This window comes from Otolemur garnettii, unplaced genomic scaffold, assembly GCF_000181295.1.
Source record: "Otolemur garnettii isolate 467f Iridium unplaced genomic scaffold, OtoGar3 scaffold00027, whole genome shotgun sequence".
NCBI classification, from domain to species: domain Eukaryota; kingdom Metazoa; phylum Chordata; class Mammalia; order Primates; family Galagidae; genus Otolemur; species Otolemur garnettii.
In genome coordinates this window covers 12,134,955-12,206,637 of record NW_003852422.1, presented here as the reverse complement: position 1 = coordinate 12,206,637, position 71,683 = coordinate 12,134,955, and the positions used below count along the sequence as shown (strand labels likewise).

General features: G+C 40.4%; 3 protein-coding genes across 4 annotated transcripts; all 3 read left to right on the top strand.

Moving 5' to 3' along the window:
- The first annotated feature begins 13,399 nt into the window (after nucleotides 1-13,399).
- On the top strand, nucleotides 13,400-23,063 carry SERPINB2 (serpin family B member 2). The gene is made up of 7 exons (XM_003788461.2): nucleotides 13,400-13,580; nucleotides 15,496-15,615; nucleotides 17,124-17,252; nucleotides 17,750-17,867; nucleotides 21,381-21,523; nucleotides 22,132-22,296; nucleotides 22,653-23,063. The coding sequence occupies exons 1-7, from the start codon at nucleotides 13,413-13,415 to the stop codon at nucleotides 23,061-23,063; spliced, it is 1,254 nt and encodes a 417-aa protein (XP_003788509.1). The 5' UTR covers nucleotides 13,400-13,412.
- Nucleotides 23,064-29,653: 6,590 nt separating this feature from the next.
- Nucleotides 29,654-46,328, top strand: SERPINB10 (serpin family B member 10). The gene is made up of 8 exons (XM_003788409.2): nucleotides 29,654-29,687; nucleotides 32,670-32,845; nucleotides 34,888-34,953; nucleotides 35,526-35,663; nucleotides 37,799-37,916; nucleotides 41,491-41,633; nucleotides 44,122-44,277; nucleotides 45,924-46,328. The coding sequence occupies exons 2-8, from the start codon at nucleotides 32,678-32,680 to the stop codon at nucleotides 46,326-46,328; spliced, it is 1,194 nt and encodes a 397-aa protein (XP_003788457.1). The 5' UTR covers nucleotides 29,654-29,687; nucleotides 32,670-32,677.
- Nucleotides 46,329-55,825: 9,497 nt separating this feature from the next.
- On the top strand, nucleotides 55,826-69,765 carry LOC100945886 (serpin B8). 2 transcript variants are annotated; one of them, XM_023512398.1, is made up of 8 exons: nucleotides 55,826-55,875; nucleotides 61,380-61,463; nucleotides 61,625-61,802; nucleotides 62,598-62,735; nucleotides 64,443-64,560; nucleotides 66,324-66,466; nucleotides 67,928-68,080; nucleotides 69,300-69,765. In XM_023512398.1, exons 3-8 carry the CDS (start codon nucleotides 61,635-61,637, stop codon nucleotides 69,696-69,698), a joined length of 1,119 nt encoding a protein of 372 aa, XP_023368166.1. In that variant the 5' UTR covers nucleotides 55,826-55,875; nucleotides 61,380-61,463; nucleotides 61,625-61,634; the 3' UTR covers nucleotides 69,699-69,765. The 2 variants fall into 2 exon arrangements, with proteins under 2 accessions (XP_023368166.1, XP_012659742.1); XM_012804288.2 differs by lacking the exon at nucleotides 55,826-55,875 and having other exon boundaries at nucleotides 61,245-61,463.
- Nucleotides 69,766-71,683: the final 1,918 nt, after the last annotated feature.

Sequence of the window (71,683 nt, the reverse complement as noted above, 5' to 3'; positions counted from 1 at the left end):
TCCAATTGAGAGAGAGGTAAAGGGATCCTCATAATTCTGTCATCACAAGCAGTCAGACCTTCCGGGTCCCGGAGAGCAACCCAGTTCAGTCTGAAGTAGGTCAGAAGTTCTGAGTGTGATTATTTTAAGTAAATGAAAAATTAGATTCCTTAAGTGTTTGAAAGCATTAAAAAAAGATTATCCAGTAAAGAGAGGCACTGTAGTCAAGTTAGTGATAAGTACTAATGGAAACTAACCAAATTAAAAAAAAACCCTATAATAATTAATAATGCTAGGAAAAGAAAACATGCGGAAAGTAATTACAGAATACAGCCCAGCTGTGAATTCCATGGACCTAGTCACAATAATATAATAAACTACAAATATTAACTAAAATTTTGATGTTACTATAGAAGTGTTCATATATGGAAGGATGGGAAAAGTTCTTGGGTGTAAGAGAAATTAAGTAGTCAGTGCGTGAAACTGTTTAAGAAGTAGCAAAAGAAGCATGTTCTTTAGAGATATGGAGATAAATACTAAAAGAATTAGCTAAAGAAATTTTAAGAAATTAAAGAAATGAGAAATATGAGAGGAAAAATTATGTGTGTGACTGGTTTTAATCAAAATAAAAATAAACCAATTACAAACATGATACTGTAACAAGGCATGATGTACCAAATATGATCATCCTCCTCAAGTTCAGCCGACCTGTCACCCAACAAACCAACCAAATATAGTAGTACTTAGAATTGGCTCTTCCCTTAGGAGAAATTAATTAAACAAGTTGGCTTAAATCCACAAAGATGAGATGTCATCGTTTGTAAACTCTTTAGCACATTACACCATCTTCAAGTGTGTGTGAAGTATGTTGCTTCAAAAATGAATGCTATTTTTCAGATAAAGAGAGAGAGAAAAAAAGCAGCATCTCCTATATTTGAAAGCTGGGTTGACAAAGTTAGGCCATGCTATTTTCCCATTAGACCTATGCCATGTCACAGAATACCAACTCTAGGTTACTCTGGGACTATGATAAAAGAAGACAATATAAAGCTATTTCACAATTTTGACTAAGCCCAGATAAAAGCATCACTGCCATGAAATGCCAAATACCCACTCTCTCACCCCCAAATGATTACTACTTCTTTGGTATTTACCATTTTATCCTCACTCTAGTCTTCCCTCCCTATAGATAAGATTTACTGAGATGTCAATCAATGTCTAGTATTCCTTCCACTTCTGGCAGCACCCCAATCCAGAGCAAACCTCAGCCACAAGTAGAGGTGGGATGTTCAACACTGTCTTGTTAGAGGCAGCATGGCCAGGGGAAGATCCAATTTAGCATATTTATTGGGGACTTGCCTTGAGCTAATTATGTTGCTAGGTACTGAGGAAATTCAGAAGAAGACATTATCTTTGTCTCTGAGGTTCTAACAGCTCCTTAAGCAATCACAGAAAGAGAATCACACCTCTTTCTACTTTACAATTCATTAACAATGAGACACATCCCTTGACTACTCTGTGTCTGCTTCCTCAGCTATATAGAAGTCATTTATCTTACTCAAACAATTGTTGAAAAAATTAAATGAGTTATTGTACATTGAAGCATTTTATAAATTGTAGAGGACCATGATGATTTAAGGAAAGGGAAGCCCAAAGAAGGTAAGTGACCCAGCTGAGATTATGCAGCTATTATCAGACTTCAGTGGCACACTCTAGTGGAGAGCCTGAGCAAAAGTGTAATAGGAATATGGATAATAATAACATCCTCAAGTGCTTATTATGATTAGACCTTCTGTCTAACACTTCATCTACATTATTTTATTTATAATAACCATGCTTTGGTATTACTTCTGCAGTATGTGTTTCTTTTCAAATCTCTCCTACTTCATCATTTTACTCAGCAGTCCTTGAACCCATGAATAATATCATATTTTAAGCAGCTATATCAGAAAATTTGGAAATACAGGATGTGTGTTTATCTTTCCACATTATTAATAAGATAAGAAGAAAGAGGATCTTACTTCAAGATTATGAGGCCATATTAGAAAATTGTGCAACATAATTTCAATGTAGGTCACAGTTTGCAAGCTGAGAGGTCATGACTCTTCATTACAAAAATATGATGACCAGAGGTTCTTTTTTTTTTTAATTAAATCATTGCTGTGTACATTAATGCAGTCATGGGGTACAGTGTGCTGGTTTTATATACAATTTGAAATATTTTCATCAAACTGGTTAACATAGTCTTCATGGCATCCTCTTAGTTACACCATAGAATACTATGCAGCCTTAAAGAAAAATGGAGACTTAACCTCCTTCATGTTTACATGGATGGAGCTGGAACATATTCTTCTTAGCAAAGTATCTCAAGAATGGAAGAAAAAGTATCCAATGACCAGAGGCTCTTTATTGATGCTAAAGCCTTTCAAAAATTTTTTGAAATGGACTTTACATGTTCATGCTCAGGAAAATAGGAATTTGTCGTAGAGTAAGGGGTAGTGAAACATTTGTAACTCTTAAAGATGGTCACAAACATATCCATGGTTGAATACTGGGGAAAAGTCTAGTACTCTTCTGTTTGTTCCCTCTCACCCCACGTATTTGCATTTCTTAGCACAGCTTGATGAGATGTGACACATACACTACGTAGTCAGTTCTGATGAGTCTGAGAGTCCTTGAGCACTAACAAGGCAGTTTATAGAAAATTTAAATTATCCTACTCAATATTGTGCTGTGCTTGTGTGCAAAAAGAGCGAACAACATTTTTATGATAAAGTAACAAATATATGGACGAGAACACTGAAATCGCCAAGAGATCTGATTGAAATAATGTCAGAAGGGTGGTAAGAGTAAAAATTCACTGAGAGACAATGTGTTTCAGTGGATATTAATTCGTTTGACTCAGCCTCAATAAGTAAGAGCTTTGAAGAGATAGATTAGATAGATTAAGTACCTAGAGCCAAAAGTCAGGGGGAAAACTAGGCCCTCACAAGTCCTGGCCTGATGGGAATCTGAAGCGTTCTGATTTTTGATCTCATTTGACTAGTCACTTAAACGTCAAATACATAAATCATTTAAATTATTTCTTACTCAGAAGCCAGTGTTCTTGCCAACCATATGTAATCTATTACCTTGGGTATAGCGTAATAGCACCTTCCAAAGTTTGGTTTTTTCCCCACTAAAAGTTCTTTTGTTTATAGTGAAGTTTCCGAGACAAAACACAAAATTAAGGAGGGTAGAGTAGCCTTTCTTGTGACTTCCCTCATGTTGCCCTTACCCCTTACCATCCTCTCTGTTTGTTTTCCCTTCTTCCTTAGTGTTTTCATACTTACAGTTCAGAACTCTTAAGATCTCAGGTCTTGGGCAACCCTTACTTAAACCCAGGAGTAGGGGAGATATTTCCCTTGCCACTGGCCTTGTGCCCTTGGTGTCTATTATAGCCAGCCAAGATTAGAGTTTCTGTTTCTTTGACCAAGGAGTCCTGCCCCAGCACCTGTCCTTAGACTTCTCCAAGCTCCTAGTCCCTGGATCCCACCATTCATCTCACAGGTCATGGGACCCACCCTCAACTGCTTCCTGTGCTGGAAGGCAGTTTCTACCCTTCTAGCAAAGAGGGAAAAGAAGGAAGGGGATACTTTGAAGCTATCTCAGTAGAACTAGGAGGATCAAATTTTGAATACAAAATTTTGTTTTAAGTTTAGTTCCAAAAATATTAAGTGGGCATCCCCAAAGAGTATACATGGATCATTATGAAAGTTTCAAGATACAAACAAATCAAGAAACATAAACTCCACACAGATGGAAATACATGAAGCCCTCCTAGCAACGTACACAGTGAATCAGAAAGGTTGTTGTTGACTGTGCTTCTTGGGAGTGAAATAATGGACCATAACACAGTTTGTCTCAAGACTTTCACTTTTATACAAAGCACTGTGTGTTGAAAAAATGAAATATACAGTTTCTGTTCTCAAGAGCCTTACAAGGGAAATAAATATGTAAAAGCAGAATTTGGATACAAATTTATAGATACAGTGAGTAAAGGTAAAAGGAATAGTAACCATAAATGTTAACAGTTTTTTGAGCATCTACTCTGTGCTATATATTGTGATAAAGATTTTACATAGAATATTTAATTTAATGTGATTGGAGAGGGGCCACATCACAGGTGGCTTTAAACCAGTGGCTCTCAACCTTCCTAATTCCGCAGCCCTTTAATACAGTTCCTGGGGGTCTCGGCCCACATGTTGAGAACTGCTGCTAAAAACTCATGTAAACCCAATTATCCTGTATTTAATGGAAACTGCTTGAGGGATTTTTAAAAGGGTTATGGTTGAGTCAGATTTATACTGTTAATAAATTGAATTTCTAGATTAAGGGACAAGACTCAGAGATCAGGCCAAGGATGATGAAAGATTATGGAGATCAGAGCCAGGGCAATACTTTTAGACAAAAGAGGAGCATGCTGACCCAAAAAGCATTTTGAAACTAAAATGGCTGGGACTTGTTTAATGGTAGACAAAAAGGAAAGACTCAAGGATGTTGCTTTGATTTCCATTTGGATGACTGGTAGGCAGATGGGAAGTAGATGAGGCGAAATAGGTCTGGGAAAATGATGGAGACATTATGTGTCAATCTTTGGACAGAGGAAACTGGAGCAATCATGACCAGGGAGGGGTCTTGGCTATGAATAGACCTGTAGGCACCTTCAGTGTCTGCTTTCTTTATCTCCCCCACCCACCACTCACATCCCATTTACATTCTCTTCTTCCTGCCCTGCACTCAGTGTATTATGACTAATTAACAGGGGAAGAACTGAGCAATCATTACTTCTGCCTCCTCATTTTTATAGAAGTCTAAATAAGGCTTCTATGATTGGAAGGCAATGCAAATTCTCTGGCTCAACCCTGAGATAAAATACATAACGACCTCAAAATTCATTTAATTTTTCTTCAATATTTCCTTTTTTTAGAAACCAAGAGATTTCCCCATTTATGTTATATAGGACCGAATCTGTGGGCAAGCCACATATGTAGTTTTGTAGCAAGTGTTCATTGGTCTCTAGCCTTTTGTCCACCCATAATGAAAAAAGGCACAGAAATTCATAAGAGGATAAAACAGAAGTAACTGACACCCAGATTTGGAACATTTCTTATGATTATTTAGTTATTTGTCATCTTCTAAGTACGTCATATGCTTTATGAAAGTTAATGATGAAATGGGCTACTTTTCCCAGACTTTGAACATTGGCTGAAATGTTCTAGAAACATGTTAGATAAGAGACAGACTAATTGAAGACTTGTTAAGTTATATAAATAATCTATTTATCCATATTTAATCCATGAGGATGATAGGTGAGTGGTGCATAGAATTAAAGCTGTATAAACTCAATATTCTATCCTTAGACCCTTGAAGGAAATGCTCCCCTGTCAGCACAGAGTTTCACCTGGTGTGTAGATGAGTGAATTCATGATTCACAAAGCATCCCGAGGCTGCTGTGAACACGCGAGCTCCCCTTGCATGCTTTCGGCATGACAAGTCTTAGGAAGGTTCTTGGCTTTCTCTACCTGAATCATAACACCAGATTTTTGTTCCTGCAGCCTACCGGTCTGGCATCTTTGTTGGGGTTGTCACTGGTAACAGGATAAATACTCTGACAGAGGTGTTACACTCCCTAACAAAGCTTGTTTCATGTGCAAACTTTCTCATACTCGTGGCTGGCCCACGGCCATATCCTGAAACAAGAGAGGTTTGGTTTTGCTGCCCGGGATCTCTGGCCCTTCCCTTCTGTGGCAGAGGCCCAGCCTATTCCAACCCTTCTCATTCTTTTGCTTATCCTCTTTACACACCCCGAAACTCATCCCTGACCATGCTTCTCCCCTCAAAGCCCTCTTCATGGGAATTTACATGCCTAGAACCATTAAGATGCTAAGTTCTATTGCTTATCATAAAGGAGATGTTTATTCTCTGATACAGATGTGTATAATGGGGAATATTTTAGCCACTGTGCCCCCAAATTTATACCATAAAGGTGACTGCCTTCCCCTCCAATTGGTCTTGCTTAACAACAGCAACTTAAGTTTTCAGAATGAACCATGTTATCCCAATACCTAGGCTAATTAATATTAATGATCTTTGCTATATACTGACCATGTTTCAATATATATATATAACTGAAATTCATTAATAAAACAAGGTTACTACATGAAATTTTATGTCAAAATTGGTCATCCATTTTGATGTATGATTGTATCATATTTGGGATAATGTCCATGCCGATATTACCACTGACACAGAGATGATGACTTTTCCTAATTCATACATTCCTCATCTATCAGAAAATCATGTAATACAGGAAATTATGAAAGTAATGGTGGTTGCTCATTCAGAGAAAGGCACTGCCATGTGTTCAACATCAGTGAGTTATTTTGCAATCACTTAATCAGTACCTATGAGCCAAGTGCCTATTCTGGCCATTGAGGAAAACAATCACGGTCTCGGAATTCATAACTGTTACCATCTAGCAGCGGAGATGGGCATGGAAAAGTTAACCAGAGTGGCTCTTCAATTTCATTTGGATAGGTGATTCAAAGAAAAAAAAAAGACACCATATCCACATCTCAATATTAGACCTTTACTCGTAAAGTTGTTTTCTTCTTTTGTATATCATTTCCCCTACATGATTCATTGCAGGGCTAGTGGGGACAAAAAAATACCTCAATATAGAAAATTTGATAATGTATTTCTGATTTTATTTTTATTTATTTCTTTTTGTATTTCTGATTTTAAAAGTAACGCCTGCTCATTATAGAATAGGTGAGAAATTTTTAAGGTATAAAGAAAGAAAATGATGAATCAAGAAAGTTTACCCAGAAATAAACACCTTATATTTGGACATATTTGCCTCATTGTATTTCTCCTGTACATATGTTATTTATATGATTGAAAGCATATATAATTTTGTTTGTGTCTTTCTTCCATTTATGATTTTCCTAGAAGATATGTTCTCTGCCTCTATACAAGTGCTGTGCCCTACAACTACTACAGGTGCCACTTCAGGTTATCTGAGAAAGCACAATCTATGTGTGTCATAATGGTAGGGAACAAAGGAACACTTTGTAGTTAGTGGCTGTGCCATTTCCTCCAGTTGAGCTATGGGTGGGCTCACTGCTGTGGTCTTAGAATAGGCTTTCCAACCTTTGGGGTCCTTCTGTTCTGTATTTCCAGATTTCTCTTCTTAAAGCATCACTTTTGATAGGCCACTTCCCTTCCCCAGAGTTTCTAGTAGAATGCCTTCAGATTAGATCTCAGCTGAGATCAGAGACCCCTCTATAAGACATCTCGTTTCTTCTCCTGCCCATCCCTACAACACCATCTCTGCTCCAGCACCTCAGAAAGCTAGTCAATGATCCCAGTTTCATAATTTTAGTGCCTTCTCCTTTCTATCTTCCATCTTTTCATTGATCTCAACCCTTTCCTCAAGGCCCTAACACCTGTAATCAATCCTTTTCTCTCCTTCTATGCCAGCTACAATTAACACTACTCAACTTATGTTAATTACATACTTTTACGAAGTTCTGTCCTTGTTTGACATGTTGAAAGTCTTATCTTCTCAGAACGAGCTTGTAAAATTTCTCTAATCTAGGCAGGAAGGCAACTCCCAAACCCGACCTCTCAACAGTCACTTTGTTATATATTAGCAAAGTTGCTCAGCACTTAACCATCTGAAGGACAATCTGCTAAGGTCTTGACAGACATTGCCTTACCGGCTTTTCACAAAAGTTTGTGTTATTTAGGAATCCTTTTGGCTGCAAATGACAGAGGACCACAAGTGTCTAACAGTGCTTAAACGACACAGACTTATGTCTTATTTGACAACAATAGTAGGAATAAAAATTGGAGGCATTGGCTTAGGAGCTCTGAGATATCTGTGCTTTTGTTTGGCATCTTAGCAAGTTCCCCCACTTCCCTGTAATGACTGAAATATGGCTGTAGCTTCTCCTTGCCTCACACTCTCATACACCTGTGCTCAAAGTCAGGTAGCAGGAGATGGTGCAAAATACAAAGTTTTTCTTTGTATTTCCTAAACATTCCCCCCAAAATTCTCCCACAACTCATTGCCCAGAACTGGGTTATATACATCCACCTTGAGATTAAGGACTCTCTGAATAATACCCTGAGAAAGTAGAAGTCAAGAAGAAGGGAAGCAGAAAGGAGTTGATGTGGGTTGTCAGTCAATCGTATAGCTATGTAGGAAGTCGAAGGCCGAGAAATGTGTGGAAGATTATACAACTGGTAAGTGGCAAAAAGAGGATTCTCATCAGACCATCTGAATCTCAGAAGTCACATTGTTGCTTATCACACCTCTAAGCCCCTTTAGAGAATTCTAGCATCTTACTTAATTCGTTGCAAAATATTTAACAAGAATCCACTTGATGCTCAGGATTGCTTTGCTACTGATGGAAAACCAAGTGTATGATCTCTTTAAGGACAGAAGCCCCCTATGAAACAGGCAGAATACACAAGACCATTGTATCACACACTCAGCTCTGCAAGGTGTAGTTCTGGGTGGAAGTTCACTGCAGATTCTAGGCATCAAGGTGGACTCTGCAGAAACTATGGGGTATGAATCAAACTTTTCAGGTTTGGATCAGTGGGAAAAAAAGGAGTGATGACATTGCTCTCAAGAAGAATAACTTGAATGGAAACCATATGGTGGGAGGCAACAGAGGCTAAAAAGTGAGTGAAGCAAAGTGTGGCCAAATTCTAGGTACACTGTCCCAAATTGTGGCACTGCCAGGGTGGTTAAAAAGTAATTGAACAGATTGGTCACATAGACAGTGCCAGAGGTGCCTTCCAGGGGACTGAGGATGAGAAGGGAGATAAGGTGGAGGACTCCAGACTCCTGAACCCTCCTTGGAGGGACCTGAGTACCAAGAGATGTTCAAATGTGTGAGAGTCAGTGGTTCTTAATAAAGGATAAGATTTATGTTCGAATCAAGGCCAAATAAAGACAGTTCCTTTGATGTGGCTTGTGACAGGCCATAGGGTGGAACCCAGATTTATTTAGAAAATTATAGCTTGAGAAAATGTAAAACAATTTAGAGAATTTTTAAGAAAAAAAATAGGCTGTTTTTCTCCTTCCTTCCCATACCCAAAAGATCACTCCAGTCTGCCTAGACTCGAAAGAGGGACGAGATCCTATTGTCTTTACATGCTGGAAAGAGCCCACAGGCCTGGCCCGTCAAAAGCGGAAGGACTGTAGTGGGATTTGATCCTGTGCTGGAGCACCGGGATGGCAGTGAAAGTCTTGAAACTGAGGCTGGCAAGGTTTAGCTAATTTTGTCAGATGTATATAGATATTGGCACATTCTTAAGTTTCTGAGTGATGTCATCCTCCTTCAACAAATTTCTTAAACTACGTCTTTACCAATAAGCATTTCTTTTCTAACGATGTCTTTCTGACTAAAATGTTGACTCATTCAGAGGATAGAGACTAGAGAGATAGAGAGAGGAAAAAAATGCTGTGTGGGAGGAGCAGAGCTTTATAAAACCAGTCATTTCCATGTCTGAGTTGTAATCAGCCTCCAAGGAGCATTTCTTGTCAGACGGCTCAGAGAACAGCAAGGTATTTCGGTGATTTCCCCAGCCATCTCTATGGGGAATATGATTACATTTTTTTCTCTTCTTTTATGCTGGTACTAACATATTGAAAATTAAGTTGGGGGATGTTTGTAAAAGCTAAGTAAAAATTAAGTGTTTTCTTGTTTAGATGTTTGCGTAATTGAAAATATTTTAATTTAAGGTTTGTATTAAATTTATAGTAAGGCTTAATTTTGAATCTCAAAAGCCAGGAAATGCCTATGCAGCATTAACTAAAAGAAAGTGTATATTCAAATTGTTATGTCAACATTTTTGAGCAGATTAAAATATGTATATTCTACACTAGCTACTGTTTTGACACTGAATTTGATGGAAATAGCTAGAATCTAGAGGTTCTCAACCTGTGGGTCATGACCCACAGGAACTATATTAAAGGGTTGCAGCATTAAGAAGGTTGAGAACCACTGAGCTAGATAAATTAAAATATTTCAATTTAAGCAACTGAAAGTAATCTCTACATTATATATTAATTAAAAGGAAAAAAGGACTCAATTGGCTAAATAAACAATAAGAAACTTCAGAAATTAAGCATCAACTTGGATTGGGTCATTGTAGGACAAGAATATATGTATTGAGTTTAGTTCAGTAATGGGTCAATTTAATGAAAGAGAAAAATCAGCCAAACTCGCTGGTGGGTTGACTGAACTATGGTTCAATAAATAATTTCACATCCCATAAAGAGACTTAATTCATTATGAAAGTCATCAACTAAAAGATACTGTTTTTAATTCTAGGGGATATATATTTTTGATGAGATGTTTCCTTGAAACTATTGTTTTATCTTAGTTCTAATTTATTTTTGTGGTTAATTTCAAAATATTTGTATCGTGTAGTTGTAAAATAAAAAAAATCATTTTAAAAGCCACAGGAAGCTCCAATCTAGCATCCAGGGCCAATGGGAAGAGGGACAGTGGCAGTGTGCCTGGTGGCTCCTCCCAAGTTCTTTATCGCCTGTGCCAAGTTTCAGTGGTGTCAACTTGTGTTGCAGGAACCAACACAGCATCAGGGACCCCCACCCTTCATATGATTCCCATTCACTCATTCCAGAGATAATATTAAACATTAATTAGGAGCACAATATTTGTGAGTTTAAGAGGTTGTATAACTTACTCTGGCGTCAAATAATTACAGGTGTCTCAGTTCTGGAAGGCTGTGGTATTTTACATCACTTCATGACTTCACTTTTGTATTGTCTCGGTAGCTTTTTATCCAAACAGAGGCCTGGCCTCGTCTGAGAATCAGGAAACTTTGCACATATATCCTTCATAGATTTCTAAAATTAAGAACCTCTCAAAACTTAGTTGAAAATTTCTAGTAAAAGCACTAGGCTTGGAATCAGAAGGCTGGTATCCAGTCTAGGTTTCTGAAATGAACTAGCTGTGCAATCTACAGCTTCATATTTTCATCTGTATAGCAGAAATTGCTAAGTTTTACTGGGCAAGTAATTACGCAAGAGAAACAAAACGGGAGCTAAAGGAATTCAGTGACTTGACATCTAGACATCATGTATTATTTTTACATTAATTAATTGTACTTCATTTAGAAAGAGAATTCAGACTTTTTTTTCAAAAGTAAATGCATCTGTGACAATGTGATTCTGTTTTTGTTAACTTTTATTTATCAGTTACCTTAAATCTTGACTTTGTTTCAGTAGCCCTTTCCAAAAGTTTGTCTTGACACTTAAATTCTTTTAAAACCTATACAGTACGTCTAATTAGCTATAGAGACATTTTTAAGTTCTAGAAGGAAGAGGAAACGAATTTCTGAGCCATTCAAGTTAATGGAGTGTCTGAGATGAAGAAAAAAATAGTGATTTTTTTTTAACTTAATAAGTATTCGAGTAGGAGTACAAACTTGATACATTTCTCTTTTTATTTTCTTTTTCTAGCATTTCTCATACTGTAACTTCAACTCTTAGCCATCACTGTGAAAGTATATATCATCACAGGTGAGGCAGCGTGAGACATTCAGAACAGTAGACTTTCTTAGGCAGACATAGGCTTGAATCCCTGCTCTGTTACACGTGGGCTATGTGACCTTATCTAAATTACTTAGCCACTCAGAGCATAAGGATATAATCTATAAAAACAGAGATAATCATATCTGCCCAATACAAAACCTATAGCAATTAAAGGAGGAAACAAGAACAGGTGGGAGAGTTTCAGGGACAAATTTTATTTAAATTTTTATTTTTTTCTTGATAAAGTCCAATCAGGTCATATTTCAGGTGAGAAATTTTGAAACAAGTTCCAGTTACTTTCTTAAAAGAATCCATGAACCAAGGGATTACACAAAACACCCGTGGATTACAGAAATAAGTGACAACTGATCCTGGTTGGAAAGCCGGGCTAAATGCTACCGTAGATGTAGGCAGTCTAGATAACAAGTACAGGACATGCCTCATCCTGGGGCACTTCCCAAACCACTCCTCAGTTCTGGGAAGCCACTGTCACAGGGAGGTTTCCTGAGGGATGATGAGTGTCAGCGTTGGTTGGCATATTTATATATTTTGTTAATTATAATGTTTCAAGCTATGATGAAAGCAAAATATACAGCTGGAAAGATGATCATTGGCCAGTACCAAGAGAGACGCACACACACGGAGAAACACGCACACACACTCACACTCCTTGGGTGTGCCCAAGCATCCAGCTGCATGCAGAGCCGTGGTTCACAGCAGGTGTGTCTATTATTGATTGTCAGATGGTTGATAAGCTGGCGTATGCATGTGTTTCATATAAGGGTTATCCTTGCAGTCCGGCCTGGAGTTGACTTCCCACTGGGGGGACAGGGTGGCAGAAGAAGAGGGCCCTCCCAGTATTCCCAGTAATGAACTTCACAGCATAGAAAGTTCTTTTGTAGCAATGCTGTGGTGTGTGCAGTGTGTATAAGGCAGGGGCTTGGAGGCAGAGGCTGGGTGAAGTACAGACCCCCAAACAATGAGTCTGAGCCATGTCTAGAAGGGTAGGACACCTGAAAGGACATTGATCATGTCAAGTGGAGCCAACAGGAATGTCTGTGCACATGGCACACACTTGGAGTGTGTGTGTGTGGATACGTGTGTGTTTGTCTGTGTGTGTGTGGTATTGGGTGTGCAGCATGTTTGTTGGGGCACCAGACAGGTTGAGAGCATGACCTTACCTGAGGTCAGTTCCTATCCTGCCGCTGTTTATTGTTATTACCATTATTATCAGTGTTGTCACAGCAAGTGCCATAAAGTATCACTACTGATCATATAACTGTTTGCTGTATATCAGGATACAGGGTCTTGTACACAATAAAAATGTAGACCTCATATTTAAAATGATTAAGAATTTAGAGATGGGCTGAATGCCTGTGGCTCAGTGGTCAGGGCACTGGCCACATGCTTCAGGGCTGGTGGGTTTGAACCCCTCCTGGGCCTGCTAAACAAAATATTAATAATAGCCAGGCATTGTGGCAGGCACCTGTAGTCCCAGCTACTAGGGAGGCTGAGGCAAGAGACTCATTTGAGTCCAAGAGTTTGAGGTTATTGTGAGATATGAATCCATGGCATTCTACCAGGGGGGACAAAGTGAGACTCTGTCTCAATGGAAAAAGAAAAGAATTTAAAGATGGTGGTAAAGGAGCATTTGGCCAAGCACAGGGCCCTTTATGGCTACACAGGTCACCTGGCCATGAAATTGTCTGTATGCGGGGTACAGCCTGCCCTACTCTTCTGACCTCATTCAAAATGTTACATCATCTTTATGAAGCTAAATTTTTCTTTTTCACTTTCCTTCTAGATTGAAACCATGGAAGACCTTTATGTGGCAAATGCAATCTTTGCCCTGAATTTCTTCAAGCAGCTGGCCAGAGTGAATCCCACCCAGAACCTCTTCTTCTCTCCTTGGAGCATTTCGTCCACCATGGCCATGGTCTACATGGGCGCCAGGGGCAACACTGAAGACCAGATGGCCAAGGTGAGTTTGAGTTAAAGCTCCAAATTACCACGCAAGTTCCTCACCTGAACTGCAGAAGAGCTCTTGTTTTATGCTCAGGAAGTGTTGGCTAATGGGGTCAGCAGTCATCACATGTTAATAAAGCACAGTCCTTACAACATGCATTCCTCAGACTGCAATCTGTGAACGAGCCAAACCACAAAAATTCCCAACTGCAGATGCCAAAGGTATACAGGAGTTGAGTAGCCTGTAAATAGTTAATAGTGACATCATATGTTTTAATAACAGAATGATCTTACTTTTCCAAGGGAGTATTTTGTACCTGTTATCTCATTCAGTTTAAGGCAAGTATGATTTTACAGATGAGGACACTGGCATTGTGCATAAAGCCTGCACTGTCTCCTGACTCCTAGCTCAGGCTTCTCTTGGTCGGCCACCGGGGAGTGTTTGCTCCCTATTTCTATTAAAGAATCACTCCTATTGATGTTAAAAGTGTGTTGCAAAAAGGAAACAATGTACCAGGGCTGTGGTCACTACATTCACAGAGGAGCGTGACAGGGATGTAGCTTCAGTGGACCTCACCATGTCATCCAGCCTGTGAGCTCATATCAACAAAATGCTGGATGTGGTGGCTCTCGCCTATAATCCCAGCACTCTGGGAGGCTGAGAGAAGTGGTGTGCTTGATCTCAGGTGTTCAAGACCAGCCTGAGTAAAAGTGAGACCCCTTCTTGACTAAAAATCAAAAAACTAGTCACCTGTTGTGGCAGCATCTGTAGTCCCAGCTATTCAGGAGGCTGAGGCAAGAGGATAGCTTGAACCCAGGAGTTTGAGGTTGGTGTGAGCTATGATGCTGCCATGGCACTCTACCCAGGGCACAGAGTGAGACTCTGTCTCAAAAAACAAAAAAAAGGAACTTGGTGTTACATACAGCCAGTCTTCAGAATCAGGGTGGATGAGGCGTGGAACAGCATTGCGGTGGATTTCTGTAACAGGGCTGCTCCCTTCCTTCCTTGGTGAATAGACACAGACCCAGCCCAGTAACCTTTCCACTGAGGTGGGGCCTGAGCACGTGCTGAACTACACCCTGCACACGGAGACAGTCTTAGGGATTTCATTCAGCGTATAGAAAATTCTTATGATCTGTTATTTCCTAGGTCAGTGAGCTGGACATGGTCATCATATAATTAAAATTCCTTTGCTCTCACATACACACGAATGTGTTCAAATCAAATGCTCTAAGCACAAGCAACACACTGTGCTTCTGGTCACACCAAAATGCTGCTGGCTGGCTTCTAGTTTCCCAAGAGAATCGTACCTGAGTCCACGCACATCCTTTCCAGGGCGACCCATGGAATGTGGGCCTCATCTGCAGTGTGAGAGAGCATTGGCCAATCTCACTGCTGAAGGACAAGAGATGGATGAATCACCCTCTGTGACAGTTTAAACGTTGAAACTTACAACAAAACTCAATTGCTCAACTCTCTGATACCAGCAGCATTTTGTAATACTCTTTCCTCTTCATTGTAATTATTTTGTTTTAAAGTATAAAGATAGCAAACTGACAAGAAAACTTTAGAAAACATTCAGGTCTTTTTTTTTTTTTTTAGTATAAAGGAATCAGAAGTAATATGTTTTGGGGAAAAATACTAAGGGAAGTACTCTGGGTTGCTAAAGCAAAAAATTTGATTTTGATACTAAAGGAAAATTAACTTATTACAGATAGATTTCTTGTATCTAGTAGAACTTTAAGCCCTTGGAAGTATGCAAGGATTTTACATAGTCTTTTTTTTTTTTAATGACTCCACACCATGTGCAGATTTTATTTATTTTATTTTATTTTGCATGTTTTGACACTGTTTTTTATATAGACATTGCTGTATAAAGTTTAGTAATTCAGCAGGGAAGTGTAACTGCTCTCTCTGATTCTGATTGTAGGTGTTTCAGTTTGACAAAGTTGGAGTCCAGGAAGTGGCCCCGGTGACCCCAGAGAACTTCACTGGTTGTGAATTCACGCAGCAAATTCAGAAGGGCACGTATCCTGATGCTATTTTACAGGTATTTGACTCATCTGCTCAATTTATTTTGCATTTTATTTCTAGAATCTTGTGTTTTAAAGTCACGGTGTTAGTCTGGGAAGGAACTTTGGACAACTTCCCCCTTTCACAAAGAAAATTAAGACTCGAGGTCATTAGGAAAAATACATATGAAGAAGGGCAGAGTCAGGGCAGACTCCAGACTTCATGACTTTCAGAACAAGGCTATTTCTAAATTCTATCATGCCCCTGTGTGAGTATGTGTAATCTATTCTAAAACCATGCTGGAGACTACCTGAAAACATGTATGGATGAAGATTTCCAGAGGACAGAGGACAAGAAGTGACAAATAACCAAGAAATGGGGAAGGCCAGGGCCAAAGACTGTATGACAGGTCATGGATGCTCAGATATGTCTCTCTCACCATCTTTCTATCTGTCTATCTATATATCTACCCACCCATCAGTTATATATCCTATCTATCTATCTATCTATCTCAGATAGTAGTACCTGTCCTCAATACTTCATTTCCCTACATGTCAGCTACCCAGCTAAATTATAGAAATTGGGTACAGATGTGCTCCTATTGGAAACCAACTTCTACAGTCACGCTCTTGAGGTAGACTATGGAATCTCTAAAAGCTTCCTTCCTGGGATGCTGGTGCTCCATCTGTCCACGACACAGGAAAAGGATGGGTCAGAGGAGCAGAGAGGCCCCTATAAGATGGAGACCCTCTCCTGTGGCACCTGGCAGCCCATCTGTCCTCCACTCCAGTCCAGGCTGCTGTTGGAACCAATGCTGGTATCTGTCATGTGCTTAAAAGCTGCAGGTTGAAGATTGAATTCTCATTCACCCTTTTTGTTTTCTAAGACCTTCATTTTCCACTACATAAGCTAACTCCATAAAATGGGTACTTGTAGATGAATTTTGACTTTAGATAGACCATTACTAAGGTAATATTTTCTCCCCCAGATTTATTGAGGTATAGCTGGCAAAAAATGTACATAATCAAGGTGTACATCATGATTTAACTATACATTGTGAAATGATTATCACAGTCAAATTAACACATCTGTCACTACAATTAGTTACCATTCGTGCGTGCAGTAAGAATGCAAAAATACTTTCTTTGCAAATTTCAAGTAAAGAGTAGAGTATTATTAACTGAAACCACTCTACTATACATTAGATTCCTAGAACTTATACATATACCCAGAATTCCTTAAAGACCTTGAAATTTAAGGAACTGAAAAGGAGTCTATCTTTCCTCTTGGCTGTCGGTTACTTCCTGCATAAATCTAACCCATAGACACAGCAAACTTTGAAACAAATTAAAATTTTTCTTAGTTGTAATGCACCATATCATTATCAAAATCACTTCCTTAAAGACTCCTCTGCACTGCCAAAATAAAAAGAGAATATACATTAATGCAGCATTCAATCCTTGTATTGAGAAAACATTGTTATTGCTTAAGAAATATCTTAGTAGTCCTGCGTTATGTACCAAGAATCCCTTCTTTCTGTTCAAGGCACAAGCTAGAGATAAAGTCCATTCATCCTTCCGCTCTCTCAGCTCTTCAATCAATGCGTCCACAGGGGATTATTTATTGGAAAGTGCCAATATGCTCTTTGGAGAGAAGTCGGCAAGATTCAAGGAAGTAAGTGAAACCTGTAACTGAAATGGCTGCATCCCAAGCCAGCAGTGAGGTCACTCTCAAAGCTATTTTCTACAACTCTCCAATTCATACAGGCAAAGCTGGAATTCAACACCTGTGAGTTCCCAGGCTGGGCTCACATATCAGCTGTCCCTTCAGCTCCCTCCGTGGGTTCTTCCTTTTCCTGTTATAAGTGTCCCAACAGGAAGTAATAAATCAGGACAATGAACCCAACCATTTTCCTAAACCACTATTCCCTTAGCCAAACTTCTGTCCTCTTATTCAGTGTCTATAATGCAAAGAGTGTACAAGGGTGTATGGGATGTGGGGAAGGGGTCGATAGGGAACTTGCAATCTGCAGTGTTTCGTCCCCTCAGCCCACCCCCACCTCAGCTGATCACCATGCATAGGCCCAGCCCAGGCTTCCCGTACCTTCCAATTACACCATGTCCTTTTCACTATATATTCTACTCAACTACTGGCATTGTCTTGCTTTAAAGGAATTCATGCAACTCTGTAAGAAATACTACTCTACAGAACCCCAGGCCGTTGACTTCCTAGAATGTGCAGAAGAAGCTAGAAAAAAGATTAATTCCTGGGTCAAGACTCAAACCAAAGGTAAAACCAAGAAAATATGGTATTTTTCTTTTCTTTTTTTCCACTTAGAGAACTCTGAACTGTTTTTTTTAAACCATCCTTGGACTTGGATCTCCTCTCTTTAAAATTTTCCCAACTCTAGTTACTTTGTTTAAAGTAAATTTATGTCTGTTTAGATGAGTTGTATTTTAAATTAAAAAAAAATAACTGAGATCCACTAAAAGAGGATGTGTTCAATACTTAAATATTCTGATTTATAACAGGAGAAGAGGCAGAGGTTTTCAAACACAGGAAATATCAGTGTTGAAATGCCTGTGCCCACTCTGGACAAAAAGAAAAAAAAAAAGCTCGATCCTGGGCTTAGTAATTGGTATAATTTGTAAAGAATATTAGTAGAGAAGAAAAGGATCATAAAAATACTTAAACTCTCTCTTCTCTTTTAACATTCAAAGCCAATCCATTGTCAAGACCTGTTGGTCCTTGTTTTTTTCTTTTTTATTTCTTTTGGTACTTGATTATCTAAGCCACTTTTACCATTTTAATTCATGTCATTAATTTTTCCATAGACTTCTGCCTTCTCCTCTATTTTATGTTACAAGAACTCAAACTTAATCAAATCATTCTTTCATTATTGAGTTCATTCATTCAGTCAACACATTTATACACCATGTACTATGTGTGAAGAACTGTATGTTGGGATAAAGGTAAAAAATGGCATGCCTGCCATCACAGAACTTACAGCCTGGGGGTGGCGTTTGATCACACTGGCAATTGCTATAGAGTAAGGTGAGTGCTGTAACCGGGAAGTGTGGGTGTGTGTAGGAATATGTAAGAAAGGGTTCTGCCCGGAGTAAGAGATGTGTAGGTTGTGATCAGGAAGATAAGTGGGAGCTGAACTTGTCGAAGCCCTGGTGGCTGCAGAGAGAGTTCTGGACAAAGTATGCAGTTCATGCCGAGGTCCAGAGGTGCTTGACCCTTTAAGAAAACAAATGGAATTTGGTCTGACAGGTGTGTGAGTGCTAAGTGCGGAAAGGGGATGAAACTGAAGAGGTAAGGGAGCATGCCTATCATGCTGTCCTCCACTAAAACATTTCAGTGACCTCCTACTGTCCTTGGGGGAAGGCCTCACTCTTGACTTTGACTTCTGAGTCCTCCATGATCCAGCTGACTGCACCCGACTCCTGCTGGTTCCTTGAGCCCCCACCCACACCGTATACTCCCCGCTACCTCCAAATTTTCCTACATGGATCCCTCAACTGTAGCTTTTAATATGACTGGCAGCCTGAGTCCTACCCCCTCCCCAAACTGTCTCCTCTCCACTTTCTGACCTTTACTTTTTCTCAACTCATTTTCTGCTTTCTGAGCTTACAACTCACATTAATATTTGCGGGGTAGGGCTTTGAACTGCTGTCGGATGGACATTCGTTTGCTTTGCCTTTCCACCCACACTATAATCTGCGGGCTACTATGTTACACTTCTCTTGTGTCCTCATAAAAATTAGTGCAGTTTTTTGCTGACAGAGAAAATCCTTCATTCTTCTGAATTTCCAAGTAGAACTATAGGCCTTAAGTAATTGCTGAATAATAACTTATAAATGTATTTGTAAGAGGAAAAAATAGATTTTTTTTATAGATGCAGAATTGTTCCTGTAGTTCACAGATTCAGGAGCTGTGAGGATCAGAAATGTCCAAGGAGGGCCCCTGTCCCAGCTGACCACCCTGTGGTGGTGAACGCCCGCTGGCTCATCTAAGATCCCACTGACAGTAATGGTGTCGGGGTTACCTCTTCTGATCCTTACTCTATTCCAAAATTCTTCAATTGGAAGTTTAAAGATTTTGATAATGTAATGCTGAAAAAAAAGTCCCCTCAAACAGATTTTTGTTTAACTGCTACGTTTAAAACAGTTTCAAGTTCATGTACATGGAAAATGTATGCAAACTAAGTTCTAGAGAATTACAAAAAAAATCTTTTCTGTTTATCTGAAAATAGTTGATTTTCTTTTAGTTCTTCATTTGCATCGTGGAGTTTTAAATTATTGTTCTTAAATATTGACAGACAACTGCCACAAAGGAAGCAGGTAAAGTGAAATTAGCAGAAGTGAAAATAAAAACAAAAACAGCAAAAATGAAAGCGACCTGGAAGCTTTGCTTCCTTTAAAGAACCGTATGAATCATTTTCCTCTTTGAACATTGTGTTGAATGGCTGTAAATCAGTCACTTGTACTGGCAAAATGCCAAGCGGTCTTGGGCAGATAGTTTTACCAACCTTATAACCATTTGAGAAGATTGCCTGTTTTAGCGTATTATGATCAAAGACTAGTTTTCTCATATGTATCACAAAATTAAATGCAACATTAGTAGATCTCAATACTAACCAAAAAGAGTAATGCTTAGGTAGTCTGGTGAAAGGACACAGTGAGTGGATATATTGAAGCTGGGACCACTGTGACCTTTTTATTAGTCTGCTGTCTGTCGGCCGTTAGCAGAGAGTGTGGGTTGTAGAGGAAGAATTTTTACTAGGTTAGCAGCATTGTTTGGGGACATTGCTAACCTCTCTCACCACAGTGTTCTTGGGTGTAAAATTACACTAGTAACACCTACCTAATAGAGTAGTTGTGAGGATTAAATATAATAAGGTATTTTAGGGTGGCTCAAAAGGGTAGGGCGCCGGTCCTATATGCTGGAGGTGGCGGGTTCAAACCTAGACCCGGCAAACAACAACAACAACAAAAATACTAAAAAAAAAAAAAAAAAAAAAAGGCATTTTAGTGGTTGAAATACCATAAAGCGGGTACTCATTGTAAGTGGACTGTTTCTTAACTTAATTAAACCAATTTTAATTTTTTAATGACTGTGTTCAGATGTCATCATTTCTGAGAGCTTCTCTGGCTCACTCCTCACTCCTTCTCTGAGTTGCCATAGCACTTTGTCTCATTAGGTCAACGATAGAACTTACCACAGATTGTGTCCCAGCTGACTTTGAATGTCTTTTCTGGTATTCTCACCTCCTCCAGGACAATCCTTCCTTTCTTATCCCTTATATCTGCACCACCCTTAGTTTGGGTGCAGCACAGCATTTAAACAATGTTTTGGAATGGTGAGTGTGTCCAGTTGCTGGAGTGACTAGATCAGATCTGGGAATACTAAGTGACATATTTTGGAAAGGCACAGTTATGTTCCCTACAAGCCTCACTTTCACTTCCTTCGGAATTGAATAACTCTCAACTGCAAAACTTGGAGAAAGTTATATAAAAGGAAGTGAAAAATGCCCTCGCCGAATTTGGTAAAAAGTCTAAATTTTAATGCGTTATTTCTCATTTTTTCTCTGGGATTTTGCAAGCCTCCTGAGAAACTTGTGCCAATTTTCACTTTATGTTTGAAACACATCTGGAGACAGCCTTGAGCTTGAGGACCAGCAGCTCTGCAGTTTGACCAATGTGGGCACTGAGTTTGATGGCTGCTCAAAAGCTTTGATACATCATAATTTCACAGTTCTGGATCAGGAAACCTAAACATATGTTATGTTTTCTGTAGGCAAAATCGAAAACCTGTTACCTGAGGGTTCTGTGGATGCAGAGACGAAGATGGTCCTGGTGAATACTGTCTACTTCAAAGGAAAGTGGAAAACCCCATTCGAGAAGAAACTAGAAGGGCTTTATCCCTTCCGTGTGAACTCGGTATGACATAACTAGATGCATTTTCTTAACTTATATTGTAAGGCTTTTGACAAGACAGAGACAGAAAAATTTATTCTCCTTCGTGACTTGCTAGCAACTGGATATAATTCAATAGCTTCCTGAAAAGCAGTGTGGGTGGAAGTGAAGACCACGGGCTTTATAATTTTATACACCTGGACTCAAATGTTGGTTCTAACACTTACCAGCTGTGAGCTTACTAACCTTCCATGCATTTTGGTTTTAATTTATGAAACTAGGATAATATAATTTGCGATTTCAATTAAAGTGCAGTAAGTGTTCAATGAGAATTAGCGGGGTCCCTGGCCCATATTAGATTCTGAACAAATATTTATTACTGTTATGATCTATGTTCTTGTTTTATTACCTATTTATTTACTGTTTTCTATATTAGTAAATAGTGGATGTCAACTTGAACAAGCTAATAAGATCAGGTCACCCTCTGTAAGGATCTGTTAATAATTTATTTTGTTGATTTTAAAAAACACAGTTTTTCAACTCTAAAGAGAGCCCATTTTCTTTCGTGTCTAATTGTGAATCTCTTGGCATCTTAGAATTGACTTTCGTATTTTACTTCTTAATAATTTTAGATTCAGCGCATCCCTGTACAGATGATGCTTTTGCATGAAAAGCTGAACATTGGCTACATACAAGAGCTGAAGGCACAGATTCTAGAAATGCCGTATGCTGGAGATGTGAGCATGTTCATCTTGCTTCCAGATGAAATTGCCAATGTGTCCACAGGCTTGGAGATGGTAAGGCTTCCAACCATCACTTCTTTTAAATTTCTGGGGCTAAATGTACCTTTCATGAGATGAACATCTCCAGCCTAGGAAATGGTGTGTAATTTCTCAGGGAACTATGTGAATCATTTGATAGACAGTAAATGTGGCATGTCTCAAAAATGCATTCAAAGCTTTAAGTATGTCATACACGCTACCTTCTTGCAAAAATCTGACTCATCTGTTAACTTTGAATGTCACCCATAGTGTAGGGAAGTTAAAGTAACTGGTTTTTAACACGACACTTGGAGATGTTTTCCTCTCTTCTGTGACATTCACTGTGTTTTCTGTTTCTCTTGTTTTGCTTTCTTCTTTGTTCTGGTTCGCAGCTGGAAAATGAAATAACCTATGAGAAACTCAACAAGTGGACCAGCAAGGACACGATGGTGGAAGATGATGTGGAGGTGTATATCCCCACGTTCAAACTGGCAGAGCGTTATGAACTCAAACCCATCCTGAGGAGCATGGGCATGGATGACGCCTTCAACGAGGGCCGGGCCAATTTCTTAGGCATGTCGGAGAAAAATGACCTGTTTCTTTCTGAAGTGTTCCACCAGGCCACGGTGGACGTTAACGAAGAGGGCACAGAGGCAGCTGCCGGCACTGGAGCCGTGATGACAGGGAGAACTGGTCACGGAGGCCCGCAGTTTGTGGCTGATCACCCTTTCCTTTTCTTTATCATGCACAAAATGACCAAAAGCATTTTGTTTTTTGGCAGATTTTGCTTACCCCCAAACTGAAAAGCTCTATTTGTATACATGATTTTGTAGCATGAGCCGTAAGCCGCAGTATTCCTATCTCAAGTGCCAGAAGCTTAGAGACCTTTTCTACATATTTCTGTCCCTCTGGACAGCTTCTGCTACACATGAAGTATAAACACAGAAAGAAGTAGACAATCGTCAATCGTAACATGACAACCTTATTAATCATTTGTTCTCCTAAAATGGGGTGATGCCCGTTTAGTTTTTCCTTAATTTTATAGCATTAACATTTTATTTATTATTTTATATAATGAAAGGTTTTTTTAATTGCTCAGCCTACTTAATGTAACTGATGAAGTTACAGAAGCAGGTGATCAGTTTATTTTCTGTATAAAGAAATGTATTTATATATTCTTACAATGAAGCACGAGTAGAGGCCCCTCCACGCCCTTCTATAATAAATACCTACAAGAAAGCATTGAACAATGGGCAGACACAGTTACGTGAGTTTCTCGAATGCTATGTATCATCTATATGTATCTGGAAATTATATGAAATGGCAAATATATAACAAATAAACATATTTGCACACAGCTACATGTTTGTTGGCATTGCATTAGGTCTGCAGATCATAAGACCTGTTATACCCTGATGTCCCAGAGTTCAGCATCATGGTTTATTGAAACAATAGACAAGATGAAGGACTCAGGGCTATAACCACACTCTGGCAAGAAGATCCAGGGTTCAGAGTGAATAGAATGGGGTTGTGTAAAAAATTCATTAGAGCTGCCTTCTCACAACAGCAAGAGGCATAGCAATTCAGAATGGTTAACGTCAGAGTGAGGAAACCAGTGTCTAAACTTCAAGGACACCAGAAAGAACCATGGAGTTCAGTGGGCCAGACACAGAATAAGGTTTCAGGCCTTGAGCAGAGAGGGGAGATAGGCAGGGTGCAGGAGCAGGAAGGGAATCAGAAGGCAGCTCATTTTAAGGAATTGGAAGGCAACGTATTTAAGGAATCAGAAGGCAGCTCATTTTCTTTCAAATAGCACTGAATACTTCTGAGTGGGTCAGAGGCAGAGCAGAACAGTATTTAAGAACTGGAAACTAAGGTAAATCAAATATTTGGGGGCAGAGTATAGTGAGTTCCTGGAATGTACCACACTCTGGAACACAGTCAGCAGGGAAACTTGACTGACCAGAGCACGATGGCAAAGAAGAAGTCTTAGGACCTGACTCTCTGCCTCTGGATCCCCGTTCTGACACTTACAGGTGGTCTAACCACGGGCCAAGCGTGATGCTTCTTTGCTTCAATTTTCTTTCAGTGTAAACTAGAGAAGATATTTCTCTTGTCATAAGGTTGCTATGATGATTAAATGAGTTCATATGTATGGAGCAATTAAAAGGATACTTAGCATATATGGTGTTTAGTAAATACTAATAATTATGTCCTTATGTTTGTCAGTAATAAAACTGTTTCACTGTCAGCTAGTCAATCATATGCACAGAAGCCCAGAAAACTATTCAGCTATTATTTTAATGCTCAAATCATGGTGAACTGCCTCTGATCAGGCCTGGGCTTCTTGCATCTTCCTACTTACTGTTAGATTCACCTTTCTAAGCACTCTAATAGTTCACTCTGCAAGGTTGTATGTGGTAACTTTGTGAGTCATTGTGAGCCTTAAAATATCCATATTTCACTCTTATTGAGTAGACTTGGGTATAGAATTCCAGGTTCACAGCACCCTTCAGTACTTCAGGCACAGAATTCTATTATCTCTTGACACCCAAAGTTGCTGATGGGAAACTTGAAATCAAGATAATTATTTTTCCTAATAATTTTTAATAATTAAAAAACGATTAATTTTTCTTTTGTTCTTGATTATATTTTTTCACATTTTATTGCCTTAAGTGTATTTTTGTGTCTTTAAAAAATACACCCTGTTCGTTAGCAATTTTTTCCATCTGGAGACTGATATTTTTCTTCAGTTCTTGGAAACTTTCAGCCATGGCTATGGGCTTAAGGTTTGAATCTCCTCAAAACTCTTACACTGAAATGCCAGTGTCCAATGTGATGAGATTTAGAGTTGGGGTCTTAGGGAAGTAATTAGAGTTATGTGAGATCATGAGGGTAAAACTCCATGATGGGATTAGTGCCCTTATGAGGAGCTGAAGATGCCATGTCTTTTTATTTCTGCCATGTGAAAAAGGCAGCCATTTGTGAACCAGGGAGAGGGCCCCCACAAGAACCCAACCATGACATTTCCAGTCTCCACAACTGTGATGAATAAATGTTGTTTAAGCTCCCCAGTTTATAGTATCCTATTACAGCTGACTAAGGCAGCAATCATCTACCCCCACCCCCTGCCCCTATTCTCTTCTTCTGGATTCCCATCAGAATAATATTAGTGTAACCTGGGGCTCTTCTCTCTGCTTCTAAATTTGTTTGAATACCAAATAAGTTCACATGGTCCTAAGACTGAAGATTATCAAAAAGACTAGCATAAAACCTCTTTGTCCTACTCCTGTTCCCTATTCATTTAGTTCCTATTCCTACATCTTTACTAGTAATATATGTACAGTTGATACACACACACACACACACACACACACACACATAGGGCAGACCATAAATAAAAATAACAAACAAATTTGTTATAAATACTATGTTACTAACTTAGGATATACCTTTCTCTAATCCCCCAACAAGCAATAAAATAATGCACAACCATAATTTTATTGCTGTGGATAATATATCTGTCTGCAGGAGTCTTAAGAAGAAATAGGAAAGGATTCTAGAATAGATATTAAAAGAAAAATAAGAAAAACTTCATCGGTGACTTTAAAGAAAATAACACAATTTCTTGCCTGATTCAGCAGAATCTATATTGATGCGTTTACTACAATATAACAACCAGAGAAACTCTTCCTATTGTGCAGTGATGCAGCTCAAGCCTTACTCTGGTCAACTGCTATCAGTCAAGGTGAGCAGTCCTTCTACCTGGAGCCTCCATATGATAAAAATCAGGAAGGCATCCTGGAATTTCCTAGCACAGGTTTCATATCCTTGAAAAATCCAGAGTAACATTCTACTCTGGTTTCCACACCAACATTCAAATATTAAACCCTGAACCGCTTGCCAGAAGATATGTGCAACTCTGTGAAGAGAAAAAGAGGCCCTACATAAAGAAAAACATACCAAATACAACAGTAACAGAAGCTCCTCTTTTCCCTTAATCCCTCGATTTTTCCTGCTGGTGTTCATCTTTCTCCTCTCTCCCCCACCATTCCTCCATACACATGCAAATGAAACAACTGACCCATCATTTCCCCTTTACAACACATAAGGAGGAAGATTCCTAGGGGGGAATAAAAGAACTAGAAAATGCTGAACTAACATCCCACACAATAACTGTGTCTAAAACATTGATCCACAAAAATAAAGACCATATGATTCTTTCAGTCAATGCAGAAAAGGCTTTCAATACTATCCAGCATCATTTCCATGATACAAACACTGAAGGAAATAGGCTTAGGTGGGACTTTCTTAAACTGATAGAGGCCATCTACAGCAAACCCACAGCCAATATCATATTGAATAGAGTAAAACTGAAAGGATTTCTACTCAGATGTGGAGATAGACAAGGATGTCCACTGTTACCCATTGCTATTCAACATAGTACTGGAAGTCCTAGCCATCACAATCAGGCAAGAGAAGGAGATCCAGGGTATTCAAATACAGACAGAGACAGATCATGTCATCAGCAAACTCTAGTTCTTTGCAGATGACATGATCTAATACCTGGAAAACCCCAGGGACTCAACTACAAAGTTCTTAGTAGTGATCAAGGAATATAGCACTGTCTCAGGATACAAAATCGATATGTACAAATATGTAGCCTTTGTATATGCCAATAATAGTCAAGCCAAGAATAAAATAAGAGACTATTCCTTTTATAGTAGTGCCAAAGAAGATGAAATACCTGTGAATATATCTAACAAAGGATGTAAAAGACTTCTATAAAGAGAAACCCTGATAAAGGAAATAGCAGAAGATTTTAACAAATGGAAAACCAGACCATACACATGGCTGGGAAGAATGAACGTTGTTAAAATGTCCATACTACCCAAAGCAATCTATACATTTAATGTAATCCCCATCAAAACCCCAATGCCATACTTTAAAGAACTTGAAAAAATAGTACTTCGATTCATATGGAACCAGAAAACAAAACAAAACAAAACAAAACAAACAAACAAAAAATCCTGAATAGCAAATACAATTCTTAGAAATAAAAACAAATCTGGAGGCATCATGTTACCAGATTTCAGGTTATACTACAAGTCTATAGTGATCAAGATAGCATGGTACTGGCACAAAAATAGAGATGTAGATTCATGGAATAGAATAAAGAATCTAGAGATGAGCCCAGCCACATATTGTCACTTGATCTTTGATAAGCCTAACAAAAGCATGCACTGGGAAAAAGGGTCCTTATTTAGGAAATGGTGGTGGGAGAACTGGTCAGCCACATGTAGAAGACTGGAACTAATCCCACATCTTTCACCATTGACAAAAATTGATTCTTGCTGCAAGAATGATTTAAATTTAAGACACAAAATGATACACATTCTAGAAGAGAGTGTTGGGAAAACACTTGAAGATATTGGCCTGGGAAAAAACTTTATGAGGGAGACATCCCCCACCCCACCCCACCCCATCAGTTGTAGTAACACCAAAAATAAATGAGTGGGACATGATCAAGCTAAAAAGCTTTTTTGCACAGCCAAGGATACCACAAACAAAGCAAACAGAGAGCCTTCAGAATGGGAGAAGATTTTTGCATGTTATGGATCTGACAAAGGCCTGATAACTAGACTCTACAGAGAAATCAAATTAAATAAGAAAAGAGCAGTCAACCCCCTTTATAAGTGGGCAAGAGACTTGAATAGAAACTTCTCCAAAGGTGAGAAATGGCTAACAAACACGTGAAAAAAAAGTTTATCATCTTTAATCATTAGAGAAATGCAAATCAAAACCACTCTGAGTTATATCACCTAATTCCAGTAAGATGAGCCCACATCACAAAGTCCCAAAACTGCAGATGCTGGCATGGATGTGGAGGGAAGGGAACAATTCTACATTGCTGGTGGGACTGCAAATTAACACAACTTTTATGGAAAGAAGTATGCAGAATTCTCAAAGAACTAAAAGGTGACCTTCCATTTGATCCTACAATCCCAATATTAGGTATTTACCCAGAAGAATGACAATCATTTTACTACAAAGACATTTGCACAAGAATGTTTATTGCAGTTCAGTTCATAATTGCCAAGTTGTGGAAGCAACCCAAGTGCCCATCAACCCACAAATGGAGTAACAAATTGTGGTATATGTATGCCGTGGAATACTATTCAGCCATAAAAAAGATGGAGAATTTACATAGTTTATGTTTACCTAAATGGAGTTGAAACACATTCTTCTTAGTAAAGTATCTCAAGAATGGAAAAATAAATATCCAATGTACTCTACACCAATATATATGAAACCAATATATAAACAATTATATGCTCATATGAACAATAAAACAGAAATATAATCTATTAAGGGGTTGGCAGAGGCGGGAGGGGGAGGGTATGAGGGAGGATGATTGGTGGAAGGTGGGGAGGGCACGAGGTGGGATCTCACCTAGTGTGCACAATGTGAGGGTATATACAACATGCCCCTGGGTGAAGGATTCCTTTACAACTGAAACTTTACCTTGGAAATGAGAACAAGGTAATCTAAAAATGGGTACCCTCATATTAATTTGAAATTCAAAAATAAAATTAAAAAAAGAATAATTTCAGCAACTTATAACTCATACCCATTAGAGAGAACAAATATTATCAAGAGCACTAAAACACTCAAATCCTTTAATAAGTAGATAACAAAGTATATAAGGTATTATGTAAGATAATAATAAACTATCAGTGGAGAAAAAAAAATATTGATCCAACCTTCATGTCCCTGGTGGGTTGGGGGAGGGGAGAATTGCCATCTCAGCCTACATGGGCTCTTCTCACACGTTGCTCTAAAAACAACCTCGATGGTTTCACAGCAAATAAATCACCAGCAATATTTCCATTTCATTGCTTATTATTATCTCAATGATTTGAAGCTTTCTATTTCTGTTTAAAGAAAAAAGATACCAGGGAAAACCATAGTAAAAGGAATAGATTTCCATGGTATCTATTTTAAAAAAAACAAACCCACAGAAATAGAAAGCTTCAGTTTCTGTTGTCAGTTGGCAGAAATAGCTTCAGCTTCTATTCTCAGTTGGCAGAATAGACAAGGGATTAAGCAAAAAAAGCATAAGTTACAATTTGTCAGAATTCAGGTCTCTACATGTGGACAGACATGGAAAATGTGAGTAACTAAACCGTGGAGGCAAAACCCCAACTGTCTCTCGGTCTTTTTATTTGAACTTCTGGATAAAACAAACCTGAAAGAAAGTGTACACACTTATGAAAGTGAATCAGAGGGTGGGGCTAAGAAGGGGGAGGTGCTAAGGTTCTTTTTTTTTTTTTTTTAATTTCTTCAGTTATAAGTTACCTAACTCTTTAGCCACAATCTCTTGCAAGGAAGCAATTACCAATTCCGCTCCAGTGGAAGAAAATAAGGTATTGTAAATATATATATGTATTTTTTGGTTAATGATGTTTATTTATACTTTTCTTCTTTGTTGAAGTGCCTAGCTAATTACAAATGATAAAGACCTCCCTCCATAAATAAATAAAAACGTAAATAGATAAGGCTTCTTCTCCTAAGGATTTTTCTGTATGAGTCAGAGAGAATTAACGCTGAGGTGGTTCAGGGTTTGTACTGCACAGAGCAGGAGAGAACATGCGTTTCCAACCAAGTCAGAGACATTCTTTTACTAGGAATTGTAAAACCACAAGTGAAGTTTCCTGCACTCACGTTTTTCAATTTGCTGCCTCTGTATCTGTCAACATAGGTAAAGAATAATAGAACATTCTTGGAATAATTGAGTTGAAACCCTTCCAACTTTTCAGAAAAGTGGGAGTGGCAACGTGAATTTCAATCCTAGTTATTGATATACGGAACTAATGCTCTAACTGCTCCCCCTTATCCAGCACCCCACTGTCCTGGCCACTGTTTCATGGTCCGTTAGCTTTCTTCTCTTCTATGGAATAATCTAAGTCCCTGATCGCCCACCTTACACTAGGTGGTCTTCATAAACTATGCCAGACCATGCCATCCCTCCGAAAAAGCCTTGAGGTGATTAGCCAGGCACGGGGAAGTGGGGGAAGACCTCGTCTTCTGATATGCACAGCTCCATGAAGGAGTTAATATCCGTTTCACCAGCAAGGCCAGAGGCCTTGAATAATCTCTCAGGGAAAGGGGGAAGCATCCTTCCTGCTTACTCTCTTCTCCTCTTGTTCCTCCTTATCCCTCTTCTGATTTTCTTTATTCCCCTGTTAGTCCTCCTTCAACACCTAATCCCTCTCTTTTACCATTAAAATCTTAAAGACAGTGAGAAATAATGACAAAAGCAGCAGCATTCAGAGTCAAGAGAATGAGGTTGTCCTTTGAGTCAGCTGTTAGCTACCTTGGCGTGGGACTCAGCTCATTTAACCTCTCTAGGCTTTAGTTTCTTAGCAGATAAGAACGTTGGAATCTTAGGGGGACTCCAGGATTCTTTCCAACTTTGATATGCTAGGAGCTTGTGTGTCTGGGATGCCTTTTCCTACTTTTTCAATTCTCTTCAGCTTCTCTCCTAAGCCCCCTGACAGAGATAATCAGCTCATAGCTCTGGAAAACTGCAAAATAGCAATTTACTTTGAAAATATGTAACCTAGTAGGCTTCTGAATTAGACAGTTACAGACTTCTCTGGAAAACACAATTGCCCAATACTTGTATAGAAAAATTATTTCTTACAAAATCTCATCCTAAAATTCTAATACCCTTCAGAAAGTACTTTATACCATTGGATTAAATATTATCAATGGCTGGCTTAGTGCTTCATTACATTTCTTGAAAAAGAAAGTGGAAATTATTCCTCTTGTATGTTCTGAGCTACACTGGATATATACCAAGGAGGGAATCAACCACGTGTAATATAACTGGATATTAACTTTTAAAGAGAAATTAGCTTTTGTTATAGAGCATTATTGTTTCAAGAGTTTGTTACAGGTTAAACAACAAACAAACAAATAAAAAAAACCCACCTCTACACAGACAGAGGTAGAAAGATAAAAATCCCAGGCCCTAAAATATTATTTTGTCCTTGACCTTTCATGTCACGTATGGTTTGGCAAACATTTTTCACATGAATTTAATTCATGAGTTTTGAAAAGAGAAAACTTGATATATACTGTATACAGTAAGCAAAATGCCATTTAAATGAATATCTACTTCCTTAAAGGAAGTAGAGGAGATATTTCCAAGATGGCATTTGATCTGTTAAAAAGGTAAATTCCCCAATTTTATTGAGGGTATAGAATTACTACAAAACTATAGTTGTTTTTATTTTTTAAATAAAATCAAGTCTGCCTAGGATTATCAGCTTTTGGAGTAGCAGGAGCCACACCTAAGGCATGATTTAGAGGCTGGGAAGCTGTCTGGTTAAGGGTAAGTCCATGGCTGGGAGCAATTTCCACAGTATCGCTGATAACTCCAAGTCATGCTGAAACCAAAACTCTGTCTACACACGCCTCTCCTCTGATTCAGTTATCTGACTACAGAAAACCAATATTTCTCAGAGCCCTTGTTCTATGCTTTTCAGATGGGCAGGTGATGTCAGGAACTTCCCGGTGATGGGAGTTTCAAAGTCTGAGAATTTGATTTATTTTTACTCATTAAACCAATATGAGAAAGTGTTTTGCCATAAAATGACAAGTGATTGAACTAGTTATGTCTTTGACCAGGAACTAGTTTTAAAAAACTTTGAGATTAAAATATTAGAAGAGTTAAAGATGAAATTTAGAAATTGAATGTAATATCAAAAAAGATGAGGAAACCTGAGTCCTCTTATTTAAGAAGATTGGTTTCAGAGGGTCTTGAATGCATGAGAATAAACACAAATGGGTCTTGACTTCTCTGTTAACATTTCTCACATAATTGTGTGTGATTTCAAGTTTAAATCAATAGAAAACGATGGAGAGAGCCCAAACAACGGATACTGTAAACAAGTAATAAGTATTTATGAGAACCCATTTTGTGCAAAGTCCTCAGCTGGGTGCTGTTGGGTGTACACAATTTTATAAGAAAAAAATTGGTCTCAGGAGCTCACTCTGCCTTTAGAAAGGCTAAATATAAACCCACAGAAACGAAACTCGTGCTGGGATAAATGCCAAGAGAGTCGCACAAACTATATTATGAAATTCGGCTGCTAACTGCCAGAATCCAGTTGTCCTCTGGTGCACATTAGTATTACAATCGGAGGCAATGCTCTTAAATTCTCTTGCCTGCAGTGTTCTAATATATAAAATAATATTGTTGGGCTAGACTTTCACTAAGGTCTATTTAACTTTTATGATATATATGATACATATATAAATATGGACAGGTACTTTTTCAAAAGCAAAATAAGTACAAAGAAACTATCAACATTCTCTAGATTTTGCTTCATTTTCCTTAGGTTTCCCAATGGATCCTCTAGCATCATCAATCAGCCAGTTTGCCCTGGAGTTTAGCAAAGAGCTAGCCGCATCTGCTGCGGGCAAAAATATTTTCTTTTCACCCTGGAGCATCTCAAGTGCCTTGGCCATGGTGTATTTGGGGGCCAGAGGCACCACTGCAGTCGAAATGGCCAAGGTGAGTGGAAGAGGTCGGTCAACCATTGTCTGTTGCCTTAAAACTAAATGCTTCCTCTATCTCTAAACTTCAGTTTCTTTTGAAAACCCAGTAGTCCATATTTTATAATAATGTTGTCCAGAATGAAAGATATACTTTAAAAAATGCTAGACCGTAACACAAAGCCTAGCATCGAGAAAACCATTTAAGAATCTTTGTCTTTGAGGAAAACAAAATGAAGAAATGATGAGGTTATCAATTTTGACTCAACACCAAAACCAATTTTATTTTGATGATTAAAATACTCCATGAAGTAATGGGTCAAACTTTAAGTCATAGTTATGTAGCGTGTTTCTAACCTCAAAAGGATTTTCTTGATGACACAGAGAAGAAACTTAAAAGAATTCTCTTGCTCATGCTTTGTTTCACTGTTACATTGTTCAGTCTCTTGTCTGAATGAATCTAATTCCCCCATGCGCACGTACACACACACAGACACACACACAGACACACCACACACATACGCTTATGGAGAAAGCCAAAGATAACAAAATTGCTGTATGTGCAGGTGACATGTATGTATGTATATAAGTAAGTGATTAGAAATAAAATACGTAAGTACATATACATAGTGTATCTCTGTGTGTATATTAATGTGTTTTTAAATAAAAATAAAAGAGTAAATTCATCCCTAAATTATGCAATAATCAAAAGGCTGAGTGACATGATGTTCACCCAAGTGGGTGTCATCTGTGCCAAGCATGGGAATGAACACAGTGGGTAATTATGAGTGAGGCTGGCAGAATTCAGGTTCTGTCAGTTTGGGTGTGGAATGTCACCCTTACTCTTGTAGTTCACAAGATGTTGGGTGATTCAAACACAACAACAAGAACAACAACAACAAAATCCGGGTTCACAAATTGTTACTGACTGGTTGATTGGCTTACCCATTACTGTGACAGACTTAATCTTAAGTGGATGTCAATTGGAATCTATTTCATATAAATACATTCCTGGGTGTTATTTGTTCTTGTTTTAAAGAACAGTACTCAATACTAATATGAAACCAACTGAAAAACAACTACACACCCACATGAAAGGAAAACACAATTAAATTCAAGAGGGGGAAGAGGGGAGGCGGAAGTGCAGAAGGGGGAGGGGTGAGCTCTCACCTAATGGGCACCATGGTGAGCTCTCACCTAAGGGGCACAATGTAGGGGTGTCAGCACACTTCCTGGGTGAAGGGCTCAACTACAGCTTGGACTTTGCCTGATAAATGCAACCTAATCATTTATACCTCATATTAATCTGGGAAAAAAGTACCCTTTGGGGAAAAAATCTTAACAGTTTCCAGTGCAAATGAACCTAATGAATGAGCTAGGAACCCCTTTTTGTATCACAGGTGGCCCTTGTTCCATTAGTTCAGCACAACCCTTGATACCGTACACTGTATTCCTTATTATACGTTGGGTCCTGGATGTGGGAGATGGAGTTACAGCCTTCTGCTCTGCAGTGGCACAACTTAGAGGAAATTGGGAGACCCACATCCTTCCTCTTCACTTTCAAATGAAATGCTGGGCTGAACACAAAGATTATGTCCATATACGTCAAGTGGGGGTAGACAATGGGAACTGGAGCACTTAACTAGAAAAAAACAATGAAAATCTCTTAATTTCCCAAATAACTGGGACACGGATGGCTTTTGTTTAAATTATCTAAATGATGGTCTCCTTTGGATATTTAGCCTTCTTAAAATAACCATGAATCCAAGGGAAATGTAGGAAGTAAGGGAATTTCACCTCAAGGTATTCCTAATGTCAACCTAAATATTTCATAAAAGGTGTTAAAACAAAGAGACTAGAAACATAAATTATTTAGAAGCAGCTCATAACTTACTCTGTTAGTTTAACACATCATTTAAGGCAAATCAGAGCTCCCTTATTTAATTTAATTAATTACATGTTCCACATCATAGTAGTAACTAATTTGTGTCTAGGAGTGTGTACTTCCTGTGATGATATCTCTGCACAGTGCACTCATCTGTTTTTTTGTTGAAATTACAGGTGCTTCAATTGAACAGGGACCAGGCTGACAAAACAGGTCCTGAAAGTGAAAAAAAAAGAAAAATGGTATATCTTATCTTTTAATATCCATTTGATGATTAAGGAGAAAGCACTTTCAGCATGTGTATTTCAGTGATAATTTAAGCAAACTTTAAAGGGTAATTTTCTTAGAAATATATATGCAAATTATAGAAATATTTTCAGAACATATGTACAAAATATCTGCACACTTTGGAAAACCATTTATTCCTCCTTTTTATCACTCTGAAAATGTCTCCACTTTCTTTTTTTTTTTTTTTTTTTGCAGTTTTTGGCTGGGGCTAGGTTTGAACCCACCACCTCCGGTATATGGGGCTGGTGCCCCACTCCTTTGAGCCACAGGCACTGCCCGAAATGTCTCCACTTTCAAACTTGTTCTTGTCTTGTTTGCTTTTGTAAAGTAGATGTGAAGATGGTGATACCCCTGATAACATTTAATTTTCTGCACTGATAACATGAAAGAAACATTTTTAACAACTTTAGGATTGTTTCCAGATTTTATTTACACATTCCAAATAATTTCATTTAGCTGTAGGTCACTAGAATTTATGTAGCTCTTGTTCAACATTTTTATTTGACTGATTCCTCTTCTTTTGAAGGAATTCAACTTGGGCAAGGCTGAAGAAATACACTGTGATTTCCAAACACTCATTTCAGAAATCCTCAAGCCCACCGATGCTCATGTACTTAAAACAGCCAATGGGATATACGGTGAAAAAACATACCCGTTTCACAACGTAAGTGGAAATGTCTTATCTTAAGCTAGTGGGGAAGAGAGTGCTAGGGAAAAGCAAGCAGTTAGCTCTGTGTACATTTCTCCGGGGATACCAGGGACAATTTTAATGTGGTCAGTACTTCCCTAGAAACAATCATTTAGACAATACTCATTTGGTAGTGAAGGAGAGCAATAAGGGGTATCAAACCAGATCTAGTGATCAGATCTTTATGTCTAGAAGGAAGAAGTCATGCTCAGAATAGCTGTGCACACATACAGAAACGTGGTCTACGTAATGCATGGGCCAGTGTTTGTTTCATGAAAAACAGAGAGGAAAATTAGGAATTCCTTAATCAAGAAAGGTAAGTCTGAAGGGGCAGAGAGTGATGTTTGCTATAGGACTATGGCTGGAGACTGTGTATCTGAGGGCAAAGAAGTGGGCAGTGTTCAGACTAGGTCTTTAGAGACCATGAGAACATCATGTAAGAAATAGTATCAATTATTGTGGGTGCGGTGGCTCATGTCTGAAACCCTAGCACTCTAGGAGGCTGAGGCAGGTTTAGGATTACTTGAGTTTAGGAGTTCAAACCAGCCTGAACAAGAGCAAGACTCAGTCTCTACTAAAGATGGAAAAACTAGCCAAGCATTGTGGCTGGGGCCTGTAGTCCCAACTACTCAGGAGGCTGAGGCAAGAGGATGGCTTGAGCCCAGGAGTTTGAGGTTGCTGTGAGCTATGACTCTACAGCACTCTACCCAGGCTGACAAAATGAGACTATGTTAAAAAAAAAAAAAAAAAGGAAGAACATCAACTCCCCTGTGCTACTGGTTTAAACTCTACCAATACAGACCATGGCAACTTTGTCCTCTGTAAATACTGAAGTGCTTTTCAATTCAGTGTAAATACTGAATTGTCAGCCACAAACAAGGGCAATGATTTACTCCTCTCAGGTATGTCTGTCACATCCTCAGGCACATACCCAAAGACAGCAGGAGGACCCAGGTGTCCCACAGATGAAGAGCAAGAAAATAAGACAGGGTAGAAGGACAGGAAGATCAAATAAAGGCATCTTGTGATTTCAAGCAGTGCTGTCCATGCTCCTATAATGTGAATTCTGGATATTCCAGGGCTCAGGCTTTGCTATAACTAACAATACAATTATCCAATGGAATCTTAAAGGCAGTTCCATTACTGACAGATAGCTTATGAGCTCCTCTTTGAGTCGGAAGTCGGAAAGGTGATTCTGCTCAGTGGCCACTTGGAAACGAGAGGAATATGGAAATAAAAGCCTCTTTTTACCTGTTCACAAGCTCTGATTTAAGACAGGAAATAGTGCCTTGTGAATATTTAAGTTTTCTTTTTACTAGATTATAAATTCCATATAACTTGGACTTCATAATCTTTAAACCAGTTCCTGGAAGAAGCATTAACTCACCAAGTTTTACTTCCTACAATCCCTCCATAAAGTAAGAGAACTGAAAGGCTTTCACAACTGTCCTGAAGAATAAATTATGTTCCCAAGTCTTCCTCAGCGGCCCCTGTGTGCTGCTGGCCACAGGGCGCACATCAGGGGGCTGAAAGGAGGAGGCCTTGCTCTTGTCCTCAGAATGTCTGACAAAACCTCTGGCAATGCTTAGAAATCAATTTTCAAAACCTTTGACTCTGCTTAAAATCAGGTTTCATGGCAGAATATAATTTTCTTTGGGGGCCCTCCACAAAATTGTGGAGTGCTTAGCATCCACAGAAAGAACCTGCCAGACCCATAGGTTTCACTTCAGCTCCACCCCTGCCACAGAGAGCTGAGTACTGGCCACTAGGGCACGCCTGTTATTGACAGAGTCCTCTATTTTCATTCTAGCCTCATTTTCTAAGCATGAATAAAAGTAGAAAATAAGAGTATGTGGAAGCCCCTGAACTGTGGGCATCAGTCCTTCCCTCCATGCCCAGACATCTGTGTGGTTGGTCAGTGCCCTGCTGAGTTTGAAGAAGACAAGTGTTTAGTTTTTGACCAAAACCGAGAGTAGGGAAAAAAAGGAAGGGAGTGATGCCTTGGAGTTTGCTGTTGTCCATCTACCTAGTTCTTTTGATAATCTAAACAGGTTTGATTACTCAGTTCTGGAAAAACTCTACAAAAGGAGATTATAACCTCTGTCTTTCAGAAATACTTAGAAGAGGTGAAAACATATTTTGGTGCAGAGCCACAGTCTGTTAACTTTGTGGAAGCTTCTGATCAAATCAGAAAGGAGATCAACTCTTGGGTAGAAAGCCAGACCCAGGGTGAGTGTCACCAAGGGGCTCGGCAGGGCGCTCTCTCTGGCATCATTGAATTTGTATCATGTGTAAGTATGTCTGTTCCTCAAACAGAACTGTGGACACATTCTAAATATTCATTTATTTCTACTTATGCCCATAATTTTCAGATTCACAATTTTCCCAGTAGGTCTTACCTCACACATGTAAGTTAAGCCACCACTTTACTAAGTAGACAAGAAAATTATCATACCCCACTAATTCCAAAGAGGAGTCCAGGAGTAAAAAGCAGGAAAAGTCAAAAGGTATGTTTAAACGCCTGCTGGATGTGTGGTTTTAAAGAAAAATAGCTATTGATTTGTAACCAAAAAGTAGGCATTAAATATAATCTCAATTACTTTTCAAAATAAGGTCACAAATTGACAGCTAGAAAAAAAGAACTGCAAATCAAGGAAAGGCAGAGACTTGAATAACCCTGTACTTTTGGATTGGAATTGGAGGTCTCAATATGACCTTGTACCCTTTAACATATACAGAGGAAAATAACTGGATAGATAGATGTGCAAATAGATGCAAATGTGTCTACAATACATGTATTTCTTAGCTCTGTTTTCTAAGAGGGTCTGGAAGCAGTGAAACCGGGTAGTAGTCAGTGTATCTAATGCCCGGGTCTTGATTTCTCAAATTACTACAAAACAACAGCCATGTATTCTCACACAGTTCTGGAGGGCAGGTGTCAAAATCAAACTGGCAGCAGGGCTGACTTCCTCTGCATGCTCTGCGGAGGAACCTTTCCCAGGCCTCTCCCAGCTTCTCCAGCTGGCTGGCAATGCTTGACCTTCTTTGGCTTGGAAAGGCATCATTCCAGTCTTGCCCTCTGTCAGCACCTGCCTTTTTCTTACATCTGTGTCTCTCGTGTGTCTCTGGAGCTTGCTTTCTCTTTTCTGTGTGTCTATGTCTGAATTCCCTCCTTTTCATGAGGACACCAGTCCCTGGATTTAGGCTCAGTCTAATACAGTATGACAATATCTTCACTCGACTACATCTGTAAAGACTCTATTTCCAATAAGGGTCACATTTATAGGTACTGGAGGTTAGAACACAAACGTGTCTTTCAATATTGAGGGGACAATATTCAACCTACAACAGTGATATTCACAAAAATGCATAGCCTGCATCTTTTCACAAGGAAACATTGGAAAAACTCAAATGTAGAATGTGGGGGCATTCTATAAAATGAATGGAAAGTCTCTCTCTGAAGTGCCAAGGTCATGAGAAATAATGAAAGAATGAGAAATTGTTCCAGATTAAAGGAGAAGAAGAAATTACAACCAAATGCAACATGAGATCTCGGATTGATTTCTGTTGCTAAAATATAAGACTTTGTTGAAACAACTGATGAAATTTGAAAAGACCTGTTAATAGTATTCAGTCAATACTAGCTTCTTGGTCTGGATCATTGGCATACACAGGATGCTATTATGATGTTTTATAATCATCTTTATAAATGTGGCCTATAGCCAGGATGTAAATATACTGTTTTCAATTGCTTATTGTTAGAAGGCAAGAAAAGAATTTATTGTAGTTTAACAGCATAACTCAACATTCAGAAGAACTTTCTTATTACTTTTAATTGTTTTTAAGTTGATTTTCCTTGCTTTTCATATTATCTGCCAATAATTACTTTATTTCTTCTTTCTATATAATTATATCCTATTTAGTTTATTTTTGTGTATTCATTAGCATTTTTGAGAAAAATGTTAAATAATGGTGGTCATAGCAGCCATAAATACCTCTAATGTTTCTTGGTTAGCACGATTATGGAATTTTGTTGGAGAAAAGCATTTTTTTTTTCATTTTATAGGAAGTATTCTTTGAAATTGTCTTACAAAGACATAATTTTAAAATTTGAAACTGATGTTTAAATAGATCAAAAGTAGGTTTTGCATCCATCAAGATGATGAAATAAGTTTTCCCTTATCGCCCATCAAAGCAATTGTCTCAGTCTGTTTGGGTTGTTATACAAAAATATCTTAGAATGGATCATTCATAAATAAGAAGAACTTACTGTTCACAGTTCCGGAGGCTGAGAAGTCCAAATTCAAGGTGCCAGCATAGTTAGGCCTGGGGAGGGCTTGCTCTTCACTTCTAAGATGGTGCCTTTTCACTGTCAGCACCTGATGGGAAAAGCAAACAGGCTCCACCAGTCCCTTTGATGAGGGCACTAATCCCATTCCTGAGGGCAGAGCCCTCCTGATCTGATCCCTTCTCTAAGGCCCCACCTCTCAGCACTGTCACACTGAGTATTAGGTTCCAACAATAGAATGTTGGAGGGACACAAGTTTTCAGACCATAGCAATAATACATTATACATTTCTTACTAGATGTTCCTTACATTTCTGAAAAATATTAGTTAGATTTATTTGTTAGAACTTGATTTAGGATTTATTTGCCTATATTCACAAGAGATATTTTTTTACAGGTGGGGATTTTGAGCTGCCTTCGTCACATTCCTAGTACTGGGAATGTACTAGCTTGATAAAGTGATCAGAGGACTTTCTATCGTATGCTTTGAAACTGTTTTAATAGTGTAGAGACATCAATTACTTGAGAGTTTAAACCCATTTGCCTACCTAAGTGTTGAGGGCACACACCATTGGTACAGGAGGTAATCATTTGACAGTTTTAACATTTCTATCATGTTTGATTTTCTTTTTTTAGGTTTCCAAATAATTCTTGGTTCCTATTAATATTTTCCTGAAAAATCATCCATATTGTTTTAAGATTAAGTGCTATAAGCTATCACTTATAATTTTTAAATCTCTCCCATGTCTGTATACTGAAAGCTCAGCCTTGTATTTTGAGTAATCTACTACAGGTGGAAGCTATGTGGCTAGGAGGTTGTTCTCAGTTCAGTTCTGTTTACCTCAGGTATCAAACATGTTTCCTCTGCAACAAAGCTCTAATTCTATATATATATAGAATAATAACATATAATATATATAATAACAGAATATAGAATAACATATAATATATATAATAACATATATATTATATGTATAATATTCTAAGAAGTCTTCTAAAGTGCTTTAATAGGGAGTTTGGAGAGAATTTATTGGGGGTTGCCAGTCAAGTGTCAGTTTAAGCAGTAACTTGAACAATCTGATGTAAGTGATTGCGCCAAGTAATCTTTTGGGCAACAGAAAAACATTGGCACAACCTTTCAGATGTTAATCAGAGCAACTTAAAGTTTGTGGCTACAAGCAGAAGTAAAAGGAAAGGAAACCTTTCAGTCCCTCAAAAATAAGAGCATAAATCAACGCAAAGGGAAGTTTTCATAGTTCAAACACGAATTTGTAATAATGTGGAATAATGCCTCCTGACCACTGAGCGTACTGTTACCCTGGTGTTTCTCTCTTTGCTCGTGGCTACTCTGCACAGGAACTGCACTTAACCCTACATTGCTCTTTTCCTGGAAATCTAAAATCAGGACTGTAAAAAGAAAATTTTGAAGCTTCCAGAGAAATGGAAGTCTCGTTGCCTTTAATTAAATGTGCATGTTGAACCTAGCCATCTGAAACCTGTCCTCTTGCTCTTAAAGGTAAAATCCTGAATCTCCTGCCTGATGACTCTGTGGATTCTACAACCCGGATGATTCTGGTGAATGCCCTTTACTTCAAAGGAACCTGGGAGCATCAATTCTTAGCGCAAAACACCACAGAAAAGCCTTTTAGAATAAATGAGGTAGGATACTTTTAAAGATTAGTTTGGATTTTTACAAGGAAGGGTAAAAGAAATTCTACTTATTAAATTCACTTTTCTTTTTGGTTATATATTCTTTTAAACTGAGCCTCTTACTCAGAAAGAGATGCCGGGCTAAAAGCCTCCGGCACTATCCTATCTGGACAGTCCTATTTCATTGTTTTTCTCTGAATATAAACTGCTTACATAATGCTGCCACTCACAACTTCTTGTGGCCATGTGAGCTGGATAGAGTGTTTTCCGATTTATTTTCCAGGTGAGAAATACAGTGTAGCCAATTGGCTGGAGGCATTCCTGAGTCAGAGCATCCCAGAGTCAGAATCTAAGTTTTGTTCACTATAGAAGTTCTGTTCATGTTCTTCTAAACCAGTAATATCTTCTACCAAATCTTACCTTTACATAAGTAAAAAAATGAAAAATTAAAATCCTACATTGTTCATTAAGATTTCTCTCTGCCCGAGGACACAATACACTTGTTCTATAATAAGAAACAGAAACTCACTATGGCAAAAACAGAGACCAATGTAAAGTTAAAGATGTATCTCTTATGGATTCCACGGGCTGGGGCCTTGGGACCTGAGTGGAAACAAGGGTTCAACTATTGTCAGGGTTTTTTTCTCTATATGTTCAACTCTGTCACATCCATCATTCTTCTCCCATGCTGAAGCCCAACTTTCTCTGCTTCACAGGCAGAACGTGGGTATTCACAATACCTTCCACATTCTAGACCCAGTTTGACAAATTCTATTCCATATTCCTAGGGAAGAGGCTGGTTGGCCAAGGCATTGTGCAATTGTTTAGTCCAGGGATGGGCCAAGTCGTACAGACAGCGCCACTGAGGACCCAGTGCTGTTAACTGTGCAGCTGTGTGCAATAGGCATTTCTCAATCAGCAGGCAAGGACGGGGAAGGAACGCAACATATAACCTAGAAGGTTAGTGAGAAATGAGCTGGTTAGTTTCCTAGGTTAGCCTACTCACCACGAATTTTCAGTTGCAAGTAATAAAAAAAAATTTCAAACCAGCTCCTGCAAAATTATATTGACATTAGCTTATGTAACTTAGAGAGTCTGAGAAGTCCAGGAGTAAGTGAATGGGTCTCTAGCATCTCAAAATATAATCTCCAGTCTATCTTCATTTCTCTTTCTCCCTTTGTCCTTTTTTTCCCTCTCATTCTCTTTCTCCCTTCCCCCATGCTTCTCTGATTGTTATTCTCATGTAATGAAGATGGAGTTTATCCGCATGACCAGGGGATGTGGTTGCCCTGCTGCTATTGATACATTGTTATTAACTAAAAGCTATAGTGGACATTCAGGCTCACTTTCAGTATTGTACAGTTCTATGGGTTTTGGAAAATGTATAATGTAATGGAGCCACCATTACGGAATCATTCAGAATAGTTCCACTGCCCTAAAAATGCCCTGCAACTCCCTAAACCTCTGATAGCACCTGATCATTTTTGGTTTCTACAGTTTTGACTTTTTTGGAATGGCATACCATTAAACTCATAAAATATGTAAATTTTTCAGGCTGCCTGTTTTCACTTAAGTGTTTCCCATGTCTTAACTTTACATTTAAGTTTTTTCCATGTCTTGAGAGATCTTTTTGTTTGATTGCTGAATGATATTCCATTGTATGATGCACCACTATTTGTTTATCTTGGTTGCTTCCAATTTCTGGCAATAATGAATAAAGTTTCCATAATCCTTTGTGTGCGTGTTTTTGTGTGGACACAGATTTTTTAACACATATAGGTAAATACCTAAGAGCACAACTGCTGGATTATAGGATAAGACTGTGTCGAGTTTGCTAGGAAGTGGCTGTTGTACCATTGGCCTTCCCACTGGCCATCAGTGACCGCTCCTGTTGCTTCATATCTTTGGCAGTATTTGGTGCTGTGAGTGTTTCACATTTTAGACATTCTTATAGATATGTTTAATGATTTAGAGTGAGCAGTTTTCATATGTCTTCTTTGGTGAAGTATTTCTTCAAATCTTTTGTCCTCATTTTTTTGAATTGGGTTATTTGTTTTATCATTGTTAATTTTTAAGAATTCTTTGTATATTTGGAATACCAGTCTTTTATCAGACATACGTTTTGCAAATATTTTCCCCTACTGCTTTTCATTCTCTTAGTGAATTTCAATTTTTGTGATATCAAAATGCTTTTTCAAATGTTTGCACGTGAAATACACCTTACTCAGTTTCTGGATAATTGTCATTTACATAACAACATACATTATTTTAAGTGTTTGGCAGACTCTACCTTGCTATGATTTATATCCTCTCTTGGTAACATTACTCAGTAGACTACATATTGCCAGAAAGGAAGGTCTGCACAACTCGATTCAGCATTTATCAGAGGATCATGAACTTTACCAGTGTCCCAGAAAACTGGAAACGAATGATGGTAAAGAATCAAGGATTTAGGGGGGAAGGGCAGCTTTTCAATGATTTTGTTATTTTTTTATAGACTACAAGCAAACCAGTGCAAATGATGTCTATGAAAGAAAAACTTCATGTTTTCCACATAGAAAAGCCACAAGCCACAGGTCTTCAACTCTACTACGAGAGGCGTGATGTCAGCCTGTTCATACTGCTGCCAGAAGACCTCGGGGGACTGGAACAGGTAAAGCATCCGTCTGTCTGGTGTGTCTGTGCATGTAGGGGGGCTCCAGTGTTTATTCCCTCTGTTCTATTGTGAAAAGCATAAACACATGGTCTCCCCTTTCTTTAATTCCTATATAGAAATCCATCCAACATTCTTTAATCCCTAGGTATTTTGCCTTCACAATATTATTTAAATTTTATAAAATTCTATTAAGTTGATATCACTATTTCTCAGAAAGGTTAAGTAGTATACAGACATCTATAGCATGAGGTGGTCACACAAATAGCCATATGTACAACAGGTACAGATATTTTTAGTCATACAACTGTCAAAATTGTGTGGATTGATCATTACAATATTTCAATCAGATTAGGACTCAAATAGACATCTTAAACTGACTTTCAAAACTTATTTTTTAAACCTTTCTATCAAGCAAACAGCCTTCATGACAAAAAATCTGTGTCAATACCATCTTCAAGTATTATTTAAGCTGTATGTCATCCAGATTTCTATTAAATAAGCCAGACATAACTGTGGTCAGATCATGTTTCTGAGTAGTTTGTGTGCCTAATCTGAACATGAGGTGCTTATACAAAGCTCTTTCATTACACTGTGCCTGACTTTTCCTATATGCCAGACTTAATACTTACAAGTTTCCAAGGCCCTACTGCGGTGTAGAAAAGACTTCCAAATTATATCAGACAATTTGTGAAACTGGAGATAGTGGTAAAAATAATACCACTGTGGGCAAATAACCATGAGAGTCATGGCCTTGTAAGGTAAGGTCTTCTTCCTAGGAGTGCAGGTTCCTGAGCCAAAGATACTGTCTCATTAGTAATGTAAACATTTTACAGGTATGTGGTTGAGAGCTGAAGCTTTAGTCTAGAGAACTCTTGAAGAAGTAAAAGCTTGTGCTTTGAAACAAATGTGTCATTAAAAATATGAGAATTATACACATTTATACATACATGTATATTATTTCATAATTTTAAAAGAAAAAGAGGAGAGAAAACACCATCAATCTCATTATAAAAATCATTACTCTTAAGAGCTAGGGCCTTTCGTTTCTTTGTTTTGGCATAGTATGTAGTTATTAATTTCATATCATTGTAATTATAAAAATTGGTTTTTATCAACATGGGAAGTAGTTCTTTGAAAACAAAATCTGGGATAAAATACAATGTCTGTAGTTATTAATTTCATTTTGTTGTAATTATTAACTATAGACACTGTATTTTATCCCAGATTTTGTTTTCAAAGAACTACTTTCCATGTTGATAAAACCCATCTTTTCATGGCCTGGTAGGCAGCGTGAACCTAGAGCATGTGCTTTTGTGTAGACAACATCTAAATGTATTCTCACTTTGGTGTATTTGAGTATAGAATCGATGTTTTGCATACTACAGTAGAAGTTCTTCCACTTTGAATCAAAGTCTAATTCTTCTATATCCTGAAAGCTATTAATCTGCAAGACAAAAATCCTAAAAGTCAACATTGTGAAAGATCTCATCACACAGCCAAAGGATTTCCAAATGTGTGTTTTGTTACTCTGGGTAATGGGAGTGATCACAGTTCATGTAATTTCTAGGTGGTCTCACTCAACTACTACGTCTCACTGCAGTTTGGAATTACTGATTCTTTCTTCCTTGCTTCCAACCTTGCAGCTAGAAAAGGCCATCACCTATGAGAAGCTGAATGAGTGGACCAGTGCAGACATGATGGAGTTGTATGACGTGCAGCTGTCTCTGCCCAAGTTCAAGCTGGAAGAGAGTTATGACCTCAAGTCCACCCTGAGCAGTATGGGGATGAGCGATGCCTTCAACCCGAGCAAAGCTGATTTCTCAGGAATGTCTTTAGAGAGAAACCTATATCTGTCCAATGTTTTCCACAAGGCTTTTGTGGAAATAAATGAAGAAGGTACTGAGGCTGCAGCTGGCACAGGGAGTGAGGTGGGTTTTCGAATTAAATACCCCTCCATTGAATTCAACGTAGATCACCCATTCCTCTTCTTCATCAGGCACAACAAAACCAATAGCATCCTCTTTTATGGAAGATTCTGCTCCCCGTAAACCTTGCATCTCTCATCATCAAATCGGATCATCTGACAGTGTGAAAAATGCATCATACGCTGGACAAACCCAATTTTCTCAAAAATATTCTTGTAGACTAGATTTTTCCATACTTGAATATAAGTAAATAAATCTTGAAATAATGCATTCTAGTGATTCTGTCAGCTACAGAGATTAACATTTTTTTATTTTTTACCACTTAATACTTTGACTCAATGTAACATTCATTTACATTTCAGAAGAACTATGTCCTTCAGTTGAATGACTTGCAATTCATGAGATGCTTGTTCACTGCGTTATCATTGACACTTCTCATATTTCACATACATCATTTAGTGAAAAAATATACAGGAGATATGATATTTATCAGGAATAGTTTGCTCAAGATTATCATTTTGGTGGTTCGTAAATTATCACTGTAAAATTAAATCTTCTTTCCTATTGATTATTTAAAAAGACTTCTATTCACATTAATGGAAAGACTAGTGACATCCAAATGAAATCTGTGGTTTCATTAATAGCAGCGTGTTAATATTGCTGTCTTAGTTTTGACAATTGTATGTTGTAGTGTAAGATGTTTGCATTAGGGGAAACTATATTCGGGGTATCTGAAAATTCCCTGTATTATCTCTGCACCTTTTCTTTGGATCTAAAATTATTTCAAAATAAAAATTTTCTTAAATATAATTATTGTGTATTGCTAAAATATTCGAAGTCAACATCCCACAGAAACCTTAGTCCTCTTGATCTGTCCTGCACGAAGCTGGCGGAAAATATTCCCCTGATTCACAGTTTCTGTGCTGGAAGAAGTGACATCAAGGTGGACGAGCTTCCCAGCCATCCTTTGGGTTCCGCAGCCGGACAACTATTTCCTCCTCAACCCACAGGAAGCACCAGAAATGTCCAAAGGAAGAAAGATCCCTGAGGAGAGCTAAGACACAAAGAGGGTGGGTAGGACCACCATCCCTGGCCCGGGAATCTCTGTAACTTGTCCAAAAGAGGCGGCAAATCAGAGTGGCTGTTAAGCAGCACCCCGACTTAGGGGGCTGGTCACACAGGTCCCTTCAGCACAAACCCCTAAGTCTTTGCACACTGTTTGGATTCTTCCTTTGGGGCTTCCCCTAGAGCAGGATCAAAGCGAGCAACCGCTGGTTGTTTCCTAGAGCTGAGGCAAACCTGGGCTTAAGGCACCATCTAGTGGTGAAAAGAAGATAGATCCTAGTGTCAAAAAAAAAAAAAAAAAAAGAAAGAAAGAAAAAGAAAAACTAACAGGTACATTACTAAAAATCTTTAAGCAAACGTATCTAATAAAAATCAAAAAAATGCGAATATAAAAACTGAAATGACTAGCTTATCTTTCAATGCAAAGAAGTATACATACACAAGAAACAGCAACAAACGTGGAACCATAACCGCCTAAAATAGATGAAGCAAAAAATAAGCGAGGGACCTTTACTCCTCCAGCATTCTTGCAAAAAATGAGCATCTGAGTTTCCCAACCTGCTCTGGCCTCCAGAATTTGGCCAACATCGCAGCACTTTTGAGGTTATTCAGGGATAACTGTGAGGGATATTCCAGATCTTGCAACTCTCTTGTTTCTATTAAAATTCAGGATAAAAAATTTGAAATATTTGTTGCTCTTAAGTTAAGAGGAGATGAGGGACATTTTAATCATATTGAGATTTTGGTGTGTTAGATAAAATTGGCACTTAAATTAATTTCTTCTCTCCCCAGACCTTCTTATAGCTTTGGGAACAAAAATTATAGAAAATTAATATTCAAATGTTGAATACTCAAATGCTAAGGGGAACTAGGTCAGGTGTCGCATGTTAGCTCTTGGGGTCTAATTGTATTTTATGACAGGAATGTGGCCCTAAGCTGCCTTTCTATTGTGGCTCGTAGGACTGATGTGGTAAGTAATGTTTGCATTTGGTCCTAGGGCTCACTGCATCCTGGGGGTACTTGGTGCACTGGGATTGACATGAAATTAAGAGAGAAACAATCCTTGAAATCACCATCTAGCTCCCCCTTGCAGAAACAAGGTAAATATCCAGGTGAAGACTGGCAAATGGGTTTCACTCATCTCCCTAAGTTTCATGGTATAAAAATATTTGCTGGTATTTGTGGATGCTTTTACTAATTGGGTTGAAGCATTCCCTTTTAGGAGAGAAAAGCTCCAGGAAGTTATAAAGGCTTTAGTACATGAGATTATCCCCAGGTTTGGACTCCGTAGGAGTTTGCAAAGTGATAATGGTCCGGCCTTCAAAGCAGCTATTACACAGGGAATATCTAAAGCCTTAGGCATAAAATATCATCTGCACTGCTCTTAGAGGTCCCAGTCCTCTGGGAAGGTAGAAAAAATGAATGATAAAATCAAAGGACAGTTCCAAAAGCGAACTCAAGAGACTCATCTCCCTTCGACTAAATTGCTTTCCATTGTTCTCCTTAGAATAAAAAATTTACCTCAGAAACTCAATTGTAGCCCATTCAAATTATTATATGGAAGACCCTTTTTAGCTAACAATTTATTATTAGATCAAGAAATTACAGAATTAGTAAAACATATTACTTCTTTAGCTGAATTTCAACAAATCCCTAAAAACCTCCCAACTACATTTTCACATTCAATACTAAAGGAGCTTTTCTCTCCTGGAGATCTGGTCATGATCAAAACTCTTCCCTCTAAATTCACCTTCCCTAACCTCAACTTGGGAAGGTTCCTTTTCTCTTATCTTGTCTTCTTCTACAGCTGTTAAAGTTATGGGAATAGGTTCCTGGATACATCGTTCAGGAGTAAAACCCTGGAACCCACCACCTTCTACAGAAGCAGACCATGAATCAACCACAGTCCACCTACACTTGTGAGCCTAAAGAAAATTTAAAGTTATTGTTTAGGAGACAGTAAGGAAAATGTTAATATAGTTTTCTTTTTAACATCACTGACTTTGTTCTTCTAACCTGACACTGTAATTAATCCCCTCTTCTCACTGTTCTACTCTTGCCTTTTAATGTGCTAATCAGATTTGTGTCTTCCAGAAATGTCAGCAAGCCACACACAGTAAAGATGGTTCCAGTCCAAGACCTGATTCTATCGTGGACCCCTAGATCACTCTCCCTCCAGAGAAACCCTAACTGCCCCCTTCCATCATGGCCCAACTCAGCAGGAAGCAGTTAGATCAAATCTTTGTCCTTTTTCCCTAACAGCATTTACAAGTTCTACTCTGAGAGGGAGAGTTGAAAAACAGGACATGTGGCAACCTAGCCAGCTCAGTGGAGCTGAGGTTGAGGGGAAAGGTGGATTGGCTGCCTCCACCTTGGCAGTGTTGGTGTGGTGGCAGCGAGCAGAGGAACCAGCAGGCTGGAGGGTAGTTATGGGGGCCCTGCAGGAGGCTTCAGTAGCTAGAGAAGCCAGACAACTGCCAGGGAGACACCAGGTCCTTAGGTTTCCCTCCCCGTGCACTTGCGGCTGAACAGAGAACCCTCATTTCCTAGGCTTGGGCATAAAAGAGATTGTAGCCACTCATTCATGACATAGACACAACCTAGACATGCCCCAGACACGCAAATGTAACTACTGAGCCCTGCTAAATGTAACTACAGAGGGCCCCATTCGACTATAATATGCCCCTAGACCAGCGGTTCTCAACCCACATACCCACAGGAACTGTGTTACAGAGCCACAGCATTAGGAAGGTTGAGAGCCACTGCCCTAGTCAAAGAGCCCAGAGACAGACAGAAAGAGACAGAGAGAGGAAGCTTTTCTCTCCCGACTTGGCTTTTCTCTCCCTGCTGGGAGTTTTGGTGTTTTTATATTCTTTTCTGTAAATAAATTCTGTCTTACCCCTGATCTGTGGTCTGTGGATTCATTCTTCAAATCACTGAGACCAAGAAACTACTGAAGATGAAATTCTGGTATCAATGGGATTGCTGGATCAAATGGGAGTTTGAATTCTTTGATGATTCTCCCTACTTCCTTCCAAAAGGGTTGTATTAGTTTGCAGTGCCACCAGCAGTATAAAAGTGTTCCCTTCTCTCCACATCCATGCCAGCATCTGCAGCTTTGAGACTTTATGATGTGGGCCATCCTCACTGGGATTAGGTGATATGTCAGGGTAGTTGTGATTTGCATTTCTCTGATTAGGGATGATGAGCATTTTTTCATGTTTGCTAGCCATTCATCGGTCTTCTTTAGAGATGGTTCTATTCATGTCCCTTGCCCAGTGATATATTGATTGTTGGGTCTTTTTTTGTTGATTAATTTGAGTTCTCTATACATCCTAATTATCAAGTTTTTGTCTGACTCCTAATATGCAAATATCTTTTCCCATTCTGAAGGTTGTCTGTTTGTTTTGGTTGTTGTTTCCTTAGCTATACAGAAGCTTTTCAGTTTAATTAAATCCCATTCATTTATTTTTGTAGTTGTTGCAATTGCCATGCTGTAGATTTAAATCTTATCTATCTTGAATCAATTTTTGTAGGCGGTGAGAGGTGAAGGTCCAGTTTCAGTTTTTTACATGTGATTATTCAATTCTCCCAACACCATTTATTGAATAGGGATTCTTTTCCCCAGTGTATGGTCTTGTTTGGTTTATTAAAGATCAGGTGGCTGTAAGATGTTAGTTTCATCTCACAGTTTTCTATTAAGTTCCAAATGTCAGTGTCTCTATTTTTGTGCCAATACCATGCTATTTTGATCACTATGGCCTTGCAGTATAGCTGAAAGTCTGGTGGATGATACCCCCAGCTTTGTTTTTATTACTAAGAATTGCCTTGACTATACAGGGTTTCTTCTGGTTCCATACAAAATGAAGGATTATTTTTTCCCAATCTTGAAAGTATGATGGTGGTATTTTAATGGGAATTGCACTGACTTTGTAGATTGTTTTGGGTAGTATAGACATTTTCATAATGTTGATTCTTCCCAGCCATGAGAATGGTATGTTCTTCCATTTGTTAATATCTTCTACTATTTCTTTTCTTAGGGTTTCATAAGGTTCTTTACCTTTGTTGAGGTTCTTTACCTCTTTTGTTAAATATATTCCTAGGTATTTCAACTTTTTTTGAAGCTATTGTGAGGGGAATTATGTCCTTGATTAGTTTCTTATCCTGGCTATTATTGGCATATACTCAGCAGAGTTTTGAAGGAGGAGAGCAGTTCTGGGAATCTCATGGGGGGATGAAAGAATGTGTCAGGGCATGTATTGAGTGGCCATTGCTGGACAGTGGTCAGTCACTGGGTGTAAACATTTTGGAATCCCCCGACACTTTTTAAAGTGGAACACTCATTAATTTAACAACATGGAGTACAGATCTCAAACCACCCTAGCAAATCCATCTATGCCTAGGTCCCACGCCCCTCTTGGATCAGTGGAAGTCCAAGTTGGAGATCCTGGTAGTCCAGACTGAGAGTAGACTAGGAGTGTCCCCTTTCTCAAGTTCACAATATCAGGAGCCAAGAGGAACTACAAAGCTAGGTCAAGGCTGAATCATGAAATGAGATCCAACACATATTCCCCAGCATTGGTCGAAGAAATGTGAAAAGTTAGGTATGAAGAGAGAAGATAGGAGATGAAGCAGAAGATAGTTTCTGAAACTCTGAATGATATGGTCTGAAACCTTCTCATCAGATATCTGCAACCCCACCAGTGGTCCAGAGAAAAGGCTCACTCTGAAGGGACTCTGTGGTTACCTTGAGGGATGGGTTGCCTTTGAGGGTCCAGCATTTAAATAGCCTCTTCTCAGAAAGTAAATACAGCTAATCTTCATGAATACAGACTTGAGAAAACATCCCTTCCCTAGGACAACAGACAAGTTCCACATGTCACTGTATTATTCCACAAATTAATTTCATTTATCTTTGGATTTATCTTTGATTCTTTCATGGCCCAAGAGGTCATGCTCACTCTATCTCCGAGACACTCCTGAAAGCCACATCCTCCTCTGCACTTCTCCTGTCTCTGTTTCATTTCAGCTTTCCTCATCTCTCACCCAGGCTGTGTCCGTTTAACACCTCACTGCATGTGACAGCAGCCTCCTACCATATACCCTCCACAATGCAGCTGAGGGATCTTTGTAAAATGACCATGTTTTGTCCCAGCTTAAAATCCTCTGGTGATTCCCCATCATCATCATGGGAAAGAAGAAACCCACCAACAGGGTCCACAGGGCCTTTCCTGACTCTGGTGAAATGCCTCCTTCCAAGCCCATGCCGGCCTATTTGGTCATGGTTCTCCAATAGCACGACACCATCTTGTGCTTCTCTGCACTTCCATTGCTGTTTTTTCTATCTGAGATACTTGTATTTATAACTCAAACCCTCATTGATCAAGTTATATCCTTGGCAAGGAACGTCAAACAAGCAGGGATCTGTTGGAGGTTTCATGGGGGGTGGGGGAACATTTGTCATATTTTATTTATTTATTTCTTTTTTAAGAGACAGAGTCTCACTTTATTGGCCCTGGTACAGTGCAGTGGCGTCTCAGCTCACAGCAACCTCCAACTCCTGGGCTTAGGCGATTCTCTTGCCTCAGCCTCTTGAATAGCTGGGACTACAGGCGCCCGCCACAACGCTGGGCTATTTTTTGTTGCAGTTTGGCCAGGGCCAGTTGGAATATGCCACTGTCAGTATTTGGGACTGGTGCCCTACCCACTGAGCCACAGGTGCCCCCATTTAGCATATTATATTTTTGATATTGGAATTTCATCTTCAGTAGGTTCTTGGTCTCGGTGATTCAAAGAATGAATCCGTGGACCACAGATAGGTCTTAACACAGAATTTATTTACAGAAAAGAATACAAAAACACCAAAGCTCCCGGAAGGGAGAGAAAAGCTCTCTCTGTCTGTTTCACTGACTGGGAGTTCTTTGTCTAGGGGTATATGAAGTCGCATGGGGCCCTCAGTAGTTACTTTTAGCTGGGCTCCGTAGTTACATTTAGTTACATTTAGGGTGTCTGGGAGGTGTCTGGGTCTCATAAAATGGCTACAATCTCTTACATTCCCAGGCCTAGGAAACTTACATGAAATTGACCAGGGCTGGGAAATGCGGGGTTCCCTGCTCAGTCATAAGTGCAAGGGGAGTGAAACCTAAGGTGCTGGTGTCTCCCCAGCAGTTGTCTGGTCCCTCAGGCTGTTGGAGCATCCTGCCGGTGCCCCTGCTTATCCTCCAGTCTGCTGGTTCCTCTGCTCGCTGCCACCGCACCAACATGGCCAGGGCAGAGGCAGCCGGTTCACAAACCTCTCCCAGTTCCATCCAACTGGCTGCAGTGCTATGAGTCCTGTATCATTTTAAATCTATTTTGCTGGTCAAAGAGAAAAAGAAGTGAATGGAGCAAGTGAGGCTCAAAGTCTGGATCTAGTTCTGACCAACAAGTAGAAATGGGTGCACAAGGGGGAAGGGACCTAGACAATTTCCAACTGACAGCGCGGAAAAGCCTGGGTGTAGTTCAAATGTGAGTCCTCAGCAATCCTCAGTTTTCAAAATGTGGAGAAAAGATGGGGGTTCATTCTGGACCAGGATTATTGAGGAGAAATCCTCTGGGAATAGTTACTGATAGGATTCTACACTGGAGTCAGCTGGAGTGCTTTATAAAATTCTGTTTCTGTTCCCTCCCTGTTCCTCTTAGATGCTGATTTAATTGCTTTGGGGTGTGCAGACTGAGTATAGGAACTTTAAAAAGCAGAAGTAACAAATGTGACCTGGAGAACTCTGGGAAAGTTTCTTGCAGGAGGCGGTGTTTGAGCTAAATTTTGAAAGACAAGCTAACAGGCCAGGCACTGTATGTATATAAGTAGAGGACATGAAGGATTACAAATAATTTGCTTTGGCTCTACAGAAACAAAGAGACAATCAAGTTTTTAAGGGCCGATACTCATCATTTGACAGTTTGCAATTTTTCTTCAGGATAAAGGGAAGTTATAAAGCAGAAGTCCCTAAGCTTTTTGGCACCAGGGTCTTGTTCCATGGAAGAAAATTTCTTCATGGATTGGGGGATGGTTTTGGTATGAGTCTGTAAGCAACTGCTTATGGTCACTGTGTAATCAGACCTCTCTGCAAAATGATAATCTCCATTTGCAGCTGCTCCCAGTCCTAGATTACCACCTCAGCTCCATCTCAGACCATCAAGCATTAGAGTCTCTTAAGGAGCATGCAACCTAGATTCCTCACATGCCAGTTTATAGTAGGGGGTGTGCTCCTATAAGAATCTAATCTGGCTGCCAGTCTGACAGGAGGCAGGGTTTGTTTGGTGACCTGAGTGACGGGGAATGGCCGACTGTAAATACAGATGAAGCTTTGCTCCCTCCCCTCTGGTTCACCTCCTGCCGTGCAGTCTGGTTCCTAACAGGCCACTTTGTACAGGTCCTCCACCAACAAGAGTGGGAAAAGGTAGCGGGTGGAGCGGTGGGGGGGGGGGGGAGGCCGGGGACCTACTGCAATTATAAAGTATTATAAACTGAGGTGTGGCATAATTAGAATTAGAATGTTCATTTGGACTTCAGAATAGAGAAGGGGTTGCCCTGGATTAAGAGAGGAACTGTATGGACAGGAGGATCCCAAAATGTTAGAAATGACAAATCTTTGGATCTTTCAGTTAAGAGAACTGGTGAGGGACTCAGCAGGTTTCTGGGAGATGTTGGGTGGTACACAAGTAATGTCTACAGTTCAAAAGGCAGGCTCAAGAGAGCTCTCCCTGTGACAGACAGAAATCCCAATGCGGAAACAAACTGAACTTAAAACCTGGTTTTCGAATGACTGTTTCACAGCGTTAAACTAAGATAAAACCAAATACAAATGTCTTACATTACACTGCTGTTTTTAATTTTTTTAATTATTTGTGTGAGCATATATATATATATATATTTGCAGTTATGGCCGGGGCCCGGCTTGAACCCACCACCCCCGGTATATGGGGCGGCGCCCCACTCCTTGAGCCACAGACGCTCAAATGTATTTTTAATAAAAGGGTTTTCTTTCTCATCCTTTCACATTTCTGTTTAAGGTGTATTAGAGCGTTTATATTGGTATTTAGCAATTTATCGCCTATAAAATCATAGAGAGCAACTGGGCTTGAGTGTCAAAAATTATACTAATGGGTGTCCCGTCAAAACAGTTTGAAAACCGCCGACTTCAGAAACTTTAACCTCTGGTTTTGCCTTTACTTTTCAGATTTACGTTCCAATTTTGAAACCGCTCTTGCACACACACATCAAAGGCGAATACTGCACATAACTAACCCAGGAAAACAAACCCTTGTATTGGGTTAAAGCCTTTCACAACCATCCTCCAAGGAGCAGGCACCCGCCCCCTCTCTCTGGTCCCCTCCTGGCCCTTGGGCAGAGGCCACCCGCCTCCGCCAGCGCCGGCGGGGGGGCAGGGCCTGCGGCTCCGGCTCCGCCCAGGCCCCGCCCAGGCCCCCGCGCCGGGTGTCTGAGGTCGCGCAGACCTGTCTGCTCCGAGTCTTCTGCCGGAAGCCTTGCCTGTGATCCAGGCGGACGTGAAGCTTCCACAAAGCAGGAATAGGGGAGGCGGCGGCGGCGGCAATCTCCCAGGTACCGGGCGGGGGAGGCCTGCGGCCCTGGGTTCCCACCGGACACCTGTTCCCCCCAGCTCCCGTGGAGCGCGCGAGAGAGGAAGGGGAGGGAGGGAGGAGGGGAGAGCCCGGAGACAGATGGAGGCGGGTGCGCGGAAAGGCGAGCCGAGGTGGGTGTCTCAGGGTCTCTCCCGGCCCTGCGGCCTCGGGGCCCTCCAGCCCGGCGCTGCCCGGGTCCTGCATGAGTCCGGGGAAGGCCGCGGGCGGGCGGAGCCGCGCGGCGCGAGAGCGGGGGGCCCGGGAGCTGTCCGGGGAAGCGCGTGTCCTGGTCCGGCCCGCGGCGCGGATGCGCAGCCGTGGGTTTGCTGCCACCGTGGGAGTGGGGGCCGCAGCAGGCTGGGTTGGGCGGCCCGGCTGTGGGGAGGGTGAGCGGGAGGAGGCGGGTGGCAGCGGGCAGGCCGGGCCGACTGGAGGCCTTGTGGGATCGTCTGGGGCCCCGGGCAGGTTCCGGGGGGAGCTGGGGGGTGTCCCCGCGGGCACCCAGGCCTGCCCCTCCGCGGTGCAGCTTCAACAGGTTGCGGTCTCTCTTTCGCCCTCCTCTCCCTCTTCCCCGCCCACCCTTTCATCTCTTTGTCTTAGTTTTCTCCTGCGTAAGATGCTTCCCCTCAACCGGGGGCCTGGGGGGCGGAGGCTGCTCCTCCACCTACGGCCCCCCTCAGGGAGCAGCTGCGGCCCTCGGTGTGAATTTAGCTGGGAGCCCAGGGCTGCTGTTCACCCTCCTGCTAGCGTCCCAGTGCGAGCGGTCAAGGCCTGCAGGTTCCACCTCCGCGACTCCATCCAGTGCTGATGCTCCTTGACGTCCAGCAGCCACTGGCCCACGGCAGTGCGGTCCCCAGCCGGGTCCCCATTCCCTTTCCACACCACTCGGGAGCCACGCCATCTTTCTTTCTTTCTTTTTTCTTCTTTTTGCAGTTTTTGGCCGTGGCTGGGTTTGAACCCACCACCTCCGGTATATGGGCCGGGCGGCGCCCCACTCCTTTGAGTCACAGGCGCCGACCCCACGCCATCTTTCTAAAACCGCAACACACTAACGTAAGGCCTTTGTTTAGAAAACATGTTTGGCATTTCAGACCATGAGTTCAAGTTCAAACTCCTAAGCCTGGCATAGAGGGCCCATTTATCTCACTACCACCTCTGCTACAGGAAACCATGCCCATCATTCCCCAGGCCCCACGTAGATCCTTCCTGCCACCTTCCCTGCATCTGCTAATTCCTCAGCCTAAAATTCAGGTCCCAGTGTTCGCCACCTGCAAAGCTCCTGCCCACCCTTTGAAAGGCAGCTTCCCTGGAAAGTGTTTCCATGTTTCTGTAGAATTTTTTCTTTTTTAGAGACGGAGTCTCACTTTATCGCCCTTGGTAGAGCGCTGTGGCATCACAGCTCACAGCAACCTCCAACTCCTGGGCCCAGGCAATTCTCTTGCCTCAGCCTCCGGAGTAGCTGGGACTACAGGCGCCCGCCCGGTCACCCAGCTATTTTTTTCTGTGGTTGCAGTTTGGCCTGGGTCGGGTTTGAACCCGCCACCCTGGGTATATAGGGCTGGTGCCCTACTCACTGAGCCACAGGTGCCACCTTCTGTAGAATTTTGAAAAAATTTTTGGGGGCTTTTTTGGCACTTTGTAAATTACCCCATAATATAGTTTCTAGTTGTCTAATGGTAATTTGTAATTACCATTACGGAGCACGTGGAACATTAGAAACCAGGCATTTCTGCATGTGTGTCTCCTCTAGGGTGTGAGATTCTGGTCAGTAATTATAGCATTTATTTTTCATTTTCTTTTTCCAAACAGGTAGGGAATGTTCTACATAAATTCTTTTTGAATAAATTAGCTTCTGAAGGGATTCAGGCATTGGGGGTGCAGTAGGGACTTCATAGGCATTAGAGGTCCCTGAGGCAATGATGTTAGCCCTTGGAAGCAGAAGGCTTGCTTGTGAAGCTCATTCTGCCACTTTTCCTGTGGGTCCTGTGGATAGTATATGATTGTCACTGTCTTTGTTCACCTGTAAAAGGAAAACTAGTTTAATGCCAGTTCATTTGATTGACTGGAAGTCACAACTTTCCATGACCGTGGTTTTTTTTTTTTTTTTTTTTTTTTGCAATTTTTGGCTGGGGCTGGATTTGAACCCACCACCTCTGGCATATGAGGTTGGTGCCCTACTCCTCTGAGCCGCTGACACCCTACTCCTTTGAGCCACAGGCGCTGCCCTCAGTGACTGTGTTTTTATGACACAGTCTAATTGGGGCATTGGCACCTAAATGTATTATTTTGTATTAGATTACAATTAATTATCTTTTAGATTTATTGAGTAAGGTCCATTTTGTTTAAAGTCGCAACCCTTTCAAAGGCATTAATGTAGAATTGAGATCGGAGCACCAGGAAAACAGCAGGAGGGAGTCATTCTGACTCCTGGTTTCTTCATCCACCTGACTGTTGGTGTGAGCAGAGGCACTTCCTGAGGTTGTACGTGTGTGTGTGTGTGTGTGAGAGAGAGAGAGAGAGAGAGAGATGCTATGGAGTAGATATTAGTGGGAAATAGCACCTGGATTTTGAAAAGGCATGGATCTGAGGAAGTGAGAGAAAAGAAGGGGAAAGGTGGAAGAAGCCAGAGGTAGCAGTTTATAATTCAGGGCAGTTAAAATGTGATGTTGAGATTGATGCAACAGGCCAGTCTCTTCCTTTCCATTTTCAGACAGGACAATGAACCCATCTCTCTTTCTCTCCCCCTGTCTCTGTGCCTCCCTCCATATCTCTCCTCCCCATCGTGATCTCCTGCCCGCCTCACTCTGAGTTCAAATCTGCTCTTATGCTAAGGTAGGATCAAGTTTATTTGCATCTCTGTCATTCAGTTTGTCAAATTCTCTTTTTCTATGGGTTTCTCTGGTAGGCCTGGTTCCATGAAGTCTGACTATTTCTTCCTTGCTGCAAATTTCTGAAATATTGTCAAGTGTAAGGTGGGGTTGCTGAGTAGGGTTGCTGTGCCAGGGACTTGACTGCACAGACACAGGGTACTCCATCTACAGCCAGGGCTCTGGGTGCAAACTCTGGGGAGGCTTTGCGATGAGAGGGGAGTGAGGAACTTTAACATCTTGTTCTCTCATACGCCGTTAAGTCTACAGTTCTGTTGTGCGAACTATGGCATGATTATATTTACTTGGTTGACATTTTAACACATTGATTTCAAAGTTCAAACAATTTGCACTAGTTTGGGCTATTGCTCTATGTTTAGAGCGCTGCCTTTACACTTTATAAAAATATAAGTACACATATTTTGCTGTTTAAATCAGACAACCCTCTTATATAATATCTAAGGAGGAAGCTTTCAACAAAACATTCAATAGTGAAGATACTCTGCTTGGCATAGTTCCCCCCTTGTCCCTCCAGTCCCACACATCCAACTCCCCTTTTTTCTTGTCTCAAGAGACCCAGAAGACGCCCCCACCAGCTCCCGTTAAGGAGATACATTTTCAGCGCTTCTGTACCAAGCACTTGCAGTCCACTGGGAAACTGAAAGAAGAAAGATCATGTGATGCCCCATCTGTTTATAGCAGGGGTCCTCAAACTTTTTAAACAGGGGGCCAATTCACTGTCCCTCAGACCATTGGAGGGCCGGACTGAGGGCCCCAGGAGGAGTCGGCTGCTAAGCAGGACAGGCAGCGGTGGCAAAACACCCTGCGGGTGGGATAAATGTCCTTGGCGAGCCGTATGTGGCCCACGGGCTGTAGTTTGAGGACCCCTGGTTTATAGAAACAAATGCATGCACAATGATTTAGATGGCGCTTCCAGTACTTTTTGTTTCATTTATTTGCTAATTTTCTAAACTGAAACATACTTTTTCTTATTTGGCTTTAAAAGTTTTGAATTAAAAATATACCTGCCTATATCTTATAAAGGGCAAAATAATAGAAACAATCATTTGTTAGGGTTGTAGAATCGTGAGTAATGATTTGTCATTTTATTTTCCAAAATGTCCTCAATTGTAACAGCAAAGAGGCTCAGGAAACTGAGATAAGTTGAGGAACTTTAATAGTTTATGAAATGACAGCCCAGGTCTTTATAAGCCTTAATAGAAATAAACAAGTAACGAATGTAGGACTTTTAGTAATTTGCTAAAGTGATACTGGTTAATATTAAGCTGTCATGCCTTTTTACTTTTAATGCTGGGAGCAAGATGCCTGTCTTGGTTAGACTCCTTCATACCTCCTATAGAGACAGGTCAGTAAGAGGTTACAACCAGTCCTGAGGGTTACATTCAAAGGGATGGCTCTTGGGTCCTAAAGCAAGATTGTCAGAGGTAGAACTGGAAAGAAGTCTTTAAAAAGATTTACATCTCAAAGAGATAGACAAAGAATTTACAATTACAATAAATGCTTTAAGAAAAAGGAAGCCAGGGCTTAGAGGCAGGAAGAAGTCTTTTTAGTTTGTTCATTTGGTCAAATTTCGCTTGATTAGAATTTAATCAGTCTAAGGCCCTCTTGGCCAGGATGCATTCAAAGTCAAGGCATCTAACTCAGAGTACTCACAGATGCCAAGACTTGGCTTTCATATTTTATACACATGCCCATGGGCTTTTTTTTTTTTTGCAGCTCCTCAACCTAGTTTCAGCAATTCTTATGAAAAACAGGGTATCTTTTTGAAGTCAGTAAGTTTTTCTGTTTGTTTTCCTTACTTTAGATCAGATTATCCCCCAAACCCTCCAAATTCGGTGAAATGTATCTAACTCTTTTTTTGCAGGACACAATGACAGAAATGATTTTTATTTATAAACAATTATTTACAATTCTTAGAACATTCTTTATAAAGGATGTTAGAGACCCTAAATTGAAAGAGAATTGGCAGCAACAGAAGGGTTTTGTATAACGGTGAAGAGTCCAGGCTCTGGAGTTGAACTGTGGATTCCAGTCATTAGTGGCTAGCCGAGGGATCTGGAAGGAGCTAGTAAACCTCTTTATACCGAAGTGAGGCTGTCACTGCACTGATTTCAGTGCATTTTTGTTGGGGTTAAATGAGATGATGCATGGAAAGTACTGAGAATGGTCCTGGCACCAAGACATGTTGACCTCTATTTCACAGAGGGAGGGGGAAATAGTCACAAGGGCATCTGCACTACTGTTGATAAAAGTGGTATCACTAAGGGCCTTGGGATCGGCTGTTTTGCAAATAAACCAGTGCTTCAGTTTCGTATTGGTGCTGCAAGACCTTACCACATATGAAGTGACTAAAACCAACATAATTTATTATCATTCAGTTTCAGTTAAGTCCAAAATGGTACAGCAGAGAGAGCTCTGGTTTTGTTTTGGTTTGTTTTGTTTCTGGAGGCTTTAGGAGAAAATCTGTTTCCTCGTTTTTTTCCAACTGCTAGAGGGGGGCTCAGTCCTTGGGCAGTGGCCCTACCCCACTCTGATCTTTGCTTCCCCTGTCACACCGCCTTCTCTGACTTGGACCCTCCTGATTCCCTCTTGTAAGGACAGTGTGACTTCATTAAACCAGCAAAAGCTCCCCATCTGAAGCTACTTAATTCAATCGCATTTGCAAAGTCCTCATTGCCAGGTAAGATAACACAGTCACAAATCTGGGGGATTAGGAGTGGACGTTTGGGGGTTGCAGTCATTTCCCCTTCCCCACACGGTGTTCTACTGGGGGGGAGGAACAACTGCGTGACGGCCGGGAGGGTTTGCTTGATGTGCTTCTGTGTCATGCCTTTGATCCAGGCCTTCCCTGATGGATAATTTCTGCAAAGCAAATGGCACTTTTGCCATCACCTTACTAAAAGTACTGGGGGAAGAGGACCATTCACGAAACGTCTTCTTCTCTCCTCTGAGCCTAAGCTCTGCCTTGGCCATGGTCCTGATGGGGGCAAAAGGAAACACCGCAGCCCAGATGACCCAGGTATGTGTGCCTGGTGTAAAGGAAGAGCACAGGGCAGGTTTCCTTCCTTCGTGCCCCCATGGAGCTGGTTTCTCTGTACTCCAGCGATGACGCCTGTGTGGCTGGCGGGGGTGGGGTGGGGTGGGGGGGGAGCACCTCTGCGATGGAGAAAGGGCAGACAGGGGTAGAAAAGTGAATTGTGTGGGATAGGTCATTTCCTCTAATGTTTATGAGAAATCAAGTCATGAAGTTATCTTCTGTAGGAAAAATCATGAATACATTCTGGCAAATCACATCTTTGATAAGTAAGGCAAACTATAAATCCTAATCAGGTCTGGAGAACCGTAAAATTGCAGATGAGACATCTTTTGCCTTCCCTGGGTCATGTTAGGTTCCTCCCAGCTGCCCTTTTTTCTGTTCTGCTCCCTCCTGAATTACTGCAGATAACTTGCAGGTGTGGATAAATCTGCTCAACCGGTGCTTCTCACCAGGGGGGAGGAGGTGGATTTTGCCTTGCTGGGAACACCTGGGGGGACCTGGGAGTTTTAGTTCTCATACCTGAGGTGCTACTGACATCTGGTGGACAGAGGCCAGAAATGCTGCAATACACCCTGGGATGCACAGGACAGTTCCCCTCCCCCACAGCAAAGTATCTGCCCCCAAATGGCAATAGTGCCCAGATTGAGAAAACCTGTACCAGACAATTAAACCAAACCCCCTTAAAGATAGTTCACTGTGTGATTTTTAATACAGAGAATTGCTTTAAAATAGCCCTTAAGGGCAAAATTAAAAGTTGGCGCTGTTTTCTATTCCCAGGCACTTTGCTTGAACAAAGGCGGAAATATTCACCAAGGCTTCCAGTCCCTTCTCACGGACGTTAACAAATCTGGCACCCAGTACTTAGTTAGAATGGCCAACAAAATCTTTGGAGAAAAAACATGTGATTTCCTTTCAGTAAGTATTATAATACTCACATATTGATGAAAAAGAAATTGAAAATAAGATAAAGACTATAGAAGAGCAGAGAATACGGAGAGAATAAAGGAGTAGATAAGAACGCTACTGCATTAAAAATGTGCTTAGAATGACGCTTCTGCAACTGTCCTTTTAAATTTTCCTAACATCTCTCCAAAGTCTCCTAAATTTACTTCCTCCTCTGCTTTCAGGGCCAAGTACTGGCACTGCTTGAGCTCAAATTCTGGCTCTATATTCGACATTATTATCAATTGCTTCTAATTAGTCTTTCTAGGTTCTCCTCTTTGTCTTTGAAATCTACACTATTGAATGAAAGAATACTTGTTCTCTCTTTTTTTTTTGAGACAGTCTCACTATGTTGCCCTCAGTAGAGTGCTGTGGCGTCACAGCTCACAGCTTTCTAACATGAAAATCTGTTCATAAAATTTAGGTTTTAAATCTGAGTAGATTCTATTTAGTTCAGTATATACTTCCACAATTCCCCCGTGCAGTCAAAACTTGCCATGATGCAGTGAGGTCCAAAAAATCATACCACGTACTGTTCAGGGAGATGCTGTCTTGAAACTAATGAAACCATCGCAGTGAGCTTAGCCATCGGAGTGGCTGGGAGCTAGGAGGGTTCTTCTCTAAGATTTTACTTCTGTCCCAGCCACTGTTGGGTGCTGCCCCATGGAAGTCGCTGCTCTGGGCTTACCTACCTGTGGAGATGATTCCAGAGGAGGCCCCTGGCATCACCGTTCATTTCTGAGCACCACCCTGATTTTGAATATTGCAACATTGGAGCCAAAGGAAACTAACCTCCACGTTTCTTAGTTGCATGGCTCTGCCTTCCCTGACATCCTTTTTCTTCAGTGGAAATTAAAATATTTGAGAACAGGGAATGGTTAGAGGATGGAAGCCAGTTGCCAGGCATATTATATCTGAAGGCAGGCTTCTGTGGAGTGAGTTATCTAGGTTTTAATGTATTGAGTACAGATTAGACCCCAACTTAGATTACAAGGCTCATCCCCGCCACTGTGTTTTTCCAGTGCAGCCACACAGGAGTGCACACATCTACACACATGTGCATGCACAAGCACTGACGTGCACACATGCACACACTCATGTCTACGTACATGTTCTCACACACACATGCACTCACTTGTACACACACCCATCCATGCCCATTACACTCCAGCCCTGGAGGACCTTCCTTGTTGCATATCCTCCCAATGTAGAACACGGTGACCTGGATCTGAAATGTTGTGTCCCTGTTTGTCCACTCGTAGATCTACGTGGTTTCTTGACAACCAAATTCCCTTAAGGAGCCTCTCAATCATTCAAAAATACGTTTCAGACACTGGTTGGTGGTGATACAAAAATGAGAGGACTGCCTAGTTGGGAACACAGAAAACCAAAGTCAATGTGTGTTTGAAAGGGTTGGTCCCTGGCTGTTTTGTACATGAATGGTGACAGCCATGACATCTTGTAAGTGTCTGTGTGTCTCAGCTGATTTTCTCATCAGGGTCTGAGCCACCACAGCCAAGCACCTTGCAGAGTATCAGGTGTTAGCAGAAGGCCCAGACACGCTTGTTACTTCCATGAATGCATCTTAAAGTGCAGTGTGACCCATCACGTGGGCATTTGTGTTTAAAGTTGCGGGAACCTTTGTTGAGTGAGGCCAAAGGCAACATTTTGTGTTTGCAGACCTTCAAGGAATCCTGTCAGGAGTTCTATCAGGCAGAGATGGAGGAGCTGTCCTTTGCTAAAGATACTGAAGAATGTAGGAAGCACATAAATACCTGGGTGACAAAAAAGACCAATGGTAAGAGGTTTTCCCTTAGTGGACTTGGAATTACAGTGGAACGAGGCTGGACTGGCTGAGACTGGCCTTGCCTGATATGGCCATTGTCACCCACTGCCATGGCTTGTGTGTGCTGCCTGGGTTCTCAGGCCCGCAGTGCAAACTGTTACTCCTCTTGGGCTAATCAGATCACAAAGCAGTGCTTTTTAAAAAAATTCTTAAACCTTAATGTTAAAACCTGAGACTTCCTCCTTTCCAAACTGCGCTGGAAAATCTTTGAAATGTATGTCCTCTTTGGAGCCTTATTTATCTTACATCCTGGGGGCCTGTCCATGCTCGGAGGCAGAATGACATTCACTTAGGTTGCAGCTTAGATAGGGCCACACTCTGTGTTATCGTGTTATCTGCCTGTGGTAATGTGTTTGATCTAGTCTGATCTGTAGCCCTCTTCCTCATCTGTAAGTGACTGTAGTGACATTTGCTTTCACAGTGTGACCTTTTATGAATTTGCTCCTGACCTTGGAGGTGCAGCTACCATGAGGCCTGCAACATCCCCTGTCCAGACTCCATTCTACCCCACTAGAAATATTTCTGCTAGGTTTTTTACTTGAGCATAAGGGGGAAAGGGCATGCTTTTAAGCACTCTGTGTATATAGCAGGTAATTTATATGCTTCTAAAAAGTGGCAGCATTAAGTCATTTACAGTGACCCTGCAGTCATTATTTCATCCACTCAATCTCTGTGGCACATCTGCTGTGCATTGAGCAGCAGTAATGCCCGTGATTATACTGAAAGGTGATATAAAACAATTATCATGGAAGGGACAAGCCTTTCACGTTTTCATATGTCATCTGTCCGGTGGCCTCTTATTCTCTGGTTGATCCAACGTATGGAGTCACTGAGGAACCTCCAAGTTTCTGCACACTTTGCTCTTCTATACCTGTCCTTTGCCCTCCAGGGCTGTTTCCTTCCTTCCCTGAGCTGAACACCTGCACTTTTGCCCAGAAGATTGATCTGGTAGGACCTTGGAATCACCTTGTCTTCCCTCTCATTGGGTGACTCAACTTGGGCCACTCTACTCCAACCCTCTAACTCCTATGTCCCATTCACTCTTTTCAGGCAGTCTTTCCCCTCCACTGATAGATCAGAGCTCCCCTGTCCCTTTGGAAGCCTCTTCTTATCCGAATGAGAGCCGAAGATTGATACAGAGCCGTGACCCTTAACTGGGGTAGGGGGTAGTGAAGCGGATGCCTTCCAGTTGACATATGACAATGACTGAAGATGTTTTTGTCACTCACAATTGAAGGAAGTGCTGCTAGTTAAAGGGGACAGTCCCTACAACAAATAATTATATGGCTTAACGTGCTGGTACTAGTGTGGTTAATATGCTACAGCACAAAGGTTGACAGCCCTATAGTGAGAATCAAGACACATGGGGTATTTTTTTAGTTTAGCCACTTGCCACCTGTGTGAATTTGGAAAACAAAACAAAACAAAACAAAAAAAAACAGGCAAATGCTCTGATTCCAAATTTCTACATATACAAATTGAGGGCAAACAAAATGATAGTTGCCCTGCCTACTTCGTCATTGTTACTTAAGGGACACGATACCCTGTTTGTGACCACATTGCTGACCACCACCACCCAAGTTCATCAGGTGGCCAGTGAGATAGGCTGCACTCCACCTCTTAAGCAAGCCTCAGCTCTATATGTCAAAGGGATTTTTGTGCAATAATGCTTATTTCCCCCAAAGGGCAATACACTTCTCTCATGTTCTTTACAGGTAAGATTTCAGAGCTACTGGCTGCTGGGGCACTTGACTCCCTGACTAAGATGGTCCTCGTGAATGCCGTCTATTTCAAAGGAAAGTGGAGTGAGCAGTTTGACAGGAAGAACACGAAGGGAATGCTGTTTAAAACCAACAAGGTATTAATAATGTACACAGCTGTGGTTTAATAAAAAATAAAAAGTAAATAAATAAAAACCAACAAGGTAGGGAAATATTTTCAGATATACTGCTGCTTTCTTAATGTATATAATATAAGATGGAAAAGATTATGAACAGAAAAAATAATTCATTTCGCACTATCGTGATTGTTGATCTATTTCTGAATGAATTTAATGATCACTGAATATCTTTAATTGGAGAAAGGAGAGAAATGAAAATAATTTTTACATTGGTAGTTTTGTTTTCTAATGTTTGGTTAAATCAATCGTCTATCTCTGGTCCTATGATTTGGATTAGAAGAAAATTTCTTTTAAGCCTTGGAAGTATGTTTGTGTTACGCTATCATGGACTATATTTACTTAAATACCTTTTTGCAATGTTAATGAAGACTATGCCCATTCATTATCTTAAAAGTCAAGGCTATGCTGTTGTGAAGACAAGAAAAAAGTGTTAGCAGATGTTAAGACTAACTTTAAAAATGCTTTTCTGTATTCTGTTTTGAATATAAGAGTGGCTGGGGGCCAACAGTCATTAGCCTGAGATTTGACCTTTATCAACCTTAGCAATATACTGCGTGACAATATGAAAGTTAAAAATATATTTGATACAAGCTTTAAAAATGGCCGACCTTGCAAATATTGTCAAGATCCTCTCCCCAAGAAAACCAAGGTTATAAAGCCAATTATATAACCAGGCAACTTTTCAGAGTAAACATTTAACTTCCTTTGGCCTATACATCTTTTCTTTTTTTTTTTTTTTTTTTGAGACAGAGCCTCAAGCTGTCCCCCTGGGCAGAGTGCCGTGGCATTACAGCTCACAGCAACCTCCAACTCCTGGGCTCAAGCGAGTCTCCTGCCTCCGCCTCCCAAGTAGCTGGGACCACAGGCGCCCGCCACAACGCCTGGCTATTTTTTGGTTGCAGCCGTCATTGTTGTTTTGGCGGGTCCGGGCTGGGGATTCGAACCCGCCACCTTAGGTGTACGTGGCTGGCGCCTTAGCCGGTTGAGCTATAGGCGCCGAGCCTATACATCTTTTCTAAGTAGATCCTTTATCCCAAGGGCCTGAATGTTAGTTAATGCTGCTCTTACCTTGGATAAATACTTTTTAATTATAAGGCCCATGAGGGAATGCTCCTCTCTGAATCTTCTCCAGAAAGCAAATACAACTTCCTTCAAAAATCATTGTAGAGATTTGTGTCCTTCTACACTGGCCAAACTATTCTGTCTCTTCTGGTGATATTTGATCTGCTGGAACGATAGCATGTTCTAGTCAGTATTATGATGCACTAGTGAAGAGGTTGCATGTATTGGCGTGAATGTGTAGAAATAATAATTGTAATAATAATGATTGGCCTAGGGGTTCTGGGAATTAGATGTATCTTAGTTTTTAAATGACGCTCGTGTGGGGATAATCTAATTTTAATTTCATGTTTCTTTTAGGAGAAGAAGACAGTACAGATGATGTTTAAGCAAGCCAAGTTTAGAATGGGGTATATAAAGGAAATGCACACCCAGCTGCTGGAGATGCTGTACGCAGAGGAGGAGCTGAGCATGGTCATCATGCTCCCGGACGAGGACGACGATCTGCCCGTGGTGAGCCCCGGCCGAGGAGTCTCACTTTCTTCAAGTCCAGCTGAGCTCATTTCTTTTGAGTGTATATCTAGGTGCAGACAAGGTTGATGGCACTAAGCAGAGAGAGTTCCCAAAGTATGAGAACGGTACTCTATTCTGAATGAAGGGGCTAGTTGAAGGTCCATAATTATTGAAGAAAAGTCCCGGAAGAAGAGTGCTAATTGATAGGATTCTGGGGAGCTTGTTAAAATGCAGATCGTGAATCAGTGGAGTAGGGCCTGAGAATCTGCATTTTTGGTTAAGAGTCCAGGTGATGCATCATGTTGACTTGAAGCTACCAAGTGTTTAGCAAGAGCTAGCAGCCAGTCCCAGCACACAAGGCACAGGATGTTGAGGGTGGGGCTGCCTGATCTCCTTGGTTTCTCTATGGAATCAGAAACTATTGGTATAAATCAGTGATGATATTTGTCATGACCACTTATTAAAAAATATTAGGAAAGTGTAGAAAGAGACCCAACATTAAAACCAACCATCGCTGCATCACTGGGAAAGAGTGCTCGAGTCTTCTCTCTTTTGTTTCTTTGTCCCTTGTGAATTAGAGGAACGAGTGATGGGTCTGGGAAGATTGGAAGCCAAGTCCAGAACAGGCAGAAGGCACATAAGAATGCCAGAAGCCACAGTCTTGTTGAGTCCCCATTTCTGCTCTCCTCTCCCCTCTCACACCTCTCATCATGTGCAGATGGCACCTGGTCCTCCTCCTTCAACGGGGCAGCCCCTGGTCCTCCCTCCTCCCTGGGCAGCCCCTGATTCAACTTGGAATCAGGCTTCTGGGCCATGCTGTTTCTCTATCCTTTGTTAAACAATCTCTCCTACTCACAGTAACGTGTATTGTATGAATATTAATACTCATATGATCAGTTTGCTGGAGTTCTCTAAATTGTGAACAAAGGTTTTTCAACATTAGTAATGAGTTTTGTTTGGTGAAGATAATTTTTATTAAAAATCTCTACCCATCATAGTGTTTTCTACCCCTTCTACACTTATATTCACATGACAGGTAAAAGATACAAATTTGGGGGAAAATCTCAGTGTGTTTGCAACAAACAAAATATCCGTGGGTTCCCTGGATCGGAACTCACTGTCAGTTGCTCAGCATTGGGGGGAAGGGTGTGAGAAGTGGGTGGGTGGGCATCAGGCTATTGTCAACTAGATTTTAAGATTTGGCTCTTTGTTATTCCAGCTGGTGAAAACCCTTACATATGAGAAGTTGACATCCTGGATAGAAGACATGAAGGAGAGTAGAGTTCAGCTTTTCCTTCCCAGACTAAAGCTGGAGGAGAATTATGACTTAGAGCCTTTCCTTCGAAGTTTAGGAATGATTGACGCTTTTGAAGAAGCCAAGGCTGACTTTTCTGGAATGTCAACTAAGAAGAACGTGCCAGTGTCCAAAGTCGCCCACAAGTGCTTTCTGGAGATTAACGAGGAAGGCACAGAGGCGGCTGCGGCGACCGCAGTGGTCAGAAATGCCCGGTGCAGCCGGCCAGAGCCAATGTTCTGTGTAGACCACCCTTTCCTTTTTTTCATCAGGCACCACAAAACCGACAGCATCTTATTCTGCGGCCGGGTCTCTACTCCATGATCTCGGTACACGCCCTCTCCTTCCTGTTCTGTCTAACTTGCTTTCATTAAAATCCTTTGTGAGTGAATCTGTGGCATGGCATGTGGCATGTGTGTACCTGGGTGGTTTGTGAATATTTTTGCTGGAGGTTCTAGAGCCACTGGTAACGGAGGCTTCAGATGAGTGAAAGTCAGGGCTCAGAAGGCATTCTGGGCTTTAGGGTGTTTGGGGAGTCTCTCGTAGCCTCTCTCACAAAAATCTGTGCCCATTGTTTGTGAGCATCTTTAGGGGATATGCAAGTTTCACGAGCCAGCCCTTGATGCGTCTTCCATTGGCAGTAATCTCCAAGCTCTGCTCACCACCACTGCCAGGCTTCCTAGGGTCACCAGTGCCCAGGCCCTACTGTATACCAAGCTGGGCTGAACCCTGTAGAGTAAATGCTGCCACTATACTTTGTCTGACACAGACCTGAGACAGTGTCTCTGCTTCTGTCAGCATCACACAGACAGCCTCGCGAGTCCCTCAACTCCTGCAGTCTCTCATGTCATGCAGTCCCTCAACTCACACAGTCCCTCATGAGAGCAGCTCCTTCCGATCTTCCTGCTATAACCCATGGATACAGGTTTGGGGGCTCAGAAGTGAGCTTCAGGACTGAGCTAGAAGGCAAATGTAGGAAATGTTCTATGCCATCCTCTGCATTCCCCTTGCCTCTGAAACACACACGGAAGGTCAAAAGGAACCTTCATACAAAACAATGCTTGGAAGCAAAGACCCCTCTAGTTAATCATAAACACTCAGACATGGCTCAAGCACACCCCTTACTTAAGGATCATAAACACTCAGACGTGGCTCAAGCACACCCCTTACTAAAGGATCTCACTAGATTTTTCTAAGAGAAAATTTGTGTCATGGCAGCAATTTGGAAGCTATAGAAAAGTGCACAAAAAAATGTCACCCACAGTTCTGGCACTCAGCAATTATTGCTTGAAGTGTGACATGCAACCTGCTGCTTCTATGTGAATATAAACTTACAAGCATTGTGGTCCAAGTTAATCGTGCACTTCTGTAGCTAATGTCTACTCTTACTTCCTTGCTATGAATTTCCTCGGGATCGTTCTGCGTTAACTAATTTGGTGTGTATAGGATTCCACTGTGTTCGTCTGGATTTCTATAATTAAAGTTACTTTGAGACAGTTCGGGTAACTATAATTATATTATACATTCATACTATTTTGAATATCTTAAATATTTACTCACATTGCTCATTTTTAAAGAAATATTCCTAAAAATAGTATTATCAAGATACAGTTGAGCACATTTTGAGATTTCTTTCAAATTGGTCTGCAGAGAGTTGCACTGATTTCCATGCACACGTAAGTCACCACTTACACCCCCCCCGCCCCCTGCCTTATTTTTTTTATGAGTTGAACTGAACAATGGTTACTCTTGATAATAATTTTGACTTATATTTCATAGTAATATGAACTATTCATTTTACAGCTTTTACTTAAAATTTGCTGCAGTAAAATGTATTCTCTGATAGACCACATTCATTTCAGGGACCATGTTTTCTAAAGCAGGTTTGGCCAAAAATTAATCCACAACACTAAAATACCTATGAATTTTTGGTCTCCCTTTCACGTCTAATTTTTTTAAAATTTATACTTCGTTTGAGGTATACTTGACACAGAATAAACTTCACATATTTAACATGTATAATTTGGTAAGTTCTGACACATGAAATAAACCATCACCACATTCAATATAATGGACATATATGTATATATATGTCATGCCTCTAATATCATGTTGTCTATCTGTAAAATTCCTCCTTGCTCTTCCTCCCTGTCCCATCTCAACCACTGATCTGCTCACGGATCACAACTACTAATCTCTCATATAGATTAATTCACATTTTCTAGAAATTTACATGTATGGAATCATATATCATCTATTTATTTTGGTGTTACACCTATCACTCAATACAATTATTTCGAAGTTCTCCA

Bases quoted from the DNA above. Each gene is read 5' to 3' on its own strand.
- SERPINB2 (XM_003788461.2), top strand. From the start codon at position 13,413: ATGGAAGACCTTTATGTGGCAAATGCAATCTTTGCCCTGAATTTCTTC. The intron at 17,253-17,749 runs GTAAGTGAAACC...CTTGCTTTAAAG, and splicing joins AGTCGGCAAGATTCAAGGAA to GAATTCATGCAACTCTGTAA. The intron at 21,524-22,131 runs GTATGACATAAC...TAATAATTTTAG, and splicing joins ATCCCTTCCGTGTGAACTCG to ATTCAGCGCATCCCTGTACA.
- SERPINB10 (XM_003788409.2), top strand. From the start codon at position 32,678: ATGGATCCTCTAGCATCATCAATCAGCCAGTTTGCCCTGGAGTTTAGC. The intron at 34,954-35,525 runs GTATATCTTATC...CTTCTTTTGAAG, and splicing joins GTGAAAAAAAAAGAAAAATG to GAATTCAACTTGGGCAAGGC. The intron at 44,278-45,923 runs GTAAAGCATCCG...CCAACCTTGCAG, and splicing joins ACCTCGGGGGACTGGAACAG to CTAGAAAAGGCCATCACCTA.
- LOC100945886 (XM_023512398.1), top strand. From the start codon at position 61,635: ATGGATAATTTCTGCAAAGCAAATGGCACTTTTGCCATCACCTTACTA. The intron at 62,736-64,442 runs GTAAGTATTATA...TTGTGTTTGCAG, and splicing joins AAACATGTGATTTCCTTTCA to ACCTTCAAGGAATCCTGTCA. The intron at 68,081-69,299 runs GTGAGCCCCGGC...TTGTTATTCCAG, and splicing joins AGGACGACGATCTGCCCGTG to CTGGTGAAAACCCTTACATA.